The sequence below is a fragment of the Ranitomeya variabilis genome, chromosome 8 (genome assembly GCF_051348905.1).
Source record: "Ranitomeya variabilis isolate aRanVar5 chromosome 8, aRanVar5.hap1, whole genome shotgun sequence".
Lineage (NCBI taxonomy): Eukaryota > Metazoa > Chordata > Amphibia > Anura > Dendrobatidae > Ranitomeya > Ranitomeya variabilis.
Window position 1 is genome coordinate 23766045 of NC_135239.1, and position 63848 is coordinate 23829892.

Below are 63848 nucleotides of genomic sequence, written 5' to 3' on the forward strand. Positions count from 1 at the left end.
ATAGGAGCAGTATTATAGTAGTTATATTCTTGTACATAGGAGCAGTATTATAGTAGTTATATTCTTGTATATAGGGGCAGTATTATAGTAGTTATATTCTTGTACATAGGGGCAGTATTATAGTAGTTATATTCTTGTACATAGGGGCAGTATTATAGTAGTTATATTCTTGTACATAAGAGCAGTATTATAGTAGTTATATTCTTGTACATAGGAGCAATATTATAGTAGTTATATTCTTGTACATAGGAGCAGTATTATAGTAGTTATATTCTTATACATAGGAGCAGTATTATAGTAGTTATATTCTTGTACATAAGAGCAGTATTATAGTAGTTATATTCTTGTACATAGGAGCAGTATTATAGTAGTTATATTCTTGTACATAGGAGCAGTATTATAGTAGTTATATTCTTGTACATAGGGGGCAGTATTATAGTAGTTATATTCTTGTACATAGGAGCAGTATTATAGTAGTTATATTCTTGTACATAGGAGCAGTATTATAGTAGTTATATTCCTATACATAGGAGCAGTATTATAGTAGTTATATTCTTGTACATAGAGGCAGTATTATAGTAGTTATATTCTTGTACATAGGAGCAGTATTATAGTAGTTATATTCTTGTACATAGGGGCAGTATTATAGTAGTTATATTCTTGTACATAGGGGCAGTATTATAGTAGTTATATTCTTGTACATAGGAGCAGTATTATAGTAGTTATATCCTTATACATAGGAGCAGTATTATAGTAGTTATATTCTTGTACATAGAGTCAGTATTATAGTAGTTATATTCTTGTACATAGGAGCAGTATTATAGTAGTTATATTCTTGTACATAGGGGGCAGTATTATAGTAGTTATATTCTTGTACATAGCAGCAGTATTATAGTAGTTATATTCTTATACATAGGAGCAGTATTATAGTAGTTATATTCTTGTACATAAGAGCAGTATTATAGTAGTTATATTCTTGTACATAGGAGCAGTATTATAGTAGTTATATTCTTATACATAGGAGCAGTATTATAGTAGTTATATTCTTGTACATAAGAGCAGTATTATAGTAGTTATATTCTTGTACATAGGAGCAGTATTATAGTAGTAATATTCTTGTACATAGGGGGCAGTATTATAGTAATTATATTCTTGTACATAGGGGCAGTATTATAGTAGATATATTCTTGTACATAGGAGCAGTATTATAGTAGGTATTTTCTTGTACATAGGAGCAGTATTATAGTATTTATATTCTTGTACATAGGGGGCAGTATTATAGCAGATATATTCTTGCACATAGGGGGCAGTATTAAAGTAGTTATATTCTTGTACATAGGAGAAGTATTATAGTAGTTATATTCTTGTACATAGGGGCAGTATTATAGTAGATATATTCTTGTACATACAAGCAGTATTATAGTAGTTATATTCTTGTAAATACGAGCAGTATTATAGTAGTTATATTCTTGTACATAGCGCTGTATTATAGTAGTTATATTCTTGTACATAGGTGCAGTACTATAGTAGTTATATTCTTGTATATACCAGTAGGGGCAGTATTATAGTAGTTATATTCTTGTACATAGCGCTGTATTATAGTAGTTATATTCTTGTACATAGGAGCAGTATTATAGTAGTTATATTCTTGTACATAGGTGCAGTACTATAGTAGTTATATTCTTGTATATACCAGTAGGGGCAGTATTATAGTAGTTATATTCTTGTATATAGGGGCAGTATTATAGTAGTTATAATCTTGTACATAGGGGAAGTATTATAGTAGTTATATTCTTGTACATAGGGGCAGTATTATAGTAGTTATATTCTTGTACATAAGGGCAGTATTAGGGTATGTGTCCACGTTCAGGATTGCACCAGGATTTGGTCACGATTTTTCATCAGCATTTGTAAGCCAAAACCAGGAGTGGAACAATTAGAGGAAAAGTATAATAGAAACATATGCTCCACTTTTGCATTTATCACCCACTCCTGGTTTTGGCTTACAAATACTGATGAAAAATCCTGACCAAATCCTGATGCAATCCTGAACGTGGACACATACCCTTATAGTAGTTATATACTTGTACATAAAGGCAGTATTATAGTAGTTATATTCTTGTACATAGGGGGCAGTATTATAGTAGTTATATTCTTGTACATAGAAGCAGTATTATAGTAGTTATATTCTTGTACATAGGGGCAGTACTATAGTAGTTATATTCTTGTACATAGGAGCAGTATTATAGTAGTTATATTCTTGTACATAGGGGCAGTATTATAGTAGTTATACTCTTGTACATAGGAGGCAGTATTATAGTAGTTATATTCTTGTACATAGGAGCAGTATTATAGTAGTTATATTCTTGTACATAGGAGGCAGTATTATAGTAGTTATATTCTTGTACATAGGAGGCAGTATTATAGTAGTTATATTCTTGTACATAGGGGCAGTATTATAGTAGTTATATTCTCGTACATAGGAGGCAGTATTATAGTAGTTATATTCTTGTACATAGGAGCAGTATTATAGTAGTTATATTCTTTTACATAGGAGCAGTATTATAGTAGTTATATTCTTGTACATAGGGGCAGTTTTATAATAGTTATATTCTTGTACATAGGGGCAGTAATATAGTAGTTATATTCTTGTACATAGGAGGCAGTATTATAGTAGTTATATTCTTGTACATAGGAGCAGTATTATAGTAGTTATATTCTTGTACATAGGGGCAGTATTATAGTAGTTATATTCTCGTACATAGGAGGCAGTATTATAGTAGTTATATTCTTGTACATAGGAGCAGTATTATAGTAGTTATATTCTTTTACATAGGAGCAGTATTATAGTAGTTATATTCTTGTACATAGGGGCAGTTTTATAATAGTTATATTCTTGTACATAGGGCCAGTAATATAGTAGTTATATTCTTGTATATAGGAGGCAGTATTATAGTAGTTATATTCTTGTACATAGGGGCAGCACTATAGTAGTTATATTCTTGTACATAGGAGCAGTATTATAGTAGTTATATTCTTGTACATAGGGGACAGTATTATAGTAGTTATATTCTTGTACATAGGGGCAGTACTATAGTAGTTATATTCTTATACGTAGGGGCAGTAATATAGTAGTTATATTCTTGTATATAGGGGCAGTATTATAGTAGTTATATTCTTGTACACAGAGGACAGTATTATAGCAGTTATAATCTTGTACATAGGGGCAGTATTATAATAGTTATATTCTTGTACATAGGAAGCAGTATTATAGAAGTTATATTCTTGTACATAGGGGCAGTAATGTAGTTATATTCTTGTATATAGGAGGCAGTATTATAATAATTATATTCTTGTACATAGGGGGCAGTAATATAGTAGTTATATTCTTGTATATAGGAGGCAGTATTATAGTAGTTATATTCTTGTACACAGAGGACAGTATTATAGCAGTTATAATCTTGTACATAGGAGCAGTATTATAGTAGTTATATTCTTGTACATAGGAGCAGTATTATAGTAGTAATATTCTTGTACATAGGGGCAGTATTATAGTAGTTATATTCTTGTACATAGGAGGCAGTATTATAGTAGTTATATTCTTGTACATAGGGGCAGTATTATAGTAGTTATATTCTTGTACATAGGGGCAGTATTATAGTAGTTATATTCTTGTACATAGGGGTAGTATTATAGTAGTTATATTCTTGTACGTAGGGGCAGTACTATAATAATTACCATCAAGCTCCATTATGAACATTAATAAATATAATTAATAGTTTCTTCAATCTCTGTACTGTCGTCAGTTAGGATTGTCTGTGGTGATAGGTGTTTAGTATAACATATTGCGTTCAGTGTCACGCCTGAGGTCACCGCTATGTAGTTGTTGTACAATCATTTATTAAGTATCTTAGCGGAGACCTATATATGACTTTTCTAGGATACCCGGTGGCACTTTTGGATCTGAGCAGGGCAAGATTTGCTTACATAGAAATAGTTATTGGATGATGGATGCCAGCATAGGAACCTATTATCTGTGGTCATGAGTCATTACGGTCATGTGTACAATGGTTTAGTTGTTGGTGCAGGGCTTCTGAGAATGGCTAGACTAAAAACGAGCTGCGCTCTGCAATTAGTTTGGCTCCTAGGATGTAATAAGAAAGTCTGGTGATCAGCGAGGAAATTATACTGTAAAGTTTACGAAGGTGCAGAGGTGGTGGTGGGACCAGACCCAGGTAGTCAGGTCATACTCCTGTGTCCTGCAGACCTCCCCCCTTGTGTGCACTCAGCTGCCATCATTACTGCTTATGTATGAAGCGGGGGTGGCCACTAAAACCAGAACCGTTTCTGATCCGATGCAGGAGATGTGTGATTGTCCGTCCACCATCGTGTCCAGTGGCTAAGTAGCCCAGTCTATTTGCTTCTGCCATTAAACCTTCCATTGCTGACACTGGGCGACCCCAGGTGATGTGATTTCAGTAGACAGCGCCATGTTGTTCTGCTGATGAGCGCCCCCTGGGGTGATTCCTCCATCTCTTCTGACTTCTCCTAATCGTCTCCTGGACAGCCACCTTAACAATTCTTGCCTGATTCATTACTGCATTTGCAGAATTTTTTTTCTCAATTTTGTGGCGTTTTTTGCCTATTTTTCAATTGCGCTTTATCTTTCTTCGAATTTGCGCTTTTTTAGATTTATATTTTGTGTATTTTTTGCCTTTTTTTCTTTTAGTCATTGCGGACGGCAGTTTTAGATTTTTTTTTCCCAGCTGAGTAATTTTTTTTTTTTTTTAAAGACGTAAAATAGAATTTGATGCAAAAAGAACAACGAATTCTACAAGACAGAAAAAAATAGAAAAGTGACTTTAAAAAACCCACAAATTATTTGGGCCTCTGGTGTCTTATTTTTTTTATTTTTTGAAGGTTCAGACATGAATTAGCCAGAACAGTCGCATTTTCTGGTGAATGTTCCTGCATATACATTCATACCTCCCAACTTTTGAAGATGGGAAAGAGGGACAAAGTTTGCGGCGAGTGAAGCGCGCCGCGGCAAATTTTAGGCCACGCCTCTGACCACACCCATTCATAATTAGTCACACCCATATCCACGTCCCAACCACACCCATTTAGCACTGCCGATCACACTGTTTCATATACAATAATTACAAACAAAAAAATATGGCCACACAGTGCTCCATACTGTATAATGGCTGCACATGATGCTGCATACTGTATAATGACCGCACATGATGCTCCATACTGTATACTGGCTGCACATGATGCTCCATACTGTATACTGGCTGCACATGATGCTCCATACTGTATACTGGCTGCACATGATGCTCCATACTGTATAATGACCGCACATGATGCCCCATACTGTATAATGACCGCACATGATGCTCCATACTGTATACTGGCTGCACATGATGCTCCATACTGTATACTGGCTGCACATGATGCTCCATACTGTATACTGGCTGCACATGATGCTCCATATTGTATAATGGCCACACAGTGCTCCATACTGTATAATGGCTACACATGATGCTCCATACTGTATACTGGCTGCACATGATGCTCCATACTGTATAATGACTGCACATGATGCGCCATACTGTATAATGACTACAGTTCTCCATACTGTATAATGACATACAGGCACGCAGCTCACACACAGACACGCAGCTCACACGCACGCACACAGCTCACACACACGGCTCACACACACGCAGCACACACACAGCTCACACACGCACGCAGCTCACACACATGCAGCTCACACACACGCAGCATCACACACACACACGCAGCATCACAAACACAGCTCACAAACACATGCAGCTTTGACACAAATGCATCACACACTCAGCCATCACACACACACGTAGCCATCACACACACACACACACGCAGCCATCACACACACACACCCAGCCATCACACACACACATGCAGCCATCACACACACACACCCAGCCATCACACACACACACCCAGCCATCACACACACACCCAGCCATCACACACACACCCAGCCATCACACACACACACCCAGCCATCACACACACACACACAGCCATCACACACACACCCAGCCATCACACACACACACACAGCCATCACACACACACAGCCATCACACACACACACCCATCACACACACACCCAGCCATCACACACACACACACCCAGCCATCACACACACACACCAAGCCATCACACACACACGCAGCCATCACACACACACACCCAGCCATCACACACACACCCAGCCATCACACACACACACACCCAGCCATCACACACACACCCAGCCATCACACACACACCCAGCCATCACACACACACACACCCAGCCATCACACACACACTCAGCCATCACACACACCCAGCCATCACATACACACCAGATACCTCATACACACGACACACATGCAGCATCTCACACACACACATGCAGCATCACACACACACATACACACATGCAGCATCACACACACACACACATGCAGCATCACACACATATGCAGCATCACACACACACAGACATGCAGCATCTCACACACACACACACATGCAGCATCACACACATCACACACACACACACACAATCTCCTCTGAGGTGCAGGGGCGGCTGATGTCCATGTGCAGCCTTCAGTTTCTCCTGCTCACAGCTCTGCACTGTCCCGGCACCTCCCCCGTCTCTCCTTCTCTGCCGGGATAGCAGATAAGAGCAGGAGAAGCCGGAGCTCCGTGCACACACAGGAGGTAGTGTGTTGTGAACTCCGTTTTCAGGCTCCCTCTTGTGGTCACAGATGGTATTGTGTGACTTTGGTTTTTTGGCTCCCCCTGGTGGTTTGGTTTATTATCCTGCGGGTCTGCTGGATCAGCTGCCTCGTTATTCACCAGGGAGGCTCCTATTTAGCTCTGCTTCACTTCCACTTGTTGCCGGCTGTCGATGTATTCAGTGCTATTCTGATTACTCCTGATTATCTCGTTTTCTGCCTCTTCAGGATAAGCTAAGTTCTGTTTGAATATTTTTTGCTCATCTGCCTGCAATATGATTTCTGTGTATGATGAGTCTAGTCCAGCTTGCTAACATGTGATTTATTTTTGCTGGTAAGCTCTGGGGTACGGAGTTGCTTCCCCCGCACCGTTAGTTGGTGCGGGGGCTCGAGCAATCTCTGCGTGGATATTTTGAATAGGGTTTTTTATTGACCGCACAGTTTCCTTCCTATTTTCTGCTATCTAGTATTAGCGGGCCTCATTTGCTAAATCTGATTTCATCTCTGCGTTTGTGCTTTCCCCTTAACTCACCGTTAATATTTGTGGGGGGCTATTCTATATCTTTGGGGTCTTCCACTGAGGCAAGTGAGGACTTACTTTCCCTCCAGGAATAGTCAGTTTCTCAGGCCGTGACGAGACGTCTAGGATTTTTTAGGTAACGTTCCACGGCTGCCTATAGTTGTTTGCGGATAGGATCAGGTTGCGGTCAATCTAGTTACCACTTCCCCAGAGCTAGTAGTCTGTTCAGTTACTTAGCTAGTCCGACCTGCGATCCTTGCCACTAGGATCATAACAGTAGTGAGTCGCTGACCTTTCATCTTGATTGCTGCTGGCTCTCAGCCTCTCTCCCTCAGCGTGGCTGTGCCGCACGGGGGGGGGGGGGGTCGGTCGGGAGGAGACCCAGCTTTTATTAAAAAAAAAAAAAAACAGCCACAAACCTAAGTTACTCAGGTGCCGCCCCCTGCATTGTCCCCGCCCTAGGCAGGTAGTGCGGGACAACCAATGCCCCTCCCGGGATCCCGGGGCTGACTGTCAAGATCAGGACAGTCCCGCGGGATCCGGGACGGTTGGGAGGTATGTACATTGTCGTCCACTATCTCAATGCACCGTGTTGTGCTCACACAGCACTCTCCCGCCCTCCACAGAGAAACGGCCATCTGACAGCAAAGAGACGACGGCCTCAGTCGTTTCTAACACCGCTGAGGTAAAATGAAAGCTGAGCTGTGATTGGTTGCTTTGGTCAAATGAAAGCTGAGCTCTAATAAGGTAAAATGAAAGTTGAGCTGTGATTGGTTGCTTTGGTCAAATGAAAGCTGAGCTCTGATTGGTTGCTTTGGTAAAATGAAAGCTGAGCGGTGGTTGCTATAGGCAACACATACACTTTTAATGTAGAATAGCTCTGATGAATGAGGCCCGAAAATCCTTATCCTGCGCAACTGCACGAGGGTCACGGGGGTCGAATTCTGTGGCCCACCCTGTATATTAAGCATGGACAACCTAAGGAGAGTTCTTTGAAATAACCGTGGTCATATCTACTAGTATTACCCCCCCTAAACACCCATAACACAGGTTTTTTTTTTAACTTTTTAATTTATATGGAAAACATTTAAAAAAAAAAAAAAATCGCAGCTAAAATATCAACATGACCTTGTCGCTTTATAGCGGTATTATGCATGCAGAGATTACAGTGTTACAGTAGTCCTATGTGTGCGGCACTAGTACAGGTCACTATAGACGGTATTATGTAGGCAGTGGACACTGTGTGATGTTGTTATAGAAGGGTAGTTGTCGGTTTAATGTGAACATTATATGGCCACTATCTGGTAGCGTTATAATGGGCAGTATATGGGAATATTTATATAGAAGGCGTAGTGGTGCAGTATTACTTAGGCATTGTATGGTACTTTTAAGCATTCTCTGTATAGAAGTGTTTGCTGTATGTGACGGTTATGTAGACATTGTATGGCAGAACAACTTTAGGCACTTTTAGATGGACAGTACTATGGAGGAAGGGGAACGGCACACGGACCATGAGGTTGCACTCAGTACTGTAGTAGTGATCATGGTGGTGGAGGACAGATACTGTCTACCCTCCATATCACTCAGTCCCCTTCAGTTAATACTTATTTTTCCCTGTAATTTTATCCTCTTTTATTCATACTGGACACATAGTATGAAGGGACACGCCTCATTGACAGGGAAAATGGTAAATTCCCAGGCGGAATAACAGAGTAACAGCATAACACAGATTCATAAGGAAAGATGCTCCAGGATTGGTATTTCATGGGTATTAGAAGTATTTACTAATACAGACTTTTCAGCATATCTGGTTCCTTTTTTAAAGAACTCTGTAGCCGGCTTTTGAATAGCCTGAAATGGCTGTTATCAGGGAGTAATACCGTGAAATGTTGTTCAGTATTCAGTCTCCTCTGGCCTAAAACGTCACCTAACAGGAAATTGAATCTGCCTGATCATTTCCTGATTCACCCAGTTGCGTCATAAATGTTTGTAATATTATTATGTGGCTTCACTAAGATACCAGGAGATCCTTCAAAAAGGTGGAAGTTATTTTGTTCTTATGTTCTAGTAGGGTATGTAGACAACATAGTGTGGAGATTCAGACTGTCCAGTGTTATTTTGAGGTGATCCAGCCCAAAAGTGCAGAGCTCCTGTGTGAGAGTGTGGAGATCCAGCCCAAGAGTGTGGAGGTCCAGCCCAAGAGGATGGAGATCTCACCCACAAGTGTGGAGGTCAGGTCGGAGAGTGTGGAGGCCCAGCCCAAGAGTGTGGAAATCCGAGCCAAGAAGGTGAAGGTCCAGCCACAGGGGGAAATGATCCAGTGCAGGAGTGGAGAAATCCAGTGCAACAGTGTAGAAATACAGCACAGGAGTGTCAAGGTCTGTCCCAAGAGCATGGAGGTCCAGTCCAAGAGGATGGAGATCTGGCCCAAAAGTGTGGAGGCCCAGCCCAAGAAGGTTTAGGTCCAGCCACAGAGGGAAAGGATCCAGTGCAGGAGTGCAGAAATCCAGTGCACATTGTAGAAATACAGCTCAGGGATGCAGAGATCCAGCTCAAGAGTATAGAAATCCAGTGCAGGAGTGTGGAGATCTAGCAAAGGACTGTGGAGATCAAGCTCAAAAGAGCAGAGATCCAGCCCGGTAGTGTGGCGATCCAGCCAAGGAGTGTTGAGATCAGTGTGCATAAGTGATGGAGTGTGGAGATCCAGCCTAGGAGTCTGGAGATCCAATCCAAGAGTACAGAAATCCAACGCAAGAGTGTGTAGCACAGAAGTGTAGAGATCCCACAAAAGAGTGCAAGGAACCAGTGCAGAGATTAAATACAAAATTATGTAGACTGGAGCTCTTCTGTTGTGTTACTAAGCGGAGGTAGGACCCAGCTCAAGGCTTGGATTAACAGAGATTTTTGATTAATCCCATTAATATTACAAATTTGTCTAAGGCCGGGTTCACATGATGATGAAACGTGGACCGTGCTCCCTTTACAATTAGGCCAGATCTCCTGATCTGATATAATTGCCTCATATATACGAGGCTTAGGCCGGGTTCACACAAACATATTTTATGGTCCGTATACAATCTGGACGTGGGTATCTGAACCCAAACTCCCGGTCTGGAGGTCCACAGACATGGGTCACTCTGGGCATTGCAGTCCATGTATGGACTATGAAATACTCTCGTATGAACTCAGCTTTACACACTCAGACATATTATTGGTTCAAACCAATTCTCACCTTCCTATCCCCCGCTATTGAAATCATCTGTCAAATATCTTTCAGAGGCTGTTCACACTCTACAACCTTGTGATTGGCAGACAGATTTTTATGCAGTTCAGATTAGTTTTGACAGATTTCAATCAAATCACCATTTATACACCAATTTGGACTGATACTGCAACACAAATTTTCTGAATGTATAAAAGTTATATTGTTAGAATCATAAATGATCACATTGGGATCCTCCGTGGGTCTTGTGCAGTTCTTCTTTAATGATTGACGAGGAGACAATATTTCATGGCCACCTGTATCAACACAAAACCAGTTCTTCAACTCTCTGTTTACATCAGTGGATGATTCTCTGCTGCTCCAAATTTATTCTGCAGCATTTCCTTGTTCCACTGACAACACAACAGGAAAGTTCTTATCTGATGTATTTTACAAACCAATTATTAAGAAGATAGGTTGACAATTAGAGCTGGTGCAGTGATAATTACCCCTCCCCCACTACAATTAAACAGTCGTGTACATATATTTATCAAGCTAAATAAGGAAACAATTCTGTCGAAAATTGCACAAAAAAAACAGCATTTCATGTCTCGTGCCATACCTATGATGTGTATTATAAACTTTTTAAGACTTATTCAGCTAGGAGGCGTAACAAAGTGGAGTGGTTTATCAGGAAATCGGGCATGACCAGGGCCGGACTGGCCATCTGGCAATTCTGGCATATGCCAGAAGGGCCTGTCTGGTCATGGGCCGCCTTGTCTGCTACGTTGTTAACAGAATCGGTGTTCTCAAGACACCCATACTGTTAAGAGTTGTGATGGAGCACAAAGTCACCTACTCCGTCACTTATCCCAGCAGGCCACGGGTATCATTAGAAATATTGGTCTTGTAGAAAATCTTTCTTTCCTCCATCCAGGGTCATATTAGTAATATATCCCATCTGGTTCATGGGGACGGGAACAGCATGGGCCTGTGTGACTTCAAATGCCAGGACTGAACTTCAGCCCCAGTCCATACCTGGTGGAAAATGATTGTCCTTGGTTAGGTTTGAACCAATAACCCGAGCAATGGAAATCTACAATGCTAACCTGTCGGAATAATGTTTATTATTGCATATATTACAACTACTATGTACTATTTTTTATTGGTGCATGAGTCTCTGCCTCCAACAATATTGTTATATTGTCAATAATACATTGTCAAAGAAAAAAAAAAGTGTACCAGGACGTTCCCGCTCACTGTTCACACTGTGTGTAGCTGGAGCACATTCTGCTTTCACTTTACAAGCTGGCAGACAAGATGATAAGATCCCGAGCTGTAAGAAATACCAGTTGTAAGCTGTGTTATCTTTGTTCATGAATAAATACAGGGGTTGGACAAAATAATGGAAACACCTAACGTTTTGGCATCATAATCTTCGAACATGTGATAAACATGTAAACCGTGACATATGGTAATGTTTTGTAGTTGATTATTTGTGTCATGTGATATGTGTGTGTAAATTAACTGTTTGTTTTGCATAATTGTAAGAACATTGATGAGAACCTGATACCAATGGCAGACCTCTCGGATTTTCAGAGAGGCCAAATTGTTGGTGCTCGTATGGCAGGCGCTAGTGTAACAGAAAGTGCCCGAATGCTTGGCGTGTCAAGAGGTACTGTCTCCAAAGTAATGACTGCATTTGAAAGAAGGAAAAGCGTCCGCAGCAAAGCCCAGGTCCGGCCGAAAGTCAAAGTTGACAGAGAGACCGTCGGACTCTAAAGTGAATTGTGAGAGAGGATCGCAAGACCACGGCTCCGAAAATCACTGCTGAGCTCAATGAACACCTACAGAACCCAGTTTCCACGAAAACTGTTTGTCGGGAGCCGCACAAATCTGGATTCCACGGAAGAGGTGCAATTAGAAAACCGCTGCTCTCAATGACAAATGTTTCCAAGCGTTTAGAGTGATGTAGAAATCTCCAGAATTGGTCCCTCGAACAGTGGAAACATGTGATATTCTCAGACGAATCATCGTTTACCCTATTTCCGACCTCCGGCCGAGTGTACGTTTGGAGACAGCCGAAAGAAGCATTCCATCCACTGCCTTCTTCCAACCGTAAAACATGGTGGAGGTTCTGTGATGATCTGGGGTGCTATTTCGTGAAGATCCGCCGGGCCAATGATATCCCTTCATGGAAGAATTAACAGCCGAGATTATTTAGGCATTTTGGGCGACCAAGTGCATCCAATGGTTCAAGCACTGTTCCCGGAGGGGAACGCCATCTTTCAGGATGATAATGCACCAATTCATACAGCTAGAGTCGTTAAAGCATGGCACGAGGAACATTCTAATGAAGTTGAGGATCTCATCTGGCCCCCACAATCCCCAAACCTCAACATTATTGAGCATTTATGGTCGATTTTAGAGATTCAAGTTAGACGTCGATTTCTGCCACCATCGTCGCTCAAAGAACTGGAGGGTGTTTTAACTGCAGAATAGGCTAAAATTCCTTTGGAAACAATTCACACCTTGTATGAATCAATATTTTGGAGAATTGAGGCTGTAATCGCCGCAAAAGGTGGACCTACAACAGATTAAACTAAATTTTGTTTATGTTTCCAGGTGTTTCCATTATTTTGTCCAACCCCTGTATATCTTCTGTTGAACAGCTGGAGTGTACACAGATTAATCCACTGCCAACATAACCACCCAGCCACCGTGCTGTCCAAGAGCTGTTTACTGGCTAAGTCATGAAAATTACTTCCAACACATATGAGAAGGTTGTGAAAAGAGAAACTAGTTCCCATTCAAGCCACTCACTTCAATTTTTAAAGTGTGCCTGAGAGGTGGAATCTCAGTGTGCTCTGTCCGAGTTGAAACCATGACCTCAGGAACATTACTAACCACTGAGCCACCATGCTGCCCAGTAGATTATTTATAGGTAGAGTAAGATGGCCGAAGGACAAGTCCTTGAGGGGAGATATGTGTCATCGTGGCTGTTAGCTGCTGTGTTGTGAACTCGGAAGTATGCTCCAGCATGTATAGTGCTGAGAGAGTTGTTTGGGCCGCTCCAGGGCCGGGTTTTACGAGTGGTCATAAGAGATGGGTGGGAATGACCACTTAAATATCCCCACCCCATGGATGTGGTTTGGCTTATAAAATGGAGGCCAACTGCCTCATTCAGTGTCTGTCACTGGAGGTGCGGAGACCTCCATGTGTGTGTTACTGAACCAAAGGCATCAAATAAGTTAAAAGAAGCAGTGGTGTCACCCGCAGACACTGTTCCTGGACCCTGGGGTTTGGCCCACAAAGTCAGGTGCTTTGCTTCCATGTGCCTAAAATTTATTCATTCATATTCATAGACTGCACAAATGTTATTCAGTACATTTTTTGCCCAAAGACACCAGGAACAAAATTGTAGACCTGCACAAGGCTGGGATGGCCTACAGGACAATAGTCAAGCAGCCTATTGTCAATCTTCCTCTGTCTGGGGCTCCAAGCAAGAACTTGCCCCCTGGGGTAAGGATGATGTTGAGAAAAATCAGGAGTCAGCCCAGAACTACACAGGACGACCTGGTCAATGACCTGAAGACAGCTGGGACCACAGTCTCAAACATTACCATTAGTAACACACTACGTCATCATGGATTAAAATCCTACAGGGCACACAAGGTCCCCCTGCTCACACCAGCACATGTCCAGACCTGTTTGACGTTCACCAATAATCAGCTGGATGATCCAGAGGAGTCATGGGAGAAGGTCATGCGATTAGATGAGACCAAAATATAACTTTTTGGTATCAACTCAACTCACCGTGTTTGGAGGAAGAAGAAGGATGAGTACAACCCCAAGAACACCATCCCAACCATGAAGCATGGTGGGGGAAACATCATACATTGGTGGTGCGTTACTGGAAAGGTGACAGGTCGACTGCACGGTATTGAAGGGAGGATGGGGTCATGTATCGCAAGATTTTTGCCAACTACCTCCTTCCCTCAGTAATGGCTGGGTCTTCCAGCATGACAATGACCCAAAAACACACAGCCAGGGCAACTAAGGAGTGGCTGTGTAAGAAATATTTCAAGGTCCTGGAGTGGTCTAGCCAGTCTCCAGACCTGAACCCAATAGAACATCTTTGGAGGCAGTTGAAATTCAATGTTACCCAGCGACAGCCCCGAAACCTGAAAGATCTGGAGAAGATCTGTATGGAGGAGGGGGCCAAAATCCCTGCTGCAGTGTGTGCAAACTTGGTCAAGAACTGCAGGAAACGTCTGACCTCTGTAATTGCAAACGTTTTCTGTATCAAATACTAATTTCATGCAATAAAATGCAAATGAATTCTGTAGAAATCTTACAATGTGATTTTCTGGATTTTTTTTAAAGATTCTGTAGGTGTAGGTGAAGTGTAACAGATATAAAAATTACAGACTTCTCCATTCTTTGTAGGTGGGAAAACTTGCAAAATCGGCAGTGTACCAAATACTTATTTTCCGCACTCTGGGTGATCTAAACTTAAACTAGATTGTCTTAAACTTAATTTAAATTTGATCCATTTTTAACACTGCCTAGTCTAAGTTTGCACTGTCTGACGATTACATTTGAAAATCTGCTCCAATTTCTTAAAGAAGCACTCCTACATCAACATTGGTATCCTCATATATATTGCAGTCCTCATATTATACAGCACTGTATACTCACAATTGCTCATTTTGCCTTTCTACCCAGCTAATTCTTCTCTGTTCATGTGAATAAAAGTAGCTGAATCCTTCTAATCTTTATGTAGAAACTTGAAGTTAATTTTCCCTGTATGAGTCATAAGTCACTGCAAAAGCCCCTGGCAGGAGAGGAGCAGCTGTGTCAGGAGTTGGAGAAGGGGATGATAAATGCAGGGACAAGAGACTTCCTGTTTCTGTATAGATACAGAAAAGATATATATTTCTTGGTACCGTGTTAGCCCGTAGATAGAAAAATATTTCGAATTGAGAGTCCTCAGTGGTTGATACCTTTTAATGGCTAACTGAAAAGATCAACCACTGAGGACTCTCAATTCTAAATATTTTTGCTTCTATATAGAGAAGAAAAGAAAATTAACTGGGTAGAAAAGGTGAAATGAGCAATTGTAAGTGCACAGTGCTGTATAATATGATATCTGCAATATGTTAAGAGGCTATAAACTTTGATGGGATGAGGAGGAAGAGGAGAGGCAGGAGGAGGAGTGCTTCTTTAATGGTGAATGACAAAGTTATGCAGAACAGAACACTTTTCACAGCTGAGGGTTTGTTACAATTGTAGGCAGTCTACACAGTGAGCTAATGGCACCAGCAGCACAAATCTCTCTCTTTTTGGATAGTTTCTTACATTTCTCCTGCGGTGATACATTGAATCAGTCTGGTATCTAAACTGTTTAGCTGGAAAGCATTGGAGCAAACTCTCAGCTGTGAGAAGAATTAGGTCTATACAGGTTTTCAGTCATTAGATATAAAGAATGTTTTTAAGCAGAGATCTTAGATATGGTGAGAGATTGAAACTAAGTAAAAAGTTCCCGGAAGTTTTAGTTGTTTAAGTATATTTGCATAAAACCAGCAAACTTATTTAAAGGGACAGTAGCCCTGATGTCCATCATTACTGCCTGTGCTGTGGGGTTACTGTCAATGTGATCTATTGCTCACTGTGATCAGCCAGTTCAGACTAGCATGGATGAGAGGCTAAAATCATCCCACAAAGGTATAACCTTACCTAAACACCTGATTATCACCCAGTATTATAAGAAACTGATATACCTGAGGAATGGAAGAACAGAATTTAACTTTTTTTTATTTTGGGGGTGAAGTGTTTCTGAAGATGGGGGACTTATAGGGAAGTCAGTGACGCCCTATAGAGGAGACGCTGGCTGGGATATAAGAAATTTCCTGACAGCTGCGTTAGTCTGTAGGGAGCGGGGTTTAAAGGGTTACAGGCGACTCCTCCTCTGTCAGGCAGCAGTCAGAGTAACTTGGTGACAGGGAGTGCAGTTAGTGCCAAGAGTCACAATGAGAGGGGACATGATGCCAGTGCCGCATCTCACAGCCTGGACCCCATGTACCACCCAACCCCACTATGCCCTGAGCCACCCGGTGCCTCATGCCCCTAAAGGAAGCTCCCACCGGAGGAAGGTAACTATAGGGGACCCCGGGAAGGGGAGCCAGAGTCAGTGCAGGGGGAAGGAGCAGGGTGGTCACAAGTGTTTCCTGTGTATATGTATATAATGCAGCATGTGGTCACGTCCGTATCTGCGGATCTCCCTATATTATACTGGAGGGGCTTCTATTACACTGCATGTAATGTCCTATTCATAAGTGCATAAAAACGGACAGCCAGGAGGAAGCCAAAACGCAGGTGTGAACAGAGCCATGACCTTTCTCACTGTTTGTGACTATATGTATATATATGCATGCGTATTCTGGTGCACCCGTACAATGGACAGACACATATAGAGATTGATAGATAATAAGTTAGACAGGCAGACAGATATCTGTGCACAGATGTGGATATTGTAGATATGTCACCTGCGCCCGTGGGTAGAACAGCAACGTGCTGCTGTCTATGGTTCCAGAGAAGGTCTGGGCTGATGAATTGATGAATTTCATGACCCACAGACAGTTACTGGTTTCTTTTTTTGCTCCATAATGAGCAATATATAGCCCGTATAAAGTTTTTCATGCTGGTCTCTGTTGTGTCCGTCCCTGTATGTGCTCCTGTATAGTACACGTGATTACACACACACATATATATATATATTAGTGGTTAGCACTGCAGCCCTGCAGCCCTGTGGTCCTGAGCTCAAATCCCACCAAGGACAACATCGGCAAGGAGTTTGTATGTTCTCCCCATGTTTGCGTGGGTTTCCTCTGGGTTCTCCGGTTTCCTCCCACACTCCAAAGACATACTGATAGGGAATCTAGATTGTGAGCCCCAATGGGAACAGTGATGATAATGTCTGTAAAGCGCTGTGGCATTAATGGTGAGGGGGTTTGGGCATATGCATCAATGGGGCCACCGAGCGCGTGCCTAAACGCAATGTGAAAGCACCCATAGCCATGTCTGCCCAGTATAGTCCTTGCACTTGTTGACCCCTCTGTTTTCTGCTTCTTCCGGAATGTTTAATCATTAATCATATTCCACGGTCAATACTAATTTATTAATCTTTTCAGATTTTAGGTGGAGAGTCCATTTGAAGACTAAAGAACACCCCACTTATGGTCATCAAATTAGTAGAAATTGTTCCTATAATCAACAGGAAGGAACTTGAAGGAACTTTTATCCCATATGATGTTGATTACCAGATGTCCATTAGCCAGACGTCTTGCTGTTCTTTGTCTTCCTGTGATTGTGCCCCTCAGCCAAGTGTTTATTAATCACCCCTGGCCTCCAATGAGTCTTCTGGAGTCCTGGTCATGAAGAGTCCTGCTGGTCTATTGTCTGTGAATTTTGGTTCATAATCTCACAAATGTCCACTTCTCCATCATTGCTGGAACCCTGGGGAACAATCCTTGAGATTCTTCTCGTCCTTTAAGAATTTTCCAAATTTTCCTCTTTTGATACTTCTGCTCTAACCATGTCTTCCATCGACGCGTTGCCTCCACCGAGGGCCTCACCCAACCAAGAACAGATCCAGAGCGACGCTCTAGAGGAGCACACAGACTTGTGGTGGTCCAGGGAGCCGGTCAAGTCCATAGTTTGCTACTGTTTCTCTGTTCTCCTTATCTTGGCCTGTGGCATTGGTGGGATTGTGCTCCTTTCCACCACCACCAGTCGATCTGGAGAATGGAGATTGGCAGTTGGAGCGACCCTTTGTATACTCGCCCTGCTGATTTTACTGAAACAACTTCTGAGCTCAGCTATCCAGGACATGCAATGTTTGAACAGACGTGACCACATCAATATGCTGAAGAGCGGAGGGTTATCAGATGTGGTGGTTTTTCTCGTAAGCTCCATAATTGTCCTAATTTGTGGGGTTTGCCTTCTTGTACTTTCGGTTACTGGAGAAACTCCAGGCTTTCCTCCCGTTCTGGTCACCATGCACAGTGTGGGGGCGACACTGATCATTGTTGGATTAATTATCCTCGTTGGTGTCATTATATTCAGTCTAGTGGTGTTTTGCAGATCTTGTGTTTCTGGTCGATTTCATTCCCGTATTACTGAGATTTTCTCCATCTCTGGGCAACTACATCAACGGCAGAACACCACCTCAAGTTTGGCCAACCTCATATGAGCTTTGCCAAAGTTACCAAATGGCATTGAGCTCTTCTGAATTATACCAAAATCTTTGAATCTGAGCCATAATTGTCATGGTTAGGGTGTGATGATGCCATGATGAGGACCACAATGTGGATATGATCATGTTATCCTGAAATCATGATGATGTCATGCTTAATTTATGGTGAGTTCATGATGAGGTCACAGTAATGTCATATTGAGGTAATTGGTGAGGTCATAAAAGGGTCATGATCATGTCATGGCAAAGTCAAGGGGAAATCATGACGAGGACATGATGGGGTCATAATGATGTCCTGTTGAGCTAATATTAGGATTATGATAGGCTCATGTTATGGGCATGATAGGGTCATGATGATGTCATGTTGAGATCCTGATAAGAATACAATGGGATCAGTATGATGTTATTTTGAAGTCATAATGAGGACAGTAGCTGCATAGAGGGAAATAATTCCCAATGGCCAGTCATTGGATTTCTTGGAACATTCTCAATCTTTAACTTAAAGGGATGTTCTCAAGTTTAAAAGTTATCCTGCATCAATTGGATACGGGATAACCTTCTGATCGCCGGGAGTCCAACCACCCTGGCCCCCACTGATCCTGGGAACTTGTGCTCTGTAAGCCCCATCTCAATGGAGCTGTGGTCGATCATGCACACTATTGCTCCATTTGTTCTCAATGGGAGTGCTGGAGATTGCCGAGCGCTGTGCTCAGCTGATCTCGGGATCGGTGGGGGTCACGGTGGTTGGACACTCATTGATTGGATCCTTTGGATAGGAGGTAACGTTAAAACTTGAGAAAACTCCTTTCATATTAATAATAAGAAAAGTAAGGATGTTCCTTTGACTCATATAGAAAATCTGATATTCCCTTTAGGAATGTACTGCAAACTCTCATGGGAGTCATCATGGGTAATGGCAGAAACAAACAAGTCACTTTCTGAATACTCATCTTAAGTGCTATCGAGTCTTGTACTCCAGTCACATCCGAAGTGAAAACAAACATTAATATGGCTTGTACTTCAAATTTATGACCTAATAGATGAGCTCTAACCAGGAGCAAAGTGCCTTTAGTTACAAGTGTCCTTGTCATGTCCGAGAGTCCTCTGCCGTCCTCGCTGCAATTTGTGGGGTCCTTGACCCGTCTTCTCTGCTGCATCCTTCACATGAAGTCACAATGGACTCAAACACTAGGAGCAAAGAAAGAGAATTGTGCTCACAAGACAAGCGGAGAAACTAGTAATCAGCAGACAGAGGAACCATCCATACAATGTAACAGCGTTTATCTGACCATCAAACTTTCCTTTTGCAGAAGTTACGCCTATGATAAGGAAATGTACTTAGAGGCAAAGCCTGAAGATCCAGGGCCCCGATGCAGAATCTAGAGCAAAGTTTACTTTGACATGTAACCGATTACATACTGCACCATTCATTCTAATAGCATATAACTATGCACGTGATGCGTCTGCAGAGAGAATGGGGCAATGCTGCAACTGCAGGAATAGCTGTATCAAAACTTTAGGTGCCCCATGCTCTATGGACAAAGTCATAAAACAGTTTGTACCAGAAGACCGGCATGAAACAGTTGCATATGTTGCAAAATTTTGCAACTTGCCTTTTTCTATACCAGTTTTGTCAACTTTTTCAAAAGTGAGTGGAGCTTAATATCAGGGGTGTAACACAGTCCAAATCTTCATTATAATTTATGCCACAAAAGTGACGAAAGTTATAGAAGAAATTAACTGGGTAGATTTCTGTCCCTGATGCACGGAGGTTGAAAGATGCGCCCAATTTCATTAATTAAATAGGAACATGTTATTGCATTATATTTTAGAAAAAACGACCCACTTATCATTAAAATTACACATTTATTTTAATTAATTAAAACCATCCCAAAATAGGAAATAACACTCGTAAAAAGAACCATAGAAAATGAGCTTGGATCAGAACCCAAACACTCAAATTGGAAATAACACGAATATAAACATAATGTGAGACTCCAGGAGTAGGGGGGATGATGGTCTACAAAGAGAAGTTAATGATTCCATTGTATATTTGGTTACAAAATGATGTAATAGTAGGGATAACTTCAGGGAGGGACAGCCTTCTCCGAGTGGGGGCCCCTTATCGTTACCTATAAGGCTATGTTCACACGTTGCGGTTTTTGCTGCGGATCCGCAGCGGTTTTGACGCTGCGGATCCGCAGCAGTTTTCCATGCGGTGTACAGTACAATGTTAACCTATGGAAAATAAAAACCGCAGTGCACATGCTGCAGAAAAAAACGGGCGGAAACGCAGCATGTCAATTCTTTGTGCGGAATCCGCAGCGGTTTTACACCTGCCCCATTATAGAAACCCGCAGGTGTCTAAAACCGCAGTGGAAACCGCACAAAAAACCGCGATAAAATCCGCAGTACTTTTAGCACTGCGGATTTATCAAATCCGCTGCGGAAAATTCCGCAGCGGAATCCGCAACGTGTGAACATGGCCTTAGGGTGCCAGCATCCACAATCAGATAGGAGTCATATTTTTTAGGGTCTTATTAGGGTCTTTTATTAGACTAACAACCTGCACTTATACTGCTCGTATTTTATTTTGCTCCTTCATCTAAGCTCATTTTCTATGGTCATATATATTAGTGTTACTTCCTATTTGATTATTCATCCAAAACCCATTTTCTATGATCATACAAATGAGTGTTATTTCTTATTTGGGTATGATTTTAATTAATTAAAATAAATGTGCAATTTTAAAGCTAAGTGGGTCTTTGGTTCTACACTATAATAATATACACCTTTCAATATCACACCTATTATCCTCCTATAAGCCACAAACCTCTTATTCCACCAGACTTTGAATCAAGATTAATATACGAAATGCATGCCTTGTATATCCATGTTTTGATTAGTATGTGTATATACCCCCCCTTCCAAAAGGAGACAAGCTCAGCAAATGCAGGCCGACCTTCGGTGATTAATATAATTTATTAATGATTTGGAAGCAGAGAAACAGTCTTCCAAAAACTTCCATAAAGTGTCCAAAATAATGACACCTCATTGCCTAAGTATCAGCTAAAAATGTGTTGATAGGTGCCAGTTACCTAATCATCGATTTGGAGCCCTCTCTAAGCTGGGAAGCAAATGGTTACTTTTCCTGCAGCACCCCCACTGGAGAAATAAGGCATTGCATGATGGCCATTAAATTTAGTGGTGTCTTTTGGATTACATGGATGTGCTGGGTCCTCCAGAAAGGAGGATGGGTTACATAGCCGGCCCTCCAAACTAGGAACTCCCCTTCATTACTCCATTGGAGTATATGGGTTTTCTGAACCCAGACAACACCCTCTTTAAAAAGAAGTGTGGTAAGCCAGATCATTTTACATCCAAGAACCCCATTAGTAGAGGTCTTTGTCTATTTGCTGCGGCCCTATAAGAGGACAGTCGTACTATAAGTAGTAGGTGATGGTGGGACGGGGGCACAGTTTACATTTTGCATAAGAGCCCAGGATATGTATGATACTTTAGTATGTAGGGACCGCACAGCATCGGGGCAGCGCCCCTCCCCCACATTGATGACATTGCCTGTTTGCTGACTCCTTGTGTCACATAACAGCTGATCATGATGTATTTTCTAGTGAAAACAACCCTCCTCCAAAACTGGGTGTCGCACATGTGCATCTTGTCACGGACTTGTCAGAAACCGCAATAAGAGTGCTCTAGTTTGCAAAATTCCAGTTCCATTAAAAGCAAGACTCCTGCCAATCAGACCGATAAATGTGATCCATCTCTATGCACTGTACCAGTCATTTTACATTGAGAACCTACATCATCTCATCCGATCATCTCGTTCTGATCTTATATTGTATTTTATAGTAACAAGAGCTGAATTCAGAATTCTGCTGCCGTCTCCTGTTGGGCTGTCACATCCCTCCCTGCCCCCCGTGGTGTGTTCTGGCTTTATTACATACAGAATCGGCTGCATTGTAGGATCTCAGCTAAGATCTATAGAGCAGGAACAGATAAATATCGGCCAAACACCTGAGGTGCTAAGGGGATCCAAAACATTTTCACAAATAAAATCCATCCCGCCCGATGTATGTAAATCCGGATGGAAGAAATCTGCTGAAAAAAGTCTAATATCCATTTAAATATATGGGCAGCAGAATAAGGATTGCAGCTCTGGTATGAAATCTGTGAAAGCTTCGGAGGAGATAAGACGTAATATATTAACAAAACTGAAAGCAACGTATAATAGTATAATAGCAGAACTGTGAACGCAGCTCAGGATGTGACTGGAGTATAAGTTATGGTAACAAAACAAAGTATTTGAAACCTTGTATCTAGATTTACAGGTAGCAGTTGTGTACATCCATTCACCTCTGTTCACACAGGTGCATGGTCTTACAGCCTTTTACCCTATACAATGACCTCATATGACTCCCATTGCTGCAGTGGCCCCAGGTCCTTTATAGGGGCCCAAGGTCCTTTATAGGGGCCCCCTTAATTTACGCTCATCCTCCAGCAGGTGCTGGGCAGGAGTCGTCCCTCCAGGTATAGGATCTGTCCAGAGCAGGACATATAGGAGGTTTCTATCCTGATGCATCTGAGATGCTGATATATGAAGACGTGGTACAGAAATAATATATTTTTACAGTACAAATAAATGAAGATTATTTAATGAGATGCTAATATATGACACGATAATAAAGACATTATGATTCAATAATTCTTTGAGTTTCTCTGTTATTTCATTCTATAAAATATCTTAATAGGGGCTCAGAGCTCCATTGGTCTGACAAAAAAGAAAACCACAAAAAGAGGACTTGAAAATCCTCCAAAAATCTATAAAAAAAAAATAAGAAAAAAGCAGAGATGCTTACCTGCCCAGGCCTCAAAACAAATGCACTAACAGGGTGCAGTGGACCCAATTAAAGATGGCGGCTACACAGGTGCAGTAATACCGATGAGACAGCCAGCCTACAATCAGGGATTTGTTTTGGGGCCTGTGCAGGTAAGCATCTCTGCCTTTTTCTTGGTGTTTCTGATAAAAAAGAACCAAACCTCCAACATAGAGGTAGACTATAATGTTCACATTCTGGCTGCTTCCGACCACCACTAGGGGGAGCTCTGTGCAAATGACGCTATATGCAGCATTAGAGCTTATTCACACATTAATATTTAATCAGTATTTTGCATAAGTGTTTGCAAGTCAAAATCAGGAAAGGAACTGACAGAGAAAAACTAGAATTGAAAGATTGACACATATTCTGTGTTTTGGAGACACTCCTGGTTTTGGTGTAGAAATACTGATGAAATACAGGTCAAAACCACTGATGTGTGAATAAAGCTTGGTTTCACATAGCTTTTTCTCCTACGGCCAGTGGGTCAGTCAGGGCTTATGTCTGACCCTCAGCAAAATGGGATTCTGGTATATGTACCAACAGAAACATTGACTAGAAGGTTGCATACAGTCACAGTGAGCTCCCCCTAGTGGTGACTGTATAAATCTGTATGTAGTAAGCTGCCTCTAGTGGTGACTGTATAAATCTGTATGTAGTAAGCTGCCTCTAGTGGTGACTGTATAAATCTGTATGTAGTGAGCTCCCTCTAGTGGTGACTGTATAAATCTGTATGTAGTGAGCTCCCCCTAGTGGTGGCTTTATAAATCTCTATGTAGTGAGCTCTCCCTAGTGGTGGCTGTATAAATCTATATATTTTGCGCTCCGTCTAGTGATTCTGCGGATTATCTGCTGTTTATTAGAACATAGTTATGATCAGAACAACTACATTATCTGTTTTGCTCTAAAGTCGTCATCTTCATGATCACAAATCTTTGTTGATCAGTGATTCCAGCATTATCAATGGTAGTGTAAGTTTAAAGGCCCCTTTCCACTTGCGAGGAAAACGGACGAGTGCAATCCGATAAAAAATCGGATTGCACTCGGACCAATGTTATTCAATAGGTGTCTTTTCATTTGCGATTTTTTTCTCAGCCGAAATCGGACTGAGAAAAATCTGGATCGGCTGAGAAAAAAATCGCAGCATGCTGCGTATTGCTGCGATTCTCGGACGAGACTCGCCAATGCAAGTCAATGGGTGCGAGAAAAAAAATCGCACAGCACTCGCACCATGCGAGTTCTGTCCGATTTTTACGCACCGGTGTCCTTTGAAAAGCCGGTAATTCAGCGCGGTGTACAGTAAAATCACACTGACTGGTTAGAATAGAGTAGATATATACACATAGAATAGGTATATATACATATATATATATGTCAGTGAGACACCTATATATGTATATTTATATTTAATGCAGCGCAAGATAGCATTAAAGCCGCTAATTCAATTGCCGGCTTTTCATTTCTCCTTCCCAAACCCGACATGATATGAGACATGATTACATACAGTAAACCATCTCATATCCCCCTTTTTTTTGCATATTCCACACTACTAATGTTAGTAGTGTGTATGTGCAAAATTTCGGCGCTGTAGCTATTAAATTTAAGGGTTAAATCGCGGAAAAAATTGGCGTGGGCTCCCGCGCAATTTTCTCCGCCAGAGTAGTAAAGCCAGTGACTGAGGGCAGATATTAATAGCCTAGAGAGGGTCCATGGTTATTGGCCCCCCCGTGGCTAAAAACATCTGCCCCCAGCCACCTCAGAAAAGGCACATCTGGAAGATGCGCCAATTCTGGCACTTGGCCACTCTCTTCCCACTCCCGTGTAGCGGTGGGATATGGGGTAATGAAGGGTTAATGCCACCTTGCTATTGTAAGGTGACATTAAGCCAGATTAATAATGGACAGGCGTCAATTATCACACCTATCCATTATTAATCCAATTGTATGAAAGGGTTAAAGAAACACACACATTATTAAAAAGTATTTTAATGAAATAAACACACAGGTTGTTTTAATATTTTATTGCTCTCTCAATCCATGTGAAGACCCTCGCTTGGAAAAATAATAAACCAACAATATACATACCTTCAGATGACCTGTCACGTCCCACGAGGTAATCCATCTGAAGGGGTTAAAATATTTTACAAGCAGGAGCCCTGCTAAAGCAGCTGTGCTCGTGCTTGTAAGCCCCGGGGAATGAAGGAAATGTAGGTCAATGACCTATAGTTACCTTCAGTCGCGGTGATGCGCCCCCTGGTGGATGTCCTCATATGACCTCGAGCGTGGGAAAAAGTTCCCAGGCTGCTGTTCATGAGGACAGCCAGCAGGGGGCGCATCACCGCGACTGAAGGTAACTATAGGTCATTGACCTACATTTCCTTCATTCCCCGGAGCTTACAAGCACCAGCACAGCTGCTTTAGCAGGGCTCCTGCTTGTAAAATATTTTAACCCCTTCAGATGGATTACCTCGTGGGACGTGACAGGTCATCTGAAGGTATGTATATTGTTGGTTTATTATTTTTCCAAGCGAGGGTCTTCACATGGATTGAGAGAGCAATAAAATATTAAAACAACCTGTGTGTTTATTTAATTAAAATACTTTTTAATAATGTGTGTGTTTCTTTAACCCTTTCATACAATTGGATTAATAATGGATAGGTGTCATAATTGACGCCTGTCCATTATTAATCTGGCTTAATGTCACCTTACAATAGCAAGGTGGCATTAACCCTTCATTACCCCATATCCCACCGCTACACGGGAGTGGGAAGAGAGTGGCCAAGTGCCAGAATTGGCGCATCTTCCAGATGTGCCTTTTCTGGGGTGGCTGGGGGCAGATGTTTTTAGCCACGGGGGGGCCAATAACCATGGACCCTCTCTAGGCTCTTAATATCTGCCCTCAGTCACTGGCTTTACTACTCTGGCGGAGAAAATTGCGCGGGAGCCCACGCCAATTTTTTCCGCGATTTAACCCTTAAATTTAATAGCTACAGCGCCGAAATTTTGCACATACACACTACTAACATTAGTAGTGTGGAATATGCAAAAAAAAAGGGGGATATGAGATGGTTTACTGTATGTAAACCATGTCTCATATCCTGTCGGGTTTGTGAAGGAGAAATGCAAAGCCGGCAATTGAATTAGCGGCTTTTATGCTATCTAGCGCTGCATTAAATATAAATATACATATATAGGTGTCTCACTGACATATATATATATGTGTATATATACCTATTCTATGTGTATATATCTACTCTATTCTAACCTGCCAGTGTGATATTACTGTACACAGCACTGATTTGCCGGCTTTTCAAAGGACACCGGTGCGTACAAATCAGACAGTAATACGGATGTCATACGGATGATGCGATTAAAAATCGCATTGCACTCGCATGACACTCGCATGACAATCGCATACGTTACATCCGTTTTTTCGGTCCAGATTACGGACCGTTTTTTCTCTCGCAAGTGGAAAGGGACCCTAATGATGATCATGCTGCTACTTTGTCCTCACTTCTTTACACTGCAGCTCTGCAGGCTCAAACAGGCTTCAGCGCATAAACTCAGCAAGAAGTCAGATCACAAATAATTTCCATTACAGCAATGATTATAAGCCACAAGTAACTAAAAGACAAAATCTGTTTTTTTTTTATTAATACATAAGTTGAAATGACCCTAAGGAATAACAAGGGACCTGGAGTTGGAGATTTGGCTGTGAATGGAGTGCGGCCGTGATTGGAGTATTTAGAGTGTTGACCATTTATGCTAAGAAGCCAAGTAATCATTCTCATGGTCTTCATGGGTGACATGATTTTCTCTATATACGGTCTATACATCTACAGACGGTGGATACATCGGGATACCGTACCGTACCGTAACCATGAACCCAGTACATGCCCTATGGCTCTTGCTCTTCATGGGTCTTACCAGGACCTTCAGATGATGTTCCTTGTATGGTCTCCTGCAAAGTCATCTACAGAAACTAAATAAGAACTTGAGGCTCCTTGACTACTCAAGTTCTAAAGTTCTTCATGTGGTTCTTGCAAATCCTCCTCATCCAAATCGTCTCGATGGTCCCCAGGTTGGATATAATTGTCCTCTATAAACCCATCCTCATCATCTTGCGGTGGAAGGGGCACCCCTGGCAGCTCATTCTGAGACTCCGTAATCCATTCGTTCTCAGGCAAAGGGCGATGCCGATAACTGCGGAAATATCGGTGGAAGAGGTTGCATTTGGCAGCAGCGGCGATGAGAAGGGACAAGGTGCCTGCGACCAGCACAAATCCCACCAGGTATGGCCAACTTCTACCCTGGGAAACGTTGGAGTCTGGTGAGGGAGTAGCTGTGGAGCAAAGATAAAAAACCTTAAAGTTGAAATCCAAACCTTGACAACTGATAAAAACAACATTGCAACTCTGAGGTTGTCACCCAACTTTCCTGGGCTCTAAAACTGTAACCCCTCTGGGTAATGTTCTAAGCTAATATTACCCTGCCTGGATAATTTACCTCCAATGTGAGGCCGTGTTAAATAAATTGTGTTTCTAGCCTCCAACTTAAGCAGGGGTGTAAACAAAGCGAAAGGACAGAAAGAAAAAAAAAATAGGACAGAAGTTATCCCACCCAGTTGTCCTGATTTCCGGCAGCTCCCATTCCCTACAACTTTTGCCCATGAAGGTAAAAACATCAGAGTGATCCTTGCACCAGTTCCTCTTGTTTGCCCATGTAGATGGGTGGAGCTTTGTCTGGATGTGGCCCCGCCCATGAGGAAGGAGACTCAAACCAACCTATGCGGAACCCCCAATTTTTTATTGGCACGCTGACACTTTAGCATCTGCTCATTTTTAATCTTGGCTACAGGAGACTCTTACAGCATAAACTGCATGCCATGCTGACACTTGTAGTTCCACAAAAGCTCCCAACATTCTGGTTATTTTGTGTACAGAGAGACACAGGAGACAATAATTGTGCAGTGAAATATGAGAAGGCGAAGGGTGTGCACATAATTATTATTAACGACCTTGTACAAACAGGGAAACTGGAAGGAGCCGCGGATTTAGCTGTGATGACAGCGTAAATACAAAGCCGAAGTCAATGACCACTGCCAAAATACTGCGCTCCCGTATCACACCCAATAGCTCCAGTGTTGGCGCTCAGCACCAGCCGCACCCGCAGAGCAGGAAACTTACACTTCCTTCTCCCTGTGATGAGTATGGAAGTGATCTGAGTGGGAAAGAATCATCAAAATGATGCAAAAACACATAAAAAGTGAAGAACTGGCCCTAAAAATTAAATATTCCCCCCCAGTAAATATTATGAGATAAAAGCCCTTACAATTCAAGCTGGGAAACCATCAATAAGACCACCATTGCGTCTCACTTAGCGCTCCCTGCTACTAATGTTCTCGTTGTAAACCTGCAGCTGACCATTTAATAGTCTAAAAATTCAGTATATTTTCCCCCATGCTTTACACTGCAGCATGCCTTAACAGGCATTTAGTTAATGGTGAAATTATTTTCATGACAGTAAGGACAGAATGATTATAGATAAACAAAGTAACTAAATCCCACAGTGAAAAAAAGAGTTTATCCGATAACTGCTGCAAACAGTCAAAGGGGAGGAGCCTCAGTGTAGGGGAGGAGCCTGGAGACAGAATTTCTGTATAATGCAACTGTTATTAGTTTAGAAGTGTGATGCTGCCCCCTGATGCCAGGCACAGGACACTGCTGCCGTAAAAGAGGAGAACTGGAGAACAATGGGGCAATGTCAACAGGGGACGTCCCTGCCGTATGTTCCCATTCAATGACAGAAAGCAGAGATTGTGAAAACAGAACCTATTTTAAGTTATAAAACTTTTCATTAAATAAAGTTTAATAATCATTAAATTAAAAAATAAATGTTAGTTCCCCTCTTGCTTTAGCTGCTGCAATGTTGAACGTCGTAAAGGGACGGCGCAGTAAACCTTATACACGACGCAATGAAGGTCAGTACGGAGGCCGCGTGTCCACGACAGGACACAACTTACTGCGGTTGGAGGACAAGCTGCCATTGGAGATGTCATTGACGTCACGGATGTAGCGTTGGATGACCTCGCTGGCGACCTCGCCTGCAGCATGAACTTCAAATTCCCCCTTTCCGATCCGGGTCGGACAGGAGCAGAAGTGGCCAGAAACTGTCAGGAGACAAACGTCAAGTGGGTTCAAGTTCTCAGTTATTTCCTTTTAATTTTGTAGAAAATAAGTAAAATGTTATTAAAAATGGACTTAAATGGGGAACCCTGACCACGGAGTCCGACTTATGTGTCTGATGGGAGGGGGCGACGCACTCATTTTCTCTTATCCGACACCTCTCTACTGTTTACCTGATACAAAATAAGGGCTAGGGGAAAACCATTCTCCCGGTAAATGGCATCCAGCCTATAATTTATTTCTAAGGTGGCCTATAGATGAGGGTGGCATCCTCCTTTATTACTAAGTTTGGAGAGGGGACACAGAAATAGACAACGTAGCCGTACCCTCGCTCTGCCACACGATGGCTCCATAAGCCCCCGAGTAGACACTGGTATTATAAATGGGATATGCTATGTGGGTGCTCTAGATCTGGCGTTAGGGTCTGAAATCTTTATAGGGGTTGTCCGACAGTAAAATAATTTATTTATAGGCTTGGATTGTTGGAAAATAATAAATGGGGGCATACTCACATTCCGGGGTCCCCACGGATCCAGCACAGGCCGGCCTGGAGGAGTGCGCCGGCTCCGGAAGAGCTGTCAGCCCTATTCAGATATCACTGCAGAGATCAGATGAACAGTCTGGTGCTGCGACATCCGAATGGAGCAGACATCACTTCCATAGGCCATGCAGACCTCCATGGCAGCCAGCGACGGAGGTCTAAGGTTAGTATGCCTCCATTTGTTATTTTCAAACAATCCATGCCTAAGAAAAAAAAAATATCTTGAGTTTGAGGGTTACATCAAAATAATGAGCATCCATTAATATTAATATGATTTAAAGGCCTTTTTGACATTTAAGGGGTTAATTTCTTTTTGTTCACAAGGTCCCCCAACCATCAGCAGATCACAGTGTCCTGGTGCTGAGATCTCCAGCAATCATCTGTGATCTATGGAGGGACCTGGAAGCAAATGTTTCAATTTCCCTGCAGTGCCCCCACAGGATAGAGGAAGCATTACACCACGCCTACCTTGTATTTTATGATTACTTCCATGTGTTTTATAGCAATATTTTCACACTGTTTTACAATGTTTTCTTGAGACTTTCAGCTTCTTTATAGAGCACTGTAATCATGGTTACGAGTAAAATAAATAGAGAATGTCTTACATCGGAGCAGTGCTTCCTGATCTGCGGCTCTCCAGATTAAAAAACTGCAACTCCCATCAGGCAGGCTCACAGGACATGATGTGAGTTGTTGTTTTGCAAACACTGTAGAGCCGCAGGTTGGCGATTATATAGACGTCCAAATAGAGGAACCTAATGAGCAAAATTGTACCATGACATAGCCCCCCATAGTGCCAAACTGCTGAAATGTTGTGGATCCGGCAACTGCACACTCAGGAATCATCATCATCCGTAGTGCCACAGTCTGGATTGTCTGCACTGTTTGGCACCTTTGCGGCTCCTGAGTGGATGGTTTGGTGCCTGCTAATATAACCCCATTAAAATATTATACCGGTGTGAGACAGATTCTCTTTACGAGGCAGAAGATGTTGTTGCATCAATAAGATGGATGCAATGTCTCCAATTCCTGACAAGCTGCAGAGGCCGAACATGGTACACCTGAGGGGAAGAGAGCCGCACATGGGACACCTTAGGGGAAGGGGGCCGAACATGGGACACCTGAGGGGAAGGGGGCCGCACATGGGACACCTGAGGGGAAGGAGGCCGCACATGGGACACCTGAGGGGAAGGAGGCCGCACATGGGACACCTGAGGGGAAGGGTGCCGCACATGGGACACCTGAGGGGAAGGGGGCCGCACATGGGACACCTGAGGGGAAGGGTGCCGAACATGGTACACCTGAGGGGAAGAGAGCCGCACATGGGACACCTTAGGGGAAGGAGGCCGCACATGGGACACCTGAGGGGAAGGGGGCCGCACATGGTACACCGCCCCCTGACGAAGCCGACGCGAAACGCGCGTTGGGGCAACGGTGTGGATCCCTGTCTGACGCCAGTATATGGGTAAGAACTTGGAGGGTAATTTGTGACATTCATGACACTTTTGAGCCTGTGTACAGGGCTCACCAACTGTCTCCTACTTTTTTACTATACCCCCGGTTAATACCCTTTTACATCTGCACTGTGCACTTTATGGCGGTATATGACGTCTTTTGTGATCCACACTAGTTCTTGGTTTGTGCTACCCGGTTTCTCTCTATCTGAATGAGTTGTATTTGTGTATTTATTGACTTGTATATATTCGAATTTTTGTGACCTTGTGATCTAATAAAATTGTGATTTATTTATCTATGGACATGTACTCCATTATTTTTTCTTGTTATGGATCCAGCTTGCTTGGAGTGTTCTAAGTATATTTTGTTGATACATTTCTCCCCTGTAAGGCTACATTCACATTTGCGGTCAGCGCCGCAGCGTCAGGCGCCGCAGCGTCGCCGCATGCATCATGCGCCCCTATATTTAACATGGGGGCGCATGGACATGCGTCGCACTTGCGTTTTGCGCCGCATGCGTCAGTGCGGCGCACGCGTCCGGGCGCAGAGGACGCAGCAAGTTGCATTTTTGCTGCGTCCAAAATCAATGAAAAAAAGGACGCATGCGGCGCAAAACGCAGCGTTGTGCATGCGTTCACATTTGCGTTGTGCGTTGCGTCGCCGACGCTGCGGCGCACAACGCAAATGTGAACGTAGCCTAAGCTCTCCCCACTGTGGTGCTGAGCATGGTGGAGAAATTTAGAGACTTACCCTCCATCTTGGGCTTATTTCTCTACCTGAGAGGAAGGGAGCCGCACATGGGATGCCCAAGGGGAAGGAGACCGCACATGGGACACCTGAGAGGAAGGGAGCCGCACATGGGACACCTGAGGGGAAGAGAGCCGCACATGGGAAACCTGAGGGGAAGGGAGCTGCTGATGGACAGTGCTATTTTCATCTGCATCTGTGTTGTAGGGGTGCAGATTCAGTAGAAAACCACTGGCTCCCTGCTCCACCAGTCACTATTAACAAAGACAATAAAACTTGTCACTTTTGCTTGGGGAGCTACTACTGTATGGGGGCACAATAAAGGAAAGCTAGTACTATTGTATGAGGGTACAAAAGAAGTCACTACTACAATATGAGGGCAAAAATGGGGGACACTGCTACTGTATAATGGCACAAAAGGGGAACACTACTACTGTATGGGGGCACAAAAGGGGAACACTACTACTAATACTGTATGGGGCACAAAAGGGGAACACTACTACTAATACTGTATGGGCACAAAAGACGGACACTACTACTGTATAGGGGCAAAAAGGGGGGTACTACTACTGTATGGGGGCATAAAAAGGGAGGCTTGTACTATTTTATGAGGGCACAAAAGAATAATAATAATAATCTTTATTTATATAGCGCCAACATATTCCACAGCGCTTTACAGTTTAACAGCTTCAAACACTACAGTTATAAGTCACTAGAAGTCACTACTACAATATGGGGGCACAAAAGGGGGATGCTAGTATTACTACCATATGAGGGTGCAGAAAGGGGATGCTAGTAATACTATATAGGAGCACAAAGGAGGTCACTACTACTGTGTGGGGACACAAAAGGGATACATTTCCACTGTATGGTGACAAATGAGTGGTCTTCTAAAAAAATGCCATACTTTAATGTGCAACTAATAAGAGTTAGCTACACATTCATAGGGGTCATCAGTTTCTCCCTCCTGCAGCTGTGACACTGGGACAGACACTTATTCTCCTTATAGTGTGTCTAATTAGATACTAATTATCACAATTGCGGAGCTTATTTTCATAATTGGATACATTAATTTCCATAAGGACTCATTGCTGTACATGGACTTTCAATATGTTTCGCAATCTGAGTTGTCCGTTACACTCCACTATCATGGCGGATTGGGCAGAACGAACACTTCATACTTTGCTATGTCAAAAACACAACACCTCTTGTGTCTTCTTCCAAAACCAACCAACAGTGACCACCTACCCATAACCGCCTTCCCAATACCTCGATCTCGGGATTGATGAAGTTTTCTCCTGGAGGAGCAGTCGCAGAATCTTTGACTGGCTAACTGGTCCATCAAGACCCCCATCCTGGGCGATGACAACAGGGCGGTGCCCCTCACATCCAGCCTGGTCAATGCCCTAAGATTCCATAGATCAATGTCTTGTAAACTGTTATTTCTTAATATCAGAGTCTGTAGACGGAGCAGCCCTTTAAAAGCATCGGAGTGTAGTCTGGAGATCTCACAGCTGCTCAAATCCAAGACTCGGAGATGGGGTAACGTCTTGAAAGTTCCCGCTGGGATGAGGTGTAAGGGATTCCCGGACAAGTTGAGAAAAAGAAGTTCTGAAAACTTTTGAGGAAACAGTTGCAAGTGGTGGATGGAGTTGGAGGATAGATTCAGGTAGAGGAGATTATGGGAGAGGTTGGTGGGAACATTAGTGAGTCCTTTGTGGCTGCAGTCTGCACGGTCCTATAGAAAGTCCACACACAATAGATTATTTTGTTTTCCCACTACTCCACCCATCATCACGTTGACCCATCATTTTGCTTTTGTGCATATTCTCTCAGTCTTACAATATGGCTTCAACATTGTTACAGTTCGAGGCTGTGTGCACACGTTCCGGATTTTTTGGTTTTTTTCGCTATAAAAACGCAATTAAAACGCATAAAAAACGCATACATATGCATCCAATCATTTATAATGCATGCCGCAATTTTTGTGCATATGTTGCATTTTTTTCCGTGAAAAAAACACATCGAGGGAAAGAACGCAGCATGTTCATTAATTTTGCAGATTTTTTGCGGATTCCCCACTATATTATTGCATTGGGAACCTCCGGAAAAATCAGCAAAAAAAGCGAGAAAAACGCGAAAAAAATGCATGCGGATTTCTTGCAGAAAATGTCCGGTTTTGTTCAGGAAATTTCTGCAAGAAATCCTAACATGTGCACATAGCCTGAGACTTTTATCGACATGACATATATTTTTCCACATCAACAAACCTGTGTCCGACTCCACCCGGTAGGTTAGATCTATTTTTTTCTTACAAAGTACCGTAGTCAGTTGTCAGATATGCATAGTCATGCGACTATAAAGTATAACCCAGCGCATGAGATAAAAATACTAAATTATGGGTTAAAAATCTGATATTTATACATTTCCATTCTACTATTTTCAGGACTGGTTTCTTTGGGGACATCATCACTTTTGGGATCTTCTACCAATACAGTATACAGCAGGTGGAAACATTTTACAGCTTCATGGGTATATTGCCAAAGTATGGACTACTACTATGGACTACTACTTCCTAATCAATGGCTCCCGGCTGGTCCAAAGAAGTAGAAATGATCAGCGCCAAGACACACGGGTGCAGCTTGTATACTATTTACCATCTGTTGTATTAGAGCCCACCTATAAATAGAGTGTGGGAACTTTTAGAGATCCGGTGTCTTACCTGAGCTGTCAGAGTACAGGGGTGCGCGGACGCTGCCAGGAGGAGCGATAAAAGGTACAGGACGAGCCTCATGCTGATACAAGCTGTCAATGAGAAGACAATACAAAGGAAATATATTTATTTTTTGGGACGCGTTCACACGCAGCATTTTACAGTACCAGCAAAGTGAACGAGGTTTTTGGAAACTCCACGCACTGCTTAATTTATCCCTTGCGGCTTTAAATCATCAAAGCATTTTTTTTTTTCAAATCTGCAGCATGATTTGCATTTTTTAACCAATTCAAATGTATGGGAAAAATAACGCAAGTAAAAACCGGTCTCAAGTATGTGCATATTTTACTCAGCAATTCTTCTGCTAAGTCTCTCTGAATTCTGCTGCAGAAAAGTCTCCTGCAAATACTCAACATGTGCACATACTCTAATGGATTGGACAATAAGTAGGAAAATGACTTCACTTTACATGTAAATGAGGAATCTCACCGTTATTGGCAATTATCTGACTTGTATCCAGTAAAGATATATATCTTGGTACCGTGTTATCCAGTGGATAGAAAAATATTTAGAATTGAGAGTCCTCAGTGGTTGATACTTCTTAATGGCTAACTGAAAGATGGTAACAAATTGCAGCTTTCGAGACTACACAGGTCTCGTCATCAGGCATAGAACCTGAGTAGTCTTGAAAGCTTGCAATTTGTTGCCATCTTTTCAGTTAGCCATTAAAAGCTATCAACCACTGAGGACTCTCAATTCTAAATATTTTTCTATCCACGGGCTAACACGGGACCAAGATATATATCTTTCCTGTATCATAAATATTGGAACAGTTCATAGATAAGGAGTGTGAATGTTTTATTGTCCTCTGATTGAGGTCTGGTTCTGTGTTATGATGCCCCTGCACGGTCTGAGGAGCAAATTCCTTAATTGATGTAAAAAGACATAAATCCATGCGATACATTCATTCCTGCACTGAGAGTGACAAAGGTCGTATTAGTCTATGCCTGATGAAGAGACCTGTGTAGTCTCGAAAGCTGCAATTTGTTACCATCTTTTCAGTTAGCCATTAAAAGGTATCAACCACTGAGGACTCTCAATTCTAAATATATTTCTGACTTGTATCCTGCGTTTATCATCAATGTCTGTGCTAATGTGTAGAGACTGCCTCCATGTAGGATATGCAGCAGCAGCTTCAGCATGGAGGACATTATACAGCAGTATCAAGCAGTGTACCTGTGAATTCAGCACTGGGTGAGATAAAACACTTACTAGAAAGCTGCAATTGCATGGGGGGATATTATACAGCAGTATAGCTGTTGCCAAAAAGCAGCACAATCAGTCTGTGCCTTTCTTTCTCTGTTCCTCCTCTCTCCATTGAATTCAACATGCAGCTATAATCTGATCCCTCAGTGCGCTGGCAATCCGTCTTTTCACAAAGATGGATCTGAGTCGTTTTTTTCAGAGTGGATGAAGGCAAGAAAGAGGAGAAGAGGTGGCTCATGAGTGGGGAACAAAGCTGATTTCTCTGATATATTCTAAACTCATATTCACTTGTACTATTGAATTATGTAAAGTTGGTTGAAATGAAAGTGACCACGTGATCCCTGTATAACAAAGTTCTGCCACCTTCTAATATACTTTGTGTTTTAATTTCACTCTATATTCTAGATCTCTGCTTGCTGTCAGCTAAATACATTGACAGCACAAATCTCTATCTTGTATTGATAGTTTATTACAATGTATCAGTGCAGGTAGCAAATATCAACCTGGATCGCAGACAGACAGGGAATTATCAAGAACAAATGCGACTGAAACAAACCCTCAGCTGTGGAGGTGTAATAATTGTGCTTAGGTCATCAATCTCTCAGTGGAAACAAGAATGTTTCCATTCACTTACAGCAAGATGAGATCTTGAAAATGGCAAGAAATTAAAATGGAAATTGTTTTAGAAAGTCCAGGTCATCTGCCCCTTGGGGGCTGGGGGCAATCTGCACTATGGCCACTACGGCTGCTCTATTGCATCCACAGAAAGCAGCGATGATGCAGATATTATATTCTTGGAATAGATACATTGTTTTCCCTTGGATCTATAACATGTTTTGCAATGACGTCCGATTCGCCATAATTATTCCCCTTGACAACTGTGCAAGAACTTCCTGCAACCTGAATGGCAGTTAAATTAACCCCTTCTCTGCTCAGAGCAGGGCTGGGTCCTTACCCTGGCACATGAGGACACCGGGCAAAGGTTCAAGACTGAATGTGATTATTTTATATCATGTGAATTAACCTCTTCAGACCACACAGGAAGATTTAGGGGTAACTCCCTACAAAATGTCCTATCATCCCCCCAAACCTTCATCATGTTAATGTCCGACTTGCAACTCTTTTGCTTTGTGTTCGGCAGCAGCGAGACCCACAAACCTGCCATCACAGATCACTGAGTTGCAAGATACTCCGGTCACATGGAAGCGCAAAGGACACAGATGAAAGGATTAAAAGTTTCTTTGTTTATTGAAATCCACAACGCGTTTCGTCGGAACAGCTCCGTAAAACACTTACTAGAAAGCTGCAGTTGCATGGGGGGATATTATACAGCAGTATAGCTGTTGCCAAAAAGCAGAACAATCAGTCTGTGCCTTTCTTACTCTGTTCCTCCTCTCTCCATTGATATCAACATGCAGCTATATTCTGATCCCTCAGTGCGCTGGCAATCAAAGTGCAGCGCCCCAGAGTCCTGGTCGTTGCAGTACTGTGGCTCCGCCACTATGGGGAGCTATGGTGCGTCCGATGGCACTGAAGGAGTTCATCTGATCAGGTATCACAGACACCAATACATTTCACAGCCGGGCCTCCGGGGGGAGCTAAGGGTGCTATTCATTAGGCCACTCCCCACCATAGTGGGTAAACTGGGGGTCAGGCAGGAAGTTAGATGAGAAAGCTGACTGGATTGGACGAAGCAACACCTAGTGGCAGAGGGTGTTGTGGAGGAAGAGACAGTAGGGTCTCTGTCAGGGGTGGGATCCTGACAGAGGCTTGGCATTGAAAAGAACGTAACGGGTCCGCGCCAGCTCCGGGAAGCGGCGGGACCCAAGAAAGGACTAGAAGCGAGATAGATTGTGCTGAGTGAGAAACGAGATCAAGCAATAGGAGAATTCCAGTAGGGGTCGTGCTGTAGCAACACCCTACTGAGGCGCACTACCGGTGGCCGGAACGCCGAGGGAGTATTATAACATTCAGCTTCAAGCAATACTCTAAACAGCGGCAGGACAGTCAGTTTAAGGCGGGCTGTCTAACACATATCACCTATGAAGTCTTGGGAGGCAATTGCGGGAGAGGGGCGTCTCTAGGGTCCCGGAAGAACTCCAGGCCTATCCGACAAACGGGTGCCGTTCTAACTGTAACATCAGGAAGGGACGGAAGATTAGAAGAACATCATTTAATCGAGTTGTGAGGGAACTTAAGAAACAGACACAACGGTTGTGGGGTACTTTCCGTAAGCACAGCAGGGAAGGACTACAACACATAGCGCTAAGAAGGAAGGCACCGATTTCCACCTGTGAAGTGAACTCTGGAGGTGCCATTGGACCGGCCGGACTTGCGCAGCCTGGTGAACCGTATTCTGGACTGAGGACTCAGAGATCTCCAGTAAAGAGGTAAAGAGACTGCAACCTGGTGTCCTCGTTATTTACCGCGACCTGCACCCCACAACTGCACCGTTACTACCACCTACATTTATTACTGTACGCCCCTCAGCAGGGTCACGGACCGGGCCTTGCCACCGTGACAACCCCAGAGCAGAGACTCACAGGCCCGGTACCGGGTACCCCTCAGCCCTGCGGCAGTGGGGGCGCTACAAAACTTGGCGTCACGAACAGGATCTACTTAAGCCTGAAGAATCAGGTCATGTGTGCCTTGGAACTGTGACTTATTGTGCTTGGACTGTACTTTATTAGAAGGGCCGTGTATTGCCGCTTGCCGCCAGAAGTTCCCGCCAAAATCCGCCGCCATTGCAGCGCCGGAAGAGAAGAGGGGCGTGGAGTAGGCGTAGACAAGCTCGAGAGCGCGAAGAACAATGGCCGCCCAGTCTAAACATTTCTTGGTCCTGAGGACGTGTCCGTCAACAGCTGAGGTCCGCCTCCTAATCCTGTTTGGAGGGTGGAGACCATGGAGACGAGGCCGCCCACGAAAGAGACCGCGGGAAGAAGCCACCGAAGAAGGAGCAAAGATGGCGACACCAAGAATCCCGCGGGGGACTGATCCGATTCAGCCTGAGGCTGCACCGTCTGACACAGCCTCAGATGCACTAGCGTTGCGGGGACTGACCCTCACGGAGCTACCAATGGGCCGACCCCCCTTGCCACCATCGGAGGAGTGTGTAGCCGCAGCCGAGGCCCGCCAGATAGCGCGCCGCATGGAGGCCGATGCCCGCGTGCTTGCTCGGCTGGGTCGGCCCACGGAAGTCCACCTATCTCCGGTGTCCCCTGCTCCTTCCCACCCGGCCGCGGCTGAAGGTACGCTGCAGGCACAGGGCATGAAGATCCTGCCGGAGGCTGAGCACCTGCGGCGCTTGATGGCTGCGTGGCGGAACTGACCACAACCGGCAGCCCAGATCGATTTAACCGCCGTTGCGGAGCCCCCCTTGTCTCATTGGGGTGTGGTGGTCTCTTTCAACCCTCAATATGGGCGCGGGGTTATACAGGAGATTGGAGAGCCGCTACAAGTTCATGTGGACCGGGAGGAGGTGGAGCCTTGTGAAGGACGATTCCCTCGCGATCTGGAGCCTGGTGATGCGGTAACTTACACCCGGTGGAGGAGAGCAACAGGCGAAACTGGCTGGGTGGCACGGGGCATCCAGCGGTGCGTCGCACTACAAGCCACTGCCGGAACACCGGAGGATAAATCTCCCGCTGAAAAGGCCGCTGAACCCGGCCCCGAGGAACAACGGAGCACCCGGACTTGCCATGCACCTTGGGGGCGTGCCGGAGCTTCAGCGAAAAGAACATCCCGGCGAGGGATCCTGTCGCTGTTGGGGCGGGACCCGATCCTGGAACCGGTCGGACGACCCGTTGGTCTGGTGAGGCCCGGGAGGAAACCACCTTCCTCCCCGAAAAATGAGTAAGCATGATTGCTTTAATAATGTAAATAGTTCTTAACTGTTTGTTCCTGTTTTGCTGCTGAACCCGTCTAGGGTTAACTTTTAAAGGGATCCCTTTGTTGACCCGGGATCCCTATTGTTTGTTTTTGTTACCAAAAGTTTTGCACAAGTTTTAAAAAACTGCTGAATCATGAACAGTGCATGATCCGAACTCTTTTGTATATAGTTTGCACCTTCTTAAAGGCGCTCCTTACTGGTTTTACTTAAAGACTCTTTGCGAAGATACCGCACTGGAACCTTTGATGAGTATGGACTGGTAGCTTGAGAAGATACGCTACCTCACAGAGACTTGGTCCTCTCTTAAAGGGGATGTTCACGTGTTGCACTTAGAGAAATGGTAATGCTTTAAGACTGATAGATAGCAATGATGATTGATAAGAGAAAATGATGATGCTTACATGTAAAAGTTATATGTACCCAATTGGTTAACTGTAAAGAAATGCTGATAATGTTCCTTAGAAGAAAGATTGAGAGACAGAAGGAAGATGCAGTAGGCCCCTAGGGGTAGACAGAGTGTCCTGCATAGTCGGAAGTAAGAAAGTATTAATGAAGGTTGATGATCTAAGAAGATAGTTGATAATGTTGATAAGAAATGGGGATAGAAGGTAAACCCTGAGTCCTCCATAGAAAGTTAAGAAAGAGTTAGTAATGTGTTACAGAGGACAGAAAGTGAACCCGTAGGGGTTAGGTAGTGAGTCCTCCTAGGAGCTATACGTAGATGGCTCAAAGCTTCTAAAACTGAAAGTATGTTATGTTCTATACCATGTATAGCAGTTGAAAAGGCAGTAGGTCCTGGCTGAACGGGACGGTCCTGTAATAGAAAGGAGAGGCAGTAGGTCTGGTGCCGATAGGACAGGCGGTCCTGCAGATCCAAAGTAGGAGAATGAAAAAGTTAAAGTGCCTTATAATGTGATTATAGAAAGGTCTTTAGTGGATTTAGAGTGTGAGTCCTTAAAGGCAATGTTAACTTATTGTTCAACAATTTTGCACTTAAGTAGAATGCCCGGTTGGGTAACAGAAGTAAATTATAGCATGTTGCTATGATATTTTTGCCATGTTTGTAACGTTCAAGTGTCCTTACCTCCCATAAAGGGAAGCCTGTTCAAGTATACTTATTGTCATTTGCACTCAACAAAATTGTATGTCTTTTTGCTAACTTGTATTGTTGTTTTCTTCCCAGTCCCGGAGTACTGTGTTTAACCAGGGGGGAGTGCAGCGCCCCAGAGTCCTGGTCGTTGCAGTACTGTGGCTCCGCCACTATGGGGAGCTATGGTGCGTCCGATGGCACTGAAGGAGTTCATCTGATCAGGTATCACAGACACCAATACATTTCACAGCCGGGCCTCTGGGGGGAGCTAAGGGTGCTATTCATTAGGCCACTCCCCACCATAGTGGGTAAACTGGGGGTCAGGCAGGAAGTTAGATCAGAAAGCTGACTGGATTGGACGAAGCAACACCTAGTGGCAGAGGGTGTTGTGGAGGAAGAGACAGTAGGGTCTCTGTCAGGGGTGGGATCCTGACAGAGGCTTGGCATTGAAAAGAACGTAACGGGTCCGCGCCAGCTCCGGGAAGCGGCGGGACCCAAGAAAGGACTAGAAGCGAGATAGATTGTGCTGAGTGAGAAACGAGATCAAGCAATAGGAGAATACCAGTAGGAGTCGTGCTGTAAGACCGGAGCAACACCCTACTGAGGCGCACTACCGGTGGCCGGAATGCCGAGGGAGTATTATAACATTCAGCTTCAAGCAATACTCTAAACAGCGGCAGGACAGTCAGTTTAAGGCGGGCTGTCTAACACATATCACCTACGAAGTCTTGGGAGGCAATTGCGGGAGAGGGGCGTCTCTAGGGTCCCGGAAGAACTCCAGGCCTATCCGACAAACGGGTGCCGTTCTAACTGTAAAATCAGGAAGGGACGGACGATTAGAAGAACATCATTTAATCGAGTTGTGAGGGAACTTAAGAAACAGACACAACGGTTGTGGGGTACTTTCCGTAAGCACAGCAGGGAAGGACTACAACACATAGCGCTAAGAAGGAAGGCACCGATTTCCACCTGTGAAGTGAACTCTGGAGGTGCCATTGGACCGGCCGGACTTGCGCAGCCTGGTGAACCGTATTCTGGACTGAGGACTCAGAGATCTCCAGTAAAGAGGTAAAGAGACTGCAACCTGGTGTCCTCGTTATTTACCGCGACCTGCACCCCACAACTGCACCGTTACTACCACCTACATTTATTACTGTACGCCCCTCAGCAGGGTCACGGACCGGGCCTTGCCACCGTGACAACCCCAGAGCAGAGACTCACAGGCCCGGTACCGGGTACCCCTCGGCCCTGCGGCAGTGGGGGCGCTACACATCTTTTCACAAAGATGGATCTGAGTCGTTTTTTTTCAGACCCAGGGGCAGACAGTGAGCACATTGGGCCCCTGATCTGACCCGGGGGCAGACACTGAGCGCTTGGGGTCCCTGATCTGACCCAGGGGCACATACTGAGCGCTTGGGGTCCCTAATAGGACCTGGGGGCGGACACTGACAGCTTGGGGACCCTGATCTGACCCGGGGGAAGACACTAAGTGCTTGGGGACCCTGATCTGACCCGGGGGCAGACACTGACAGCTTGGGGCCCCTGATCCGACCTACACACAGATGGCCCTCAGAATCAGTATCATACATTTTGGATTTTTACTTTGTTTTTCATCTGTTTGCAACTTTTGGATAAGTTGTCCAGAAAAAATAAGTAAAAAATTACATAGTATGTGAATGTTGGCTGGAGCCACAATGTCTTTGGGACGGTCCGATCGTGAGGTGTATGGGGCCTCCACAGCTGGAATTACAGTGGCCGATGCTTTTGTTTTCAGGGGAGATAAGCCCATGTAAGGGGGATCGCCGACTGCCGGCAAACGTGAATAGCTATAGGGATACAACGGTCAGTAATGGCAGATACAACACCTGACATATACAGAGTCCCAGCTGCTCCCGTCACATTCCCAGAGCAGGCGCGGAGAGGTCACCTGTGCCGGCCCCTCACCTGTGCGGCCCCTCACCTGTGTGTCCCCTCACCTCTATGTAGGTCTCTCAGGTGTGCACCATGTTCCTGCAGCGTGCCACCCTGCGCCACCTTCCATTCACATTCCTCTTCCTGAAGGTGAGGGGTGGGGACAGGCAGCAGGGAGAGTCCAAAGGTGGCAGAGCTGGTTAAAGAATAACCTCCCCTGTGTATGAAGAAAGACAGCAGATGAGGGTTATGTCCACCTGTCAGATCCGCAGGAGCCTCCTACCATCCTATCAGTCCATGGATGCCACAAGAAGACACATAACATTGGCGCTACACGAATGCCATGTCCAGGGCACAACACCGGATAAGGGGACGGGGTAGAGTCAGGAGGCTGCAATAAAGCTGCTAATAAAAGAGTCGTCTCGTGTCGGTAAAGATGAAGGACTATACAGACATAAATTCCATTTTTTCCACCACTTTCACTGTTTGCTGTCAGTGAATGAGAACAATGCTCTTCACAATCAAAGATCATACTGTTCACAGCTGCTTATTTGTTACTATTGTATTAAGCAATGCATAATAAATATCTCCCAGACCATTCTATGTAATTTTTACAGCGTATCAGGGCAGGTACAATGTCTCAGTCTGGAGCAGAATGCAGAACATCAGACTGGATACAATTGTAACGAATCTCAGCTGTGAGAAGTATCAGGTCTGGTGTAGTCATGAGACTGTTCGGCCATTGTTGTAGTATTCACCCCTGGAAGATTCTCTGTCCTGGTCCCTAATAATGAGTCATGTAACGTTCCCGCAGACGCTCCCCCGGCGCTTTCCTCCCTTTTATGTTCTGTTCCGGGCTCGCGTATTTCGTGTACTCATCACTGTACCCGAGCCACGAAACCTCCATCCCTGGACTTAATAATGTTTCCTGTTTTTGGAAGTTTGCAGTTTCCGCTGAAAGCCTATAAAAAGAAATCCAGAGACATTGGGCAACATTGTGCAGAGGATTGTGGGTAGCCACAGAAATGGTTAATAATTGTGAGGAAAACGATGGGGTGGTTGTATGCGAAGGCTGAGCAACCACAGGATCCATCCACTGGTGGACAGAGACAGAAAAGGGCCCCTGCGCAAGAACAATACAGTGGTTTACAGTATTCACCCCCTTGGGATTTTTTGTGCTTTACAACCTGGAATTTCACAGTCTTTTTTTGACAGTTTGCATCAGCTCATGTAAAGAACATGCCGACAACACTGAACATTTAGTTTTCTCTTTTATTGTGAAGCAAACAACAAATAGGACAAAATAACTGAAAATGTCAGTGTGCATAACTATTCCCTCCCCCTAAAGTCAGTACTTTGTAGAGCCTCCTTTTGCGGCAATTACAGCTGCACATCGCTTTGGATAAGTCTCTATGAGTTTTCCACATCTGTCACTGGGATTTTTGCCCATTCCTGAAGGCAAAACTGCTCCAGCTCCTTCACATTAGATGGTTTCCTCTGGTGAACAGCGAACTTCAAGTCTGACCACAGATTCTCAATTGGATTAACGTCTGGGCTTTGACTAGGGCACTCCAAAACATTTACACGCTTCTCTTAAACCACTCAAGTGCTGCTTTAGCAGTATGCTTTGGGTCATTGTCTTGTTGAAAGGTGAATCTCCGTACCAGTCTGAAATCACTGACCGACAGAGACAGTTTTTTTTCTCAAGAATATCCATGTATTTGTTCAAAACTTCCCCTCAACTTGGACCATGTTCCCTGTCCGTGCTGCTGAAAAACATCCCCACATCATGATCCTGCCACCACCATATTTTACTGTGGGCATGGTGTTCTTGGGGGTGATGAGCTGTATAGGTTTGGCGCCAGCCATAGCATTTACCTTGGTGGCCAAAAAGTTCAATTTTGGTCTCCACTGACCACAGCACTTTGCTCCATACATTTGGGGAGTCTCCCACGTCTTTTGGCAAACTCAAAATGTTCCTTACAATTTTTGTGTGTAAGTAAAGGTTTTTTTGTGCCCACTTTTCCATAAAGACCACCTCTGCGGAGTGTACGGCTTATTCTGGCCGTATGGACAGATACTCCAGTCTCTGCTTGGGAACTCTGCAGCTCTTTCAGGGTTACCTTTTGGTCTCTGTGCTGCCTCTCTGATTAATGCCCTCCTCGCCCGGGCTGACAGTTTTGGTGGGCGGCACTTTTTTAACCTGCTTCTTTTTTGCATTTTATTCTTTTGCTTTAAAAAAAACTAAACTTTTTCTTAATTTCTTTGTTCTCCCTAGAGGACGTGAACCTGTGCCATCACCCTTCACCCCCCCTTCCCTATACTCATGTTGTGGGGTGGTTATGGGGTCAGAATAGACATTGTCTCCCATTTCCAACCTCTTAAGTGCCACTGTTGCAACTGACAGTAGCAGCAGGTTGCCAGCTCCTAGTGATTGAGAGGGTCCGAAGACCCTTCTCTTGGAATGAAATCGGAAATATGTAGCAGTATATGGCCTCCATATTTCAGACCTGTGTAGCATGGCCGCCTGTAAGCTTGGTACTGTAATGGCCAGGCTAGTATGGCGTTCCATGAGTATACTGTATATTGGGCTCACATGGATGGATCGATTTCTGTTTTTTTCTGCTCTGTTGCATTAGGGTGGTCCTCACATGAAGCCACGGCTGCATTAGTCATAGTGGAGGGGTTGTTTGTGATAGGGGGGGACATGCTTATATCATGATGGTCGTGCACCTGGCAAAGAAGTCAGCACAAATATTTCATGGGTGCAGGGGCTGCATGGAGAAGAGCCCCCCATCTCATCACTGCTCTACCTCCGTAATAGCAGATAAGAGGGCAAGGTCATATAACGGGAAACCATATATTTTTATATTTCAGCCAGCATCATTGTGCCAGTCACTAGGCACCATATGTACCAGCCATAGATGCCAATCACTGGCCTAAAAGATGCAAGTGCCGGGGTCACCAGCTATACACTCATAGATCTTAGACCCAAAAAAATCTGTAACAGGGCTCCCTTCCTATCATGTGCCATTTATAATACAGGGGTCTTCTAATGGCTCGAAGGTCCTATACACGTTAGAACCTGTCAATGTCATATTGACCAACCACCCAACGCATGTGATATTGGCGGAGAGAAGGATCCGGCGGTTGGAATTTCAACATCTGATCCTTTTGTTCTCCAGGAGAGAAGATGCTGATAGATAATTCTGCAGGTGTCGGCCAATTCTGGAGAGATCGGTGTCGGACAAATGTTCATTGGACAGACGACCAGCTAATGTGCACGGCCGGCACTACTGGTCCTATCGCTGCAGTGACTCCCATGCAGAGGTTCTGATGGACCACTAGGGGGCACTGGTGTAACTGTTACTATCTGGTTCACTTGTATCACTCAGTCTCACCCATAATGTAAATATTGTTACATGCAGAACAGAGGTGATGACATGACAATAGGTGGCCGCTCTCTCTTTAAATATGTATCTTCATATATAATCACACAGTGAGGGTGACATTGTTCATGAAGAATATAAACTAGTGACACAAAATCTCAGCAGGGATCATAGCCGGGCTTTACTGTATGTTTCATTTTTAGTGATGGGCGAGTGTGCTCGTTACTCGAGATTTCCAAGCATACTCGGGTGGTCTCCGAGTATTTTGGGCGTGCTCGTAGATTGTGTTTGAGTCCCCGCAGCTGCATGACTTGCGGCTGCTAGACAGCCTGAATATATATGGGGATTCCCTAACAAACAGGCAATCCTTGCATGTGTTCAGGTTGTCTAGCAGCCGCAAATCGTTCAGGTTGTCTAGCAGCCGCAAATCATGCAGCTGCGGGAGGAAAAACATAATCAACGGGCAGGCCAAAATACTCGGAGAACACCTGAGCATGCTCGGAAAATTTGATTAACGAGCACACGTGCTCATCACTATTCATTTTCTCACCATTACCACAGTTCTGCTTCCTGTCAGTGAATGGAAACATTCACTGTTTACATTTAGGGAAGAAAGCCTTTGTTTCCCATGCCTGTAACATTGTAACAAGCCCATCCTCTGTGAGATCAGGACTAGGTCAGAGCTGGGTTTTATCCCTAGCATGTAAATAGTACAGTGATCTAGAATGTGACTTATTGGGGACCGGCTGAGAAATGACCCCTGGGAAGTCACTAGGGACCCCAGCCTGACAGATCAGGAGAGGTGCCGTGCTCCCCCATCTTCTCCCGTGCCAGCTTCCCTCTCATGTATACCAGTTTATGCCCATAAATGAAGAATCCCTGTAAATAATCTCCTGCAGATGGCAAAAATGTAACTTATTTATCCTTTGGCTTCATGGATTTGCTATTTTGAGCGCTTCCCCATAGGTGGGGTCCATTATCTTCTGTTATCTGCCTACTTCACCTTCTATTTCCTTTAGTTTTATCTCCACTTCTGCTGCCTGGAGACCTCTCCGCAGCTCCTGATCCCAACAGCAGCCGCACTAAAGTGGGAAACAGTGATATACCGCAGTCATAAAGACTGAAGGCGCATTCACACTGGCCGATCGCAGCCCATTGATAAGCACAGGTCGGTCACATAACCAGTCGATCGGCATTCGTCTACTGAGCTGTGCACCTGGGCTGAGGAAAACTGATGGGAAGAGAATATTCTCTAATATGATCATTCTGTCCTCTAGAGCATCATGTTATAACAGCACACTGGGTGATGCATCATGTTATCAGCAGCACGTCCTGGGTACACCGGGCAATGCATCATGTTATCGGCAGCACGTCCTGGGTACACCGGGCGATGCATCATGTTATCGGCAGCACATCCTGGGTACACCGGGCGATGCATCATGTTATCGGCAGCACGTCCTGGGTACACCGGGCGATGCATCATGTTATCGGCAGCACATGTCCTGGGTACACTGGGCGATGCATCATGTTATCGGCAGCACGTCCTGGGTACATTGGGCGATGCATCATGTTATCGGCAGCACATGTCCTGGGTACACCGGGCGATGCATCATGTTATCGGCAGCACATGTCCTGGGTACACTGGGCGATGCATCATGTTATCGGCAGCACATGTCCTGGGTACACCGGGCGATGCATCATGTTATCGGCAGCACAAGTCCTGGGTACACCGGGCGATGCATCATGTTATCGGCAGCACATGTCCTGGGTACACCGGGCGATGCATCATGTTATCGGCAGCACATGTCCTGGGTACACTGGGCGATGCATCATGTTATCGGCAGCACGTCCTGGGTACACCGGGCGATGCATCATGTTATCGGCAGCACGTCCTGGGTACACCGGGCGATGGATCATGTTATCGGCAGCACATGTCCTGGGTAGACTGGGCGATGCATCATGTAATCGGCAGCACGTGTTCTGGGTACACTGAGAGATGCATCATGTAATCGGCAGCACATGTCCAGGGTACACTGGGAGATGCATCATGTTATCGGCAGCAAAAGTCCTGGGCACACTGGACAATGCATCAAGTTATCGGCAGCACGTCTTGTGTACACTGGGCGATGCATCATGTTATCGGCAGCACGTCATGGGTACACTGGGCGATGCATCATGTTATCGGCAGCACATGTCCTGGACACACTGGGCAATGCATCATGTTATCGGCAGCACATGTCCTGGGCACACTGGGTGATGCATCATTTATCGACAGCGTATGTCCTGGGCACACTGGGCGATGCATCATGTTATCGGCAGCACGTCCTAGGTACACTGGGAGATGCATCATGTTACAGTCATATGAAAAAGTTTGGGCACCCCTATTAATGTTAAGCTTAATGTTTTCTAAAAATAGTTTTTTTTGCAACAGCTATTTCAGTTTCATATATCTAATAACTGTTGGACACAGTAATGTTTCTGCCTTGAAATTAGGTTTATTGTACTAACAGAAAATGTGCAATCTGCATTCTAACAAAATTTGACAGGTGCATAAGTATGGGCACCCTTATCATTTTCTTGTTTTAAATACTCCTACCTACTTTTTACTGACTTACTAAAGCACTTTTTTTGGTTTTGTAACCTAATTGAGCTTTGAACTTCATAGCTAGGTGTATGCAATCATGAGAAAAGCTACTTAAAGTGGCCACTTGCAAGTTGTTCTCCTGTTTGAATCTCCTTCGAAGTGTGGCATCATGGGCTCCTCAAAACAACTGTCAAATGATCTGAAAACAAAGATTATTCAACATAGTTGTTCAGGGGAAGCATACAAAAAGCTGTTTAAGAGGTTTAACCTGTCAATTTCCACTGTGAGGAACATAGTAAGGAAATGGAAGAACACAGGTACAGTTCTTGTTAAGGCCAGAAGTGGCAGGCCAAGAAAAACATCAGAAAGGCAGCGAAGAAGAATGGTGAGATCAGTCAAAGACAATCCTCAGACCACCTCCAGAGAGCTGCAGCATCAACTTGCTGCAGATGGTGTCACTGTGCATCGGTCAACTATACAACGCACTTTGCACAAGGAGAAGCTGTATGGGAGAGTCGTTTCTGCAAGCATGCCACAGACAAAGTCGGCTGAGGTATGCAAAAGCACATTTGGAGAAGCCAATTTCTTTTTGGAAGAAGGTCCTGTGGACTGATGAAACCAAGATTGAGTTGTTTGGTAATACAAAAAGATGTTATGCATGGCGGCAAAAAAACAAAGTGCATTGTATAGTTGACCGATGCACAGTGACACCATCTGCAGCAAGTTGATGCTGCAGCTCTCTGGAGATGGTCTGAGGATTGTCCTTGACTGATCTCACCATTCTTCTACTCTGCCTTTCTGATGTTTTTCTTGGCCTGCCACTTCTGGCCTTAACAAGAACTGTACCTGTGTTCTTCCATTTCCTTACTATGTTCCTCACAGTGGAAATTGATAGGTTAAATCTCTGAGACAGCTTTTTGTATCCTTCCCCTGAACAACTATGTTGAATAATCTTTGTTTTCAGATCATTTGACAGTTGTTTTGAGGAGCCCATGATGCCACTCTTCAGAGGAGATTCAAACAGGAGAACAACTTGCAAGTGGCCACTTTAAGTAGCTTTTCTCATGATTGCATACACCTAGCTATGAAGTTCAAAGCTCAATGAAGTTACAAAACCCCAAAAAAGTGCTTTAGTAAGTCAGTAAAAAGTAGGTAGGAATATTTAAAACAAGAAAATGATAAGGGTGCCCATACTTATGCACCTGTCAAATTTTGTTTGAATGCAGATTGCACATTTTCTGTTAGTACAATAAACCTCTTTTCAAGGCAGAAACATTACTGTGTCCAACAGTTATTAGATATATGAAACTGAAATAGCTGTTGCAAAAAAAAACAATTTTTATAAAACATTAAGCTTAAAATAATAGGGGTGCCCAAACTTTATCATATGACTGTATCGGCAGCACGTCATGGGTACACTGGGCGATGCATCATGTTATCGGCAGCACATGTCCTGGGCACACTGGGTGATGCATCATGTTATCGGCAGCATGTCCTGGGTACACTGGGTGATGCATCATGTTATCGACAGCGTATGTCCTGGGCACACTGTTGTGATTTTGCTTTTTGCTCCCTCTAGTGGTCATTAGTGATTTGACTCTGGAGCGTCTGTCTTTTCCTATATCCTCACCTGGGCCGTTAGTTCAGGGGCGTTGCTATATAAGCTCCCTGGACCTTCAGTTCAATGCCTGGCATCGTTGAAATCAGAGCTAATCTGTTGTGCTCTTGTCCTCTGATCCTGGTTCCTGTTTTTCAAGCTAAGTCTGCTTCTTTGCTTTTTGCTTTTGTTTTGTTTGGTATTTTTGTCCAGCTTGTTCCTATCTGTATCCTGACCTTTGCTGGTAGCTCTAGGGGGCTGGTGTTCTCCCCCCGGACCGTTAGACGGTCCGGGGGTTCTTGAATCTCCAGCGTGGATTTTTATAGGGTTTTTGTTGACCAGATAAGTTATCTTGCTATATTCTGCTATTAGTAAGCTGGCCTCTCTTTGCTGAACCTGGTTCATTTCTGTGTTTGTCATTTCCTCTTACCTCACCGTTATTATTTGTGGGGGGCTTGTATCTTGCTTTGGGGTCCCTTTCTCTGGAGGCAAGAGAGGTCTTTGTTTTCTTCTCCTAGGGGTAGTTAGATTCTCCGGCTGGCGCGAGTCATCTAGCGATCACCGTAGGCATGACCCCCGGCTACTTCTAGTGTTGGCGTTAGGAGTAGCTATTTGGTCAACCCAGTTACCACAGCCCTATGAGCTGGATTTTTGTATCTTGCAGACTTACACGTTCCTCTGAGACCCTGTCCACTGGGGTCATAACAGTATGCCAGGCAACTATTAAATGTTTAATGCATTGCAGAAGTGGGATTATAAGAAAGAAAATTTTGAGGTTTTTTTTTTCCCTCTCTCATTTTTTTTTTTTTTTTCTTTTCCCCTTTACCTCAGAGTGGCTTAAGCTTGCTGCAGACATGAATGTCCAGACCTTGATTACAAGTGTGGACCAGCTTGCCGCTCGTGTGCAGAGTATACAAGATTATGTTATCAGAAATCCTAGGTCTGAACCCAAGATTCCGATTCCTGAACTGTTTTCAGGAGACCGATTTAAGTTTAGGAATTTCAGGAATAATTGTAAATTATTTTTGTCCCTGAAACCTTGTTCGTCTGGAGACTCTGCTCAACAAGTAAAAATTGTTATTTCATTCTTACGGGGTGACCCTCAGGATTGGGCTTTTTCGTTGGCGCCAGGAGATCCGGCATTGGCTGATATTGATGCGTTTTTTCTGGCGCTCGGTTTACTTTATGAGGAACCCAATCTTGAGATTCAGGTAGAGAAAGCCTTGCTGGCTATGTCTCAGGGCCAGGACGAGGCTGAGGTGTATTGCCAAAAATTTCGGAAATGGTCCGTGCTGACACATTGGAACGAGTGTGCACTGGCCGCTAATTTTAGAAATGGCCTTTCTGAGGCCATTAAGAATGTTATGGTGGGTTTTCCCATTCCCACAGGTCTGAATGATACCATGTCCCTGGCTATTCAAATTGACCGGCGGTTGCGGGAGCGCAAAACCGCAAATTCCCTCATGTTGTTGTCTGAACAGACACCTGATGTGATGCAATGTGATAGAAAAACCGCAAATTCCCTCATGGTGTTGTCTGAACGGACACCTGATTTGATGCAATGTGATAGAATCCTGACTAGAAATGAGAGGAAAATTCATAGACGCCGGAATGGCTTGTGCTACTACTGTGGTGATTCTACACATGTTATCTCAGCATGCTCTAAACGTATATCTAAGGTTGTTAGTCCTGTCACCGTTGGTAATTTGCATCCTAAGTTTATTCTGTCTGTAACTTTGATTTGCTCACTGTCATCTTATCCTATCATGGCGTTTGTAGATTCAGGTGCTGCCCTGAGTCTTATGGATCTCTCATTTGCTAAGCGCTGTGGTTTTATTCTTGAACCATTAGAAAATCCTATCCCTCTTAGGGGTATTGATGCTACGCCATTAGCAGAAAATAAACCGCAGTATTGGACACAGGTTACCATGTGCATGACTCCTGAACACCGCGAGGTGATACGTTTTCTCGTTCTACATAAAATGCATGATTTGGTTGTTTTGGGGCTGCCATGGTTACAGACCCATAATCCAGTCCTTGACTGGAAGGCTATGTCAGTGTCTAGTTGGGGCTGTCGTGGTATTCATGAGGATTCCCTGCCTGTGTCTATTGCTTCTTCTACGCCTTCGGAAGTTCCGGAGTACTTGTCTGATTATCAGGATGTCTTTAGCGAGTCCAGGTCCAGTGCATTGCCTCCTCATAGGGAATGTGACTGTGCAATAGATTTGATTCCAGGCAGTAAATTTCCTAAGGGAAGACTGTTTAATCTGTCGATACCTGAACATACCGCTATGCGTTCATATATCAAGGAGTCTCTGGAGAAAGGACACATCCGTCCGTCTTCTTCCCCTCTTGGTGCGGGATTCTTTTTTGTGGCTAAAAAGGACGGATCTTTGAGGCCTTGTATTGACTATCGGCTTTTAAATAAGATCACTGTCAAATTTCAGTATCCTTTGCCGCTATTGTCTGACTTGTTTGCCCGGATTAAAGGTGCCAAGTGGTTTACCAAGATAGACCTTCGTGGTGCGTACAACCTTGTGCGCATTAAGCAAGGGGATGAATGGAAAACCGCATTCAATACGCCCGAAGGTCATTTTGAGTACTTGGTGATGCCTTTTGGGCTCTCTAATGCCCCTTCAGTTTTTCAGTCCTTTATGCATGACATTTTCCGGAACTATCTGGATAAATTTCTGATCGTTTATCTGGATGATATTCTGGTTTTTTCTGATAATTGGGACTCGCATGTGGAGCAGGTCAGGATGGTCTTTAAAATTTTGCGTGAAAATTCTTTGTTTGTCAAGGGCTCAAAGTGTCTTTTTGGTGTACAGAAGGTTCCCTTTTTGGGGTTCATTTTTTCCCCTTCTGCTGTGGAGATGGACCCAGTCAAGGTCCGAGCTATTCTTGATTGGACTCAGCCCTCGTCAGTTAAGAGTCTTCAGAAGTTCTTGGGTTTCGCTAACTTCTACCGTCGTTTTATCGCTAACTTTTCTAGCGTTGTGAAACCTTTGACGGATATGACCAAGAAGGGCTCCGATGTGGTTAATTGGGCTCCTGCTGCCGTGGAGGCTTTCCAGGAGTTGAAACGTCGGTTTACTTCGGTGCCTGTTTTGTGCCAGCCTGATGTCTCGCTTCCCTTTCAAGTTGAGGTGGATGCTTCAGAGATTGGAGCAGGGGCCGTTTTGTCGCAGAGAGGCCCTGGTTGCTCTGTTATGAGACCTTGCGCCTTTTTCTCTAGGAAGTTTTCGCCTGCGGAGCGAAATTATGATGTGGGCAATCGGGAGTTGTTGGCCATGAAATGGGCATTTGAGGAGTGGCGTCATTGGCTCGAGGGTGCTAAGCATCGTGTGGTGGTCTTGACTGATCACAAAAATCTGATGTATCTCGAGTCTGCTAAACGCCTGAATCCTAGACAGGCCCGCTGGTCATTGTTTTTCTCCCGTTTTGACTTTGTTGTCTCGTATTTACCAGGTTCAAAGAATGTGAAGGCCGATGCTCTTTCCAGGAGCTTTGTGCCTGATGCTCCTGGAGTCGCTGAACCTGTTGGTATTCTTAAGGATGGTATTATCTTGTCAGCTATTTCTCCTGATCTGCGACGTGTGTTGCAGAGATTTCAGGCTGATAGGCCTGATTCTTGTCCACCTGACAGACTGTTTGTGCCTGATAAGTGGACCAGCAGAGTCATTTCCGAGGTTCATTCCTCGGAGTTGGCAGGTCACCCAGGAATTTTTGGCACCAGAGATCTGGTGGCCAGATCCTTTTGGTGGCCTTCCTTGTCTAGGGATGTGCGGTCATTTGTACAGTCCTGTGGGACTTGTGCTCGAGCTAAGCCTTGCTGTTCTCGTGCCAGCAGGTTGCTCTTGCCCTTGCCTGTCCCTAAGAGACCTTGGACACATATCTCCATGGATTTCATTTCTGATCTTCCGGTGTCTCAGGGCATGTCTGTTATCTGGGTGATATGTGATCGCTTCTCCAAGATGGTCCATTTGGTTCCTTTGCCTAAACTGCCTTCCTCTTCCGATCTGGTTCCTGTGTTTTTCCAGAACGTGGTTCGTTTGCACGGCATCCCTGAGAATATTGTGTCAGACAGAGGATCCCAGTTCGTTTCCAGATTCTGGCGATCCTTTTGTAGTAGGATGGGCATTGACTTGTCGTTTTCGTCTGCTTTCCATCCTCAGACTAATGGACAGACGGAGCGAACTAATCAGACTTTGGAGGCTTATTTGAGGTGTTTTGTCTCTGCTGATCAGGACGATTGGGTGACCTTCTTGCCGTTAGCTGAGTTTGCCCTTAATAATCGGGCTAGTTCCGCCACCTTGGTTTCGCCGTTTTTCTGCAACTCTGGTTTCCACCCTCGTTTTTCTTCGGGTCATGTGGAACCTTCTGACTGCCCTGGGGTGGATTCTGTGGTGGATAGGTTGCAGCGGATCTGGAATTTTGTGGTGGACAACTTGAAGTTGTCACAGGAGAGGGCTCAGCGCTTTGCCAACCGCCGCCGCGGTGTGGGTCCCCGACTACGTGTTGGGGATTTGGTGTGGCTTTCTTCCGTACGTGGTGGAGAAGATCTTGGATTCTCGTCTCTCCAGGCGGAGGCTTCAGTACCTGGTCAAGTGGAAGGGCTATGGTCAGGAAGATAATTCCTGGGTGGTCGCCTCTGATGTTCATGCGGCCGATTTAGTTCGTGCCTTTCATGCCGCTCATCCTGATCGCCCTGGTGGTCGTGGTGAGGGTTCGGTGACCCCTCACTAAGGGGGGGGGTACTGTTGTGATTTTGCTTTTTGCTCCCTCTAGTGGTCATTAGTGATTTGACTCTGGAGCTTCTGTCTTTTCCTATATCCTCACCTGGGCCGTTAGTTCAGGGGCGTTGCTATATAAGCTCCCTGGACCTTCAGTTCAATGCCTGGCATCGTTGAAATCAGAGCTAATCTGTTGTGCTCTTGTCCTCTGATCCTGGTTCCTGTTTTTCAAGCTAAGTCTGCTTCTTTGCTTTTGTTTTGTTTGGTATTTTTGTCCAGCTTGTTCCTATCTGTATCCTGACCTTTGCTGGTAGCTCTAGGGGGCTGGTGTTCTCCCCCCGGACCGTTAGACGGTTCGGGGGTTCTTGAATCTCCAGCGTGGATTTTTATAGGGTTTTTGTTGACCAGATAAGTTATCTTGCTATATTCTGCTATTAGTAAGCTGGCCTCTCTTTGCTGAACCTGGTTCATTTCTGTGTTTGTCATTTCCTCTTACCTCACCGTTATTATTTGTGGGGGGCTTGTATCTTGCTTTGGGGTCCCTTTCTCTGGAGGCAAGAGAGGTCTTTGTTTTCTTCTCCTAGGGGTAGTTAGATTCTCCGGCTGGCGCGAGTCATCTAGCGATCACCGTAGGCATGACCCCCGGCTACTTCTAGTGTTGGCGTTAGGAGTAGCTATTTGGTCAACCCAGTTACCACAGCCCTATGAGCTGGATTTTTGTATCTTGCAGACTTACACGTTCCTCTGAGACCCTGTCCACTGGGGTCATAACAGCACACTGGGCGATGCATCATGTTATCGGCAGCACATGTCCTGGGTACACTGGGCGATGCATCATGTTATTAGCAGCACGTCCTAGGTACACTGGGAGATGCATCATGTTATCGGCAGCACATGTCCTGGGTATGGAGCGCCCCCACACCGCCGTAGGGCCGAGGGGTACCCGGAGCCGGGCCGCTGGGTCTCAGTCCTGGGGTTGTCACGGTGGCTAGACCCGGTCCGTGGCCCTGTCTGTCAGTGGGGGACGTCCGGTGCAGTAAGTGGTGTTGTAACGGTGCAGTTGTGGGGTGCAGGTCACGGTAAATAACGAGGACACCAGGTTGCAGTCTCTTTACCTCTTTACTGGAGATCTCTGGGTCCTCAGTCCAGAATACGGTTCACCAGGCTGCGCAAGTCCGGCCGGTCCAATGGCACCTCCAGAGTTCTCTTCACAGGTGGAAATCGGTGCCTTCCTTCTTAGCGCTATGTGTTGTAGTCCTCCCCTGCTGTGCTTACGGAAAGTACCCCACAACCGTTGTGTCTGTTTCTTAAGTTCCCTCACAACTCGATTAAATGATGTTCTTCTAATCTTCCGTCCCTTCCTGATGTTACAGTTAGAACGGCACCCGTTTGTCGGATAGGCCTGGCGTTCTTCCGGGACCCTAGAGACGCCCCTCTCCCGCAATTGCCTCCCAAGACTTCATAGGTGATATGTGTTAGACAGCCCGCCTTAAACTGACTGTCCTGCCGCTGTTTAGAGTATTGCTTGAAGCTGAATGTTATAATACTCCCTCGGCGTTCCGGCCACCGGTAGTGCGCCTCAGTAGGGTGTTGCTCCGGTCTTACAGCACGACCCCTACTGGAATTCTCCTATTGCTTGATCTCGTTTCTCACTCAGCACAATCTATGTCGCTTCTAGTCCTTTCTTGGGTCCCGCCGCTTCCCGGAGCTGGCGCGGACCCGTTACGTTCTTTTCAATGCCAAGCCTCTGTCAGGATCCCACCCCTGACAGAGACCCTACTGTCTCTTCCTCCACAACACCCTCTGCCACTAGGTGTTGCTTCGTCCAATCCAGTCAGCTTTCTCATCTAACTTCCTGCCTGACCCCCAGTTTACCCACTATGGTGGGGAGTGGCCTAATGAATAGAACCCTTAGCTCCCCCCGGAGGCCCGGCTGTGAAATGTATTGGTGTCTGTGATACCTGGTCAGATTAACTCCTTCAGTGCCATCGGACGCACCATAGCTCCCCATAGTGGCGGAGCCACAGTACTGCAACGACCAGGACTCTGGGGCGCTGCACTCCCCCCTGGTTAAACACAGTACTCCGGGACTGGGAAGAAAACAACAATACAAGTTAGCAAAAAGACATACAATTTTGTTGAGTGCAATGACAATAAGTATACTTGAACAGGCTTCCCTTTATGGGAGGTAAGGACACTTGAACGTTACAAACATGGCAAAAATATCATAGCAACATGCTATAATTAACTTTTCTTACCCAACCGGGTATTCTACTAAGTGCAAACATTATTGAACAATAATTTAACTTTGCCTTTAAGGACATACACTCTTTATCCACTAAAGACCTTCCTATAATCACATTATAAGGCATTTTAACTTTCTCATTCTCCTACTTTGGATCTGCAGGACCGCCTGTCCTATTGGCACCAGACCTACTGCCTCTCCTTTCTGCTACAGGACCACCCCGTTCAGCCAGGGCCTACTGCCTTTTCAACTACTATACACAGTATAGAACATAACTTTTCTTTCAGTTTGAGAGCACTGAGCCATCTCTACATGACTCCTATGAGGACTCAGGGTTTACCTTCTATCCTAACTTTCTATCAGCATTATCAAAACATTTTCTATCGAACATTAAGCCTTCTCATTATCTTTCTTCCTTTCTTGCATGCTGGACACCCCATCTATCTCTACGGGCCCACTGCATCCTTCTTCTATCTTTCACCTTTCACTTCTCAGAGCACATTATCATTATTTCTTCACATTTAACCAGTTAAACACATATAACTTTTCTCATATAAACATTATCATCATTTCCTTTGGTCAAGACATTATTGCTACTCATCTTAAGCAATATTACTATCGAAGCGTGACAACTGAACATCCCCTTTAAGAGAGGACCAAGTCTCTGTGAGGTAGCGTATCTTCTCAAGCTACCAGTCCATACTCATCAAAAGCTCCGGTATGGTATCTTCACAAAGAGTCTTTAAGTAAAACCAGTAGGAAAGGTATCTTCACAAAGAGTCTTTAAGTAAAACCAGTAGGAAACACCCTTAAGAAGGTGTAAACTATTTACAAAGAAGAGTTTGTATCATGCACGGTCCATGATTACTGCAGTTCTTTCAACTTGTGCAAACTTGAGGAAAAATAAACAAACAAGAAGGATCCCGGGTCAGCAGAGGGATCCCTAGGAATTAACCCTGGACGGGTTTAGCAGCAAACAATCAGGAAACACAAACAGTGAAACAAAGAACTATATACATTTTTAAAGCAGTCATGCTTACTCATTCTTCTGGGAGGAAGGTGGTTTCCTCCCGGGCCTCACCAGACCAACAGGTCGTCCGGCTGGTTCAAGGATCGGGTCCCGCCCCAACAACGACAGGATCCCCCGCCGGGATGTTCTTTTTACCGAGGATCCGGCACGCCCCCACGGTGTATGGTAGGTCCGGGTCCCTCGCTGCTCCCCAGGATCAGGCTCTGTTGTCTTATCGGTGGGAGGTTTCTCTTCGGAAGTTGCAGCGGCGGCCTGAAGCGCAACGCACCGCTGGACGCCCCGCGCCATCCAGCCCGCTTCACTGGTTGCCCTCCTCCACCTGGTATAAGTGACGGCATCACCCGGCTCCAGGTCACGATCGAATCTTCCACTGCAAGGCTCCACCTCTTCTCGGTCCACGTGGACTTGTAGCGGCTCCCCGATCTCCTGGATAACCCCGCGTCCATATTGGGGGTTAAAGGAGACCACTACACCCCAGTGGGACAAGGAGGGCTCCGCAGCAGTGAGGAAGTCTACCTGGGGTACCGGTTGTGGCCGGGCTCGCCATGCAGCCATCGTGTGCCGCAGGTGTTCGGCTTCAGGCATGAGCTTCAAGCCTGGTGTCAGCGGCGCACTTCCAGCCGCGACCGGGTTGAGAGTATCAAGGGACATTGGAGACAAGCAGACCTCCGTGGGCTGGCCCAGCCGAGCAGTCACTCGAGCATCGGCCTCCAGGCGAGCAGCGATCCGCCGGGCCTCGGCTGCGGCCACGCACTCTTCCGACGGCGGCCTGGGGGGTCGGCCCATCGCTGGCTCCGTAAGGGTCAGCTCCCGCAGCGGCGGCGTATCCTGAGCCACACCGGGCTGTCCAGCCTCTCTCAGCGTTCGACCATCCCCATACGGTGCTTCTGGTGTCGCCATCTTTATCTCCTCTCCAATGTCTTCTTCCCGCGGTCTCTTTCGTGGGCGGCCCCGTCTCCATGGTCTCCACCCTCCAAACAGGATCAAGAGGCGGACCTCGGCTGTTGACGGACACGTCCTCAGGACCAAGAAATGTTTAGACTGGGCGGCCATTGTTCTTCGCGCTCTCTAGCTCGTCTACGCCCACTCCACGCCCCTCTTCTCTTCCGGCGCTCTCCTCAGCGCTGCAATGGCGGCGAATTTTGGCGGCAAGTGGCGCAGCACACAGTCCTTGCAATAAAGTACAGTAAATCACAGTTCCAAGGCACACATGACCTGATTCTTCAGGCTTAAGTAGATCCTGTTCGTGACGCCAAGTTTGGAGCGCCCCCACACCGCCGCAGGGCCGAGGGGTACCCAGAGCCGGGCCGCTGGGTCTCAGTCCTGGGGTTGTCACGGTGGCTAGACCCGGTCCGTGGCCCTGTCTGTCAGTGGGGGACGTCCGGTGCAGTAAGTGGTGTTGTAACGGTGCAGTTGTGGGGTGCAGGTCACGGTAAATAACGAGGACACCAGGTTGCAGTCTCTTTACCTCTTTACTGGAGATCTCTGGGTCCTCAGTCCAGAATACGGTTCACCAGGCTGCGCAAGTCCGGCCGGTCCAATGGCACCTCCAGAGTTCTCTTCACAGGTGGAAATCGGTGCCTTCCTTCTTAGCGCTATGTGTTGTAGTCCTCCCCTGCTGTGCTTACGGAAAGTACCCCACAACCGTTGTGTCTGTTTCTTAAGTTCCCTCACAACTCGATTAAATGATGTTCTTCTAATCTTCCGTCCCTTCCTGATGTTACAGTTAGAACGGCACCCGTTTGTCGGATAGGCCTGGAGTTCTTCCGGGACCCTAGAGACGCCCCTCTCCCGCAATTGCCTCCCAAGACTTCATAGGTGATATGTGTTAGACAGCCCGCCTTAAACTGACTGTCCTGCCGCTGTTTAGAGTATTGCTTGAAGCTGAATGTTATAATACTCCCTCGGCGTTCCGGCCACCGGTAGTGCGCCTCAGTAGGGTGTTGCTCCGGTCTTACAGCACGACCCCTACTGGAATTCTCCTATTGCTTGATCTCGTTTCTCACTCAGCACAATCTATGTCGCTTCTAGTCCTTTCTTGGGTCCCGCCGCTTCCCGGAGCTGGCGCGGACCCGTTACGTTCTTTTCAATGCCAAGCCTCTGTCAGGATCCCACCCCTGACAGAGACCCTACTGTCTCTTCCTCCACAACACCCTCTGCCACTAGGTGTTGCTTCGTCCAATCCAGTCAGCTTTCTCATCTAACTTCCTGCCTGACCCCCAGTTTACCCACTATGGTGGGGAGTGGCCTAATGAATAGAACCCTTAGCTCCCCCCGGAGGCCCGGCTGTGAAATGTATTGGTGTCTGTGATACCTGGTCAGATGAACTCCTTCAGTGCCATCGGACGCACCATAGCTCCCCATAGTGGCAGAGCCACAGTACTGCAATGACCAGGACTCTGGGGCGCTGCAGGTACACTGGGCGATGCATCATGTTATCGGCAGCACATGTCCTGGGTACACTGGGCGATGCATCATGTTATTAGCAGCACGTCCTGTGTACTGTTATTGGCAGCATATGTCCTGTATACACCGATTGATACATCATGTTATTGGCAGCACGCCCTGTGTACTGTTATTGGCAGCACATGTCCTGTGTACAGCGGTTGATACACCATGTTATTGACAGCACATGTCCTGTGTACAGCGGTTGATACACCATGCTATTGGCAGCACACCCTGCCCAGCCCATACACCACTCACATCAGTCTTCTGAAGACTGCACTGCGCCTCTATGGTCACAGCAGGATGACTGTAACATTAGCGGGAATTATTTGGGACACAGAACACAGCACGATATGCAAACCTTCATTTTTTTTCAATAGTAGGAGGAAGGATTTACTAAAACTTGGACTTGTTACTGTCTCTCTTAAGTGCTCAGAGCCCAGGGATGCAAGTAGAGGCGGTGCAACAGTTTGCATTTGCACCTGGGTAATGTAGCATAGGGGCTCAAAATGTCCCCTGGGCCATAAGACATGTAGCATTAATGATCTGTGATAGTTGGGGGCCCTGTAGGAGATTTTTCATTGGGCCAACAAGCTTTATTGGTGGAGACAATAACTGTGGCCCAGTGGAAAAAAAAAGATCATGGGGGAAATCAGACATAAATGAAACCGGGCTAATACTCAACAATTAAAGTGGCCACTGTGATAACCAGCCCGGCCCACAGACAGTCCAGACACTGCTGCCCCTATTCAGAAAACACGGCTCTGTGAATTCTGCCTTCATTCTTCGCTCATCTGAGGGTTTAATATAATGAATCTACTCCAGGCATGTCATATAATCCAAGCAGTGAGGGCTGCCGGCGACTTTACCAGCACTGATACATTATAGCAAGTGATTAGGAAAGGTGAGAAACCATTTAGGATTAGCAGTTGAGGAGAGCTGATCCAAAGTGAACCCACAGATGTCATCTATTGACCATTCCTGACCCTCACCTTCATCATCTCCTCTATATTACCACTCTGTAACATGGCGCAGGAAGCAAAGGACGCGCCAATTACCGTGCAAGGGACCTGAAGACAAAGTGGTGACATCCTCAATAACACCAGGTCCGCGTAGCCTGAGAATCCCCAGCTGCTCTCGGCTCACAGAGTCTCAGGATGTGGAAACAAACTTCATTACTGTCCTCAAACAATAACAGGAAAACATCTCGAGACAAAGGCAATGGTGGAAGGAGACGCCAAGAACTTAACCCCCAAGGTGCAGGGCCAGGAATAAACCTCCCCCATGTTACCAAGACATTTCCACTCAGAACCAAAGCTTTAGTCTTAAAGCGCAGCCATCATCTCAGCTGACTCTTCACGATTAGCTGTCCGGTGTGTCCATGAAGGATAACACTACTTCTCACCATTATATGTCTTTTATCCTACATTTTTCACCTCTTCCGGCTCGAGCTCTGGCTGCTATGAAGTCTCTTACACACAAACATGAGGGATTCCTGCTCTCGTCTCTATAGCACAAAATCAGAGAGAACATTGAACAGTTGTGGCAATAATTTTCACACTGACACCAGTTTTGATTTGCACATTTTGCTGCTTCAGCGTTTTTTTGATCTTTTAGCCAATTTTTTCTTCGGTTATTTAAGTAGAATTATAAACATTTCATAAGTATTTACACTTTTATTGACAAATACATCAAGTTTATACAAATAATGAATATTTACAATTTTAACCCTTCATTTTTCAAGACTTCTGCCCTTCCCTCTGGCAGCTGGATATCGGCTTCTGGGCCAAATCCTGACCGAGGACAACACGATCTTGTCTAATCAGGGCTTGGAGTTTATCACAAGGTTTGTGTTTGTAGCTTTTTGAGGATTAACTACAGGTTCTCAATGGGATTGAGCTCTGGGCATTGTCCTGGCCACATTTTCAAAAATTGTCAGTTTTTTTTGTTTACAAAACCACTTAGTTATCACTTTTGCCCACGTTCCATCATGCTGGAAAAAGCATTGTTCGTCACCAAATTTCTACTGGATCATTGGGAAAAATTGCTCTTGGAGTAGGCTTAGATCTCATTATTTATTCATGGCCGTGTTCATAGTAAAATTGTGAGTGAGCCCCCTACATGGATGAGAATCCCCCACACATGAATGGTCTCAGGATGACTTACTGATGGATGACACAACAGACATGGCAGCACTCACTTTTTCTGTAAATGGTGAGCGCTGGAGGCAGTGATGAAAAGAAGTGGCTCATAAATGGAGAAACGAGCAGATTTCTCCAATATTATATATTACAAAAGATCTTATATTCAATCACACTAATCATTTATACAAAGTTAATTGAAATAATAATGATCATAAAAGGTCCAA

The 63848-nt window shown here is 44.8% G+C and overlaps 2 protein-coding genes across 3 annotated transcripts; one reads left to right on the forward strand and one right to left on the reverse strand.

Moving 5' to 3' along the window:
• The first annotated feature begins 17968 nt into the window (after positions 1-17968).
• On the forward strand, positions 17969-18902 carry TMEM125 (transmembrane protein 125). The gene has a single exon (XM_077278121.1). The coding sequence runs from the start codon at positions 18106-18108 to the stop codon at positions 18760-18762; it is 657 nt and encodes a 218-aa protein (XP_077134236.1). The 5' UTR covers positions 17969-18105; the 3' UTR covers positions 18763-18902.
• An 8383-nt stretch (positions 18903-27285) lies between these two features.
• On the reverse strand, positions 27286-43665 carry C8H1orf210 (chromosome 8 C1orf210 homolog). 2 transcript variants are annotated; one of them, XM_077277375.1, is made up of 5 exons: positions 43523-43665; positions 35311-35393; positions 33837-34326; positions 29683-29829; positions 27286-28002 (listed from the first exon to the last, which is right to left on the reverse strand). In XM_077277375.1, exons 2-5 carry the CDS (start codon positions 35380-35382, stop codon positions 27680-27682), a joined length of 1032 nt encoding a protein of 343 aa, XP_077133490.1. In that variant the 5' UTR covers positions 35383-35393; positions 43523-43665; the 3' UTR covers positions 27286-27679. The 2 variants fall into 2 exon arrangements, with proteins under 2 accessions (XP_077133490.1, XP_077133489.1); XM_077277374.1 differs by having other exon boundaries at positions 33858-34326; positions 43523-43636.
• Between the last annotated feature and the right edge of the window lie 20183 nt (positions 43666-63848).

What these genes read in the sequence shown, in the direction of transcription:
- C8H1orf210 (XM_077277375.1), bottom strand. Translation starts at nt 35,382, where the DNA reads ATGAGGCTCGTCCTGTACCTTTTATCGCTCCTCCTGGCAGCGTCCGCG. An exon ending in CCTGTACTCTGACAGCTCAG is followed by an intron (nt 34,327 to 35,310) that starts GTAAGACACCGG and finishes GACTTTCTATAG; the next exon opens with GACCGTGCAGACTGCAGCCA. An exon ending in CAGCTTGTCCTCCAACCGCA is followed by an intron (nt 28,003 to 29,682) that starts GTAAGTTGTGTC and finishes TTTGCTCCACAG; the next exon opens with CTACTCCCTCACCAGACTCC.
- TMEM125 (XM_077278121.1), top strand. Translation starts at nt 18,106, where the DNA reads ATGTCTTCCATCGACGCGTTGCCTCCACCGAGGGCCTCACCCAACCAA.